The sequence below is a fragment of the Hypanus sabinus genome, chromosome X2, assembly GCF_030144855.1.
Source record: "Hypanus sabinus isolate sHypSab1 chromosome X2, sHypSab1.hap1, whole genome shotgun sequence".
In the NCBI taxonomy this organism is placed as follows: Eukaryota; Metazoa; Chordata; class Chondrichthyes; order Myliobatiformes; family Dasyatidae; genus Hypanus; species Hypanus sabinus.
The window spans coordinates 20,859,534-20,931,622 of record NC_082739.1 but is presented as its reverse complement, the minus strand read 5'-3'; positions in this window follow the sequence as shown (position 1 = coordinate 20,931,622).

Genomic DNA, 72,089 nt, shown 5'->3' with positions numbered 1-72,089 from the left:
ACGTGTTGAATGTGCAGGTTGTTGTGTTGGTTGCGCAGGAGGTCATGTTGTATGTGGGGGATGATGTATTGGATGCGCAGAATAATATTTTGGATGGGCAGGATGATGTGTTGTGTGTGGAGTATGATGTGTTGGATGCACATGATGATGTGTTACTTGTGGAGAATGACGTGTTGGATGTGTAGGATCATATGTTAGATGGGAAGGGTGACATGTTGAAAGTGTAGGTTGTTGTGTTGGATGCACAGGATGACATGTTGGATGTGGAGGATGCTGTTTTGGATGCACAAGGAGATGTGTTGGATGTAGAGGAAGATGTTTTGGATGCATATGATGAAGTTTTGGATGCACAGGATGATGTGCTGGATGTGGAGGAAGATGTTTTGGATGCGTATGATGATGTTTTGGATGCGCAGGATGAAGTGTTGGATGTGGAGGATGATATTTTGGATGCGCTGGATGATGGTTTGGATGTAGAGGAAGATGTTTTGGATGCATATGATGAAGTTTTGGATGCACAGGATGACATGTTGGATGTGGAGGATGCTGTTTTCGATGCGCAAGGTGATGTGTTGGATGTAGAGGAAGATGTTTTGGATGCATATGATGAAGTTTTGGATGCACAGGATGATGTGCTGGATGTGGAGGAAGATGTTTTGGATGCGTATGATGATGTTTTGGATGCGCAGGATGAAGTGTTGGATGTGGAGGATGATATTTTGGATGCGCTGGATGATGGTTTGGATGTGGAGGAAGATGTTTTGGATGCGTATGATGATGTTTTGGATGCGCAGGATGAAGTGTTGGATGTGGAGGATGATACTTTGGATGCGCAGAATAATATTTTGGATGTGGAGGATGATGTGCTGGGTGTGGGGAATGATGTTTTGCATGAGCAGGATGATGTTTTCGATGCGCAGGATGATATGTTGAATGTGAAGGAAGTTGTGTTGGAGATAGAGGATGGTGTGCTGAATGAGGAGGATGATCTGTTTGATGTGAAGGTTGATGTATTGAATGCGGAGGATGATGTTTTGGATGCGCAGGATGACATGTTGGATGTGGGGATCATGTTTTGGATGTGAAGGATGATGTGTTGGATTCGCAGGATGATGAGTTGTATGTGGTGGAAGATATTTTGGATGCGTATGATGTGTTTTGGATGCGCATATGGAATTGTTGGATGTGGAGGATGACTTGTTGGATGTGGAGGATGATGTTTTGGATGCGCAGAAGAATATTTTGGATGTGCAGGATGATGTGAGCGATGATGTGCTGGATGCGCAGGATGATGTGTTGGATGTGGTGGATGATGTATTGAATGCGCAGTAGAATATGACGTGTTGAATGTTGTGTTGGATGCGCAGGATGACATGTTGGATGTGGAGGATGCTGTTCTGGATGCGCAGGGTGATGTGTTGGATGTAGAGGAAGATGTTTTGCATGCATACAATGATGTTTTGGATGCGCAGGATGACATGACGGATGTGGGGGATTATGTGTTGAATGAGGATGATGTTTTTGATGCGAATGATGATGTGTTGGATGTGAAGGATGATGTTTTGGATGCGCAGAATAATATTTTGGATGCGCAGGATGATGTGTTAGTTGTGAGGATGACATGTTGGATCTGGAGGATGATGTTTTTGATGCGCGGATGATGTGTTGGATGTGCAGGATGATGTGTTCCATGTGAGTAATGATGTTTTGAATGCACAGGATGATGTTTTGGATGCGCAGGGTGATGTGTTGGATGTGCAGGATGATGTGCTGGATGTGGGGAATGATGTTTTGCATGCGCAGGATGATGTGTTGAATGTGAAGGGAGTTGTGTTGGAGATAGAGGATGGTGTGCTGAATGAGGATGATGATGTGTTTGATGTGAAGGATGATGTGTTGAATGCGGAGGTTGATGTTTTGGATGCGCAGTATGACATGTTGGATGTGGGTATAATGTTTTGGTTGTGAATGATGATGTGTTGGATTCGCAGGATGATGGGTTGGATGTGGTGGAAGATACTTTGGGTGCGTATGATGTGTTTTGGAAGCGTAGGATGATGTCTGGATGCGCATATAGATTTGTTGGATGTGGAGGATGACTTGTTGCATGTGGAGGATGATGTTTTGGATGCACAGAATAATATTTTAAATGTGCAGGATGATGTGTTGGAGGTGCTGGATGACATTGTGGATGCATATGATGATGTTTTGGATGCCTAGGATGATGTTCTGGATGCGCAGAATAATATTTTGGATGCACAGGATGATGAGCTGGATGTGGAGGATGATTTGTTGGATGCGCATGGCGATGTGTTAGTTGTGGAGGATGACGTGTTGGACGTCGAGGATGATGTGTTGGATGTGCAGACTAATATTTTGGATGCACGGGATGATGTGTTTTGTGTGGTGTATGATGTGTTGGATGCGCATGATGATGTGTTACTTGCGGAGGATGACGTGTTGGATGTGGAGGATCATATGTTGGATGGGAAGGGTTACGTGTTGAATGTGTAGGTTGTTGTGTTGGATGCGCAGGATGACATGTTGGATGTGGAGGATGCTGTTCTGGATGCACAGTGTGATGTGTTGGATGTAGAGGAAGATGTTTTGGATGCATATGATGATGTTTTGGATGCACAGGATTGTGTGTTGGATGTGGGGCAAGATGTTTTGGATGCGCTGGATGATGCTTTGGATGTGGAGGAAGATGTTTTGGATGCGTATGATGATGTTTTGGATGCGCAGGATGAAGTGTTGGATGTGGTGGAAGATACTTTGGATGCGTATGATGTGTTTTGTAAGCGTAGGATGATGTGTGGATGCGCATATAGATTTCTTGGATGTGGAGGATGACTTGTTGCATGTGGAGGATGATGTTTTGGATGCGCAGAATAATATTTTGAATGTGCAGGATGATGTGTTGGAGGTGCTGGATGACATTGTGGATGCATATGATGATGTTTTGGATGCCTAGGATGATGTTCTGGATGCGCAGAATAATATTTTGGATGCGCAGGATGATGTGTTGGATGTGGAGGATGATTTGTTGGATGCGCATGGCGATGTGTTAGTTGTGGAGGATGACGTGTTGGACGTCGAGGATGATGTGTTGGATGTGCAGACTAATATTTTGGATGCACGGGATGATGTGTTCTGTGTGGTGTATGATGTGTTGGATGCGCATGATGATGTGTTACTTGCGGAGGATGACGTGTTGGATGTGGAGGATCATATGTTTGATGGGAAGGGTTACGTGTTGAATGTGTAGGTTGTTGTGTTGGATGCGCAGGATGACATGTTGGATGTGGAGGATGCTGTTCTGGATGCGCAGTGTGATGTGTTGGATGTAGAGGAAGATGTTTTGGATGCATATGATGAAGTTTTGGATGCGCAGGATGATGTGCTGGATGTGGAGGATGATGTGTTGGATGCGCAGAATAATATTTTGAATGTGCAGGATGATGTGTAGGAGTTGGTGGATGACATTGTGGATGCGCATAATGATGTTTTGTATGCGTAGGATGATGTTCTGGATGCGCAGGATAATATTTTGGATGTGGAGGATGATGTGTTGGATGTGCATGCCGATGTGTTAGTTGTGGAGGATGACGTGTTGGATGTGGAGGATGATGTGTTGGATGCGCAGGATGATGTGTTGTGTGTGGTGTATGATGAGTTGGATGCGCATGATGATGTGTTAGTTGCAGAGGATGATGTGTTGGATGTGGAGGATCATATGTTGGATGGAAAGGGTGACGTGTTGAATGTGTAGGTTGTTGTGTTGGATGCGCAGGATGACATGTTGGATGTGGAGGAAGCTGTTCTGGATGTGCAGGGTGATGTGTTGGATGTAGAGGAAGTTGTTTTGGATGCATATGATGATGTTTTGGATGCGCAGGATGACGTGATGGATGTGGGGGATTAAGTGTTGAATGAGGAGGATGATGTTTTTGATGTGAATGATGATGTGTTGAATGTGAAGGATGATGTTTTGGATGCGCAGAATAATATTTTGGATGCGCAGGATGATGTGTTAGTTGTGAGGATGACATGTTGGATCTGGAGGATGATGTTTTTGATGCGCGGATGATGTTTTGGATGTGCAGGATGATCTGTTGCATGTGGGTAATGATGTTTTGAATGCGCAGGGTGATGTTTTGGATGCGCCGCATGATGTGTTGCATGTGGGTAATGATGTTTTGAATGTGCAGGATGGTGTTTTGGATGCGCAGGATGATGTATTGGATGCGTAGGATGATGTACCGGATGTGGGGAATGAGGTTTTGCATGCGCAGGATGATGTGATGAATGTGAAGGAAGTTGTGTTGGAGACAGAGGATGGTGTGCTGAATGAGGAGGATGATGTGTTCGATGTGAAGGTTGATGTTTTGAATGCACAGGATGATGTTTTGGATGCGCAGGATGACATGTTGGATGTGGGGATGATGTTTTGGATGTGGAGGATGATGTGTTGGATGCGCAGGATGATGTGTTTTGTGTGGTGTATGATGTGTTGGATGCGCATGATGATGTGTTAGTGGCGGAGGATGACGTGTTGGATGTGGAGGATCATATGTTGGATGGGAAGGGTGACGTGTTGAATGTGTAGGTTGTTGTGTTGGATGCGCAGGATGACATGTTGGATGTGGAGGAAGCTGTTCTGGATGCGCAGGGTGATGTGTTGGATGTAGAGGAAGTTGTTTTGGATGCATATGATGATGTTTTGGATGCGCAGGATGATGTGATGGATGTGGGGGATTAAGTGTTGAATGAGGAGGATGATGTTTTTGATGCGAATGATGATGTGTTGAATGTGAAGGATGATGTTTTGGATGCGCAGAATAATATTTTGGATGCGCAGGATGATGTGTTAGTTGTGAGGATGACATGTTGGATCTGGAGGATGATGTTTTTGATGCGCGGATGATGTTTTGGATGTGCAGGATGATCTGTTGCATGTGGGTAATGATGTTTTGAATGCGCAGGATGATGTTTTGGATGCGCAGGATGATGTGTTGTGTGTTGAGTATGATGTGTTGGATGCACATGATGATGTGTTACTTGTGGAGGATGACGTGGTGGATGTGTAGGATCATATGTTAGATGGGAAGGGTGACGTGTTGAAAGTGTAGTTTGTTGTGTTGGATGCGCAGGATGAAGAGTTGGATGTGGAGGATGATATTTAGATGCGCTGGATGATGGTTTGGATGTAGAGGAAGATGTTTTGGATGCATATGATGAAGTTTTGGATGCGCAGGATGATGTGCTGGATGTGGAGGATGATGTGTTGGATGCGCAGAATAATATTTTGAATGTGCAGGATGATGTGTAGGAGTTGGTGGATGACATTGTGGATGCGCATAATGATGTTTTGGATGCGTAGGATGATGTTCTGGATGCGCAGGATAATATTTTGGATGCGCAGGATGATGTGTTGTGTGTGGTGTATGATGAGTTGGATGCGTATGATGATGTGTTAGTTGCGGAGGATGACGTGTTGGATGTGGAGGATCATATGTTGGATGGGAAGGGTGACGTGTTGAATGTGTCGGTTTTGTGTTGGATGCGCAGGATGACATGTTGGATGTGGAGGAAGTTGTTCTGGATGCGCAGGGTGATGTGTTGGATGTAGAGGAAGTTGTTTTGGATGCATATGATGATGTTTTGGATGCGCAGGATGACGTGATGGATGTGGGGGATTAAGTGTTGAATGAGGAGGATGATGTTTTTGATGCGAATGATGATGTGTTGAATGTGAAGTATGATGTTTTGGATGCGCAGAATAATATTTTGGATGCGCAGGATGATGTGTTAGTTGTGAGGATGACATGTTGGATCTGGAGGATGATGTTTTTGATGCGCGGATGATGTTTTGGATGTGCAGGATGATCTGTTGCATGTGGGTAATGATGTTTTGAATGCGCAGGATGATGTTTTGGATGCGCCGCATGATGTGTTGCATGTGGGTAATGATGTTTTGAATGCGCAGGATGGTGTTTTGGATGCGCAGGATGATGTATTGGATGCGTAGGATGATGTACCGGATGTGGGGAATGAGGTTTTGCATGCCCAGGATGATGTGATGAATGTGAAGGAAGTTGTGTTGGCGACAGAGGATGGTGTGCTGAATGAGGAGGATGATGTGTTCGATGTGAAGGTTGATGTTTTGAATGCACAGGATGATGTTTTGGATGCGCAGGATGACATGTTGGATGTGGGGATGATGTTTTGGATGTGGAGGATGATGTGTTGGATGCGCAGGATGATGTGTTACTTGCGGAGAATGACGTGTTGGATGTGTAGGATCATATGTTAGATGGGAAGGGTGACGTGTTGAAAGTGTAGGTTGTTGTGTTGGATGCGCAGGATGACATGTTGGATGTGGAGGATGCTGCTCTGGATGCGCAGGGTGATGTGTTGGATGTAGAGGAAGATGTTTTGTATGCATATGATGATGTTTTGGATGCGCAGGATGAAGTGTTGGATGTGGAGGATGATATTTAGATGCGCTGGATGATGGTTTGGATGTAGAGGAAGATGTTTTGGATGCATATGATGAAGTTTTGGATGCGCAGGATGATGTGCTGGATGTGGAGGATGATGTGTTGGATGCGCAGAATAATATTTTGAATGTGCAGGATGATGTGTAGGAGTTGGTGGATGACATTGTGGATGCGCATAATGATGTTTTGGATGCGTAGGATGATGTTCTGGATGCGCAGGATAATATTTTGGATGCGCAGGATGATGTGTTGTGTGTGGTGTATGATGAGTTGGATGCGTATGACGATGTGTTAGTTGCGGAGGATGACGTGTTGGATGTGGAGGATCATATGTTGGATGGGAAGGGTGACGTGTTGAATGTGTCGGTTTTGTGTTGGATGCGCAGGATGACATGTTGGATGTGGAGGAAGTTGTTCTGGATGCGCAGGGTGATGTGTTGGATGTAGAGGAAGTTGTTTTGGATGCATATGATGATGTTTTGGATGCGCAGGATGACGTGATGGATGTGGGGGATTAAGTGTTGAATGAGGAGGATGATGTTTTTGATGCGAATGATGATGTGTTGAATGTGAAGGATGATGTTTTGGATGCGCAGAATAATATTTTGGATGCGCAGGATGATGTGTTAGTTGTGAGGATGACATGTTGGATCTGGAGGATGATGTTTTTGATGCGCGGATGATGTTTTGGATGTGCAGGATGATCTGTTGCATGTGGGTAATGATGTTTTGAATGCGCAGGATGATGTTTTGGATGCGCCGCATGATGTGTTGCATGTGGGTAATGATGTTTTGAATGCGCAGGATGGTGTTTTGGATGCGCAGGATGATGTATTGGATGCGTAGGATGATGTACCGGATGTGGGGAATGAGGTTTTGCATGCGCAGGATGATGTGATGAATGTGAAGGAAGTTGTGTTGGAGACAGAGGATGGTGTGCTGAATGAGGAGGATGATGTGTTCGATGTGAAGGTTGATGTTTTGAATGCACAGGATGATGTTTTGGATGCGCAGGATGACATGTTGGATGTGGGGATGATGTTTTGGATGTGGAGGATGATGTGTTGGATGCGCAGGATGATGTGTTGTGTGTTGAGTATGATGTGTTGGATGCACATGATGATGTGTTACTTGTGGAGGATGACGTGGTGGATGTGTAGGATCATATGTTAGATGGGAAGGGTGACGTGTTGAAAGTGTAGTTTGTTGTGTTGGATGCGCAGGATGACATGTTGGATGTGGAGGATGCTGTTTTGGATGCGCAGGGTGATGTGTTGAATGTGAAGGATGATGTTTTGGATGCGCAGAATAATATTTTGGATGCGCAGGATGATGTGTTAGTTGTGAGGATGACATGTTGGATCTGGAGGATGATGTTTTTGATGCGAATGATGATGTGTTGAATGTGAAGGATGATGTTTTGGAGACAGAGGATGGTGTGCTGAATGAGATTAATGATGTGTTCGATGTGAAGGTTGATGTTTTGAATGCACAGGATGATGTTTTGGATGCGCAGGATGACATGTTAGATGTGGGGATGATGTTTTGGTTTTGAAGGATGATGGATTCGCAGGATGATGGGTTGGATGTGGTGGAAGATATTTTGGATGCGTATGATGTGTTTTGGAAGCGTAGGATGATGTGTGGATGCCCATATAGATTTGTTGGATGTGGAGGATGACTTGTTGGATGTGGAGCAAGATGTTTTGGATGCGCTGGATGATGCTTTGTATGTGGATCAAGATGTTTTGGATGCGCAGGATGAAGTGTTGGATGTGGAGGATGATGTGTTGGATGTGGGGGATTATGTGTGGATGCGCAGGATGATGTGTGGATGCGCAGGATGATGTGTTGGATGTGGACGATGAACAGTTGAATGTTGAGAATGATTTGCTGGATGGGAAGGGTAACGTGTTGAATGTGCAGGTTGTTGTGTTGGATGCGCAGGAGGTCATGTTGTATGTGGGGGATGATGTTTTGGATGCACAGAATAATATTTTGGATGTGCAGGATGATGTGTTCGATGTGAGGGATGATGTGTTGGATGCGCAGGATGATGTGTTGGGTGTGCAGGATGATGTGTTGGATGTGGAGGATGATGTATTGGATGCGCAGAATAATATTTTGGATGGGCAGGATGATGTGTTGTGTGTGGAGTATGATGTGTTGGATGCACATGATGATGTGTTACTTGTGGAGAATGACGTGTTGGATGTGTAGGATCATATGTTAGATGGGAAGGGTGACATGTTGAAAGTGTAGGTTGTTGTGTTGGATGCACAGGATGACATGTTGGATGTGGAGGATGCTGTTTTGGATGCACAAGGAGATGTGTTGGATGTAGAGGAAGATGTTTTGGATGCATATGATGAAGTTTTGGATGCACAGGATGATGTGCTGGATGTGGAGGAAGATGTTTTGGATGCGTATGATGATGTTTTGGATGCGCAGGATGAAGTGTTGGATGTGGAGGATGATATTTTGGATGCGCTGGATGATGGTTTGGATGTAGAGGAAGATGTTTTGGATGCATATGATGAAGTTTTGGATGCACAGGATGACATGTTGGATGTGGAGGATGCTGTTTTCGATGCGCAAGGTGATGTGTTGGATGTAGAGGAAGATGTTTTGGATGCATATGATGAAGTTTTGGATGCACAGGATGATGTGCTGGATGTGGAGGAAGATGTTTTGGATGCGTATGATGATGTTTTGGATGCGCTGGATGATGCTTTGTATGTGGATCAAGATGTTTTGGATGCGCTGGATGATGCTTTGGATGTAGAGGAAGATGTTTTGGATGCGTATGATGATGTTTTGTATGCGCAGGATGAAGTGTTGGATGTGGAGGATGATGTGTTGGATGTGGGGGATTATGTGTGGATGCGCAGGATGATGTGTGGATGCGCAGGATGATGTGTTGGATGTGGACGATGAACAGTTGAATGTTGAGAATGATTTGCTGGATGGGAAGGGTAACGTGTTGAATGTGCAGGTTGTTGTGTTGGATGCGCAGGAGGTCATGTTGTATGTGGGGGATGATGTATTGGATGCGCAGAATAATATTTTGGATGGGCAGGATGATGTGTTGTGTGTGGAGTATGATGTGTTGGATGCACATGATGATGTGTTACTTGTGGAGAATGACGTGTTGGATGTGTAGGATCATATGTTAGATGGGAAGGGTGACATGTTGAAAGTGTAGGTTGTTGTGTTGGATGCACAGGATGACATGTTGGATGTGGAGGATGCTGTTTTGGATGCACAAGGAGATGTGTTGGATGTAGAGGAAGATGTTTTGGATGCATATGATGAAGTTTTGGATGCACAGGATGATGTGCTGGATGTGGAGGAAGATGTTTTGGATGCGTATGATGATGTTTTGGATGCGCAGGATGAAGTGTTGGATGTGGAGGATGATATTTTGGATGCGCTGGATGATGGTTTGGATGTAGAGGAAGATGTTTTGGATGCATATGATGAAGTTTTGGATGCACAGGATGACATGTTGGATGTGGAGGATGCTGTTTTCGATGCGCAAGGTGATGTGTTGGATGTAGAGGAAGATGTTTTGGATGCATATGATGAAGTTTTGGATGCACAGGATGATGTGCTGGATGTGGAGGAAGATGTTTTGGATGCGTATGATGATGTTTTGGATGCGCAGGATGAAGTGTTGGATGTGGAGGATGATATTTTGGATGCGCTGGATGATGGTTTGGATGTGGAGGAAGATGTTTTGGATGCGTATGATGATGTTTTGGATGCGCAGGATGAAGTGTTGGATGTGGAGGATGATACTTTGGATGCGCAGAATAATATTTTGGATGTGGAGGATGATGTGCTGGGTGTGGGGAATGATGTTTTGCATGAGCAGGATGATGTTTTCGATGCGCAGGATGATATGTTGAATGTGAAGGAAGTTGTGTTGGAGATAGAGGATGGTGTGCTGAATGAGGAGGATGATCTGTTTGATGTGAAGGTTGATGTATTGAATGCGGAGGATGATGTTTTGGATGCGCAGGATGACATGTTGGATGTGGGGATCATGTTTTGGATGTGAAGGATGATGTGTTGGATTCGCAGGATGATGAGTTGTATGTGGTGGAAGATATTTTGGATGCGTATGATGTGTTTTGGATGCGCATATGGAATTGTTGGATGTGGAGGATGACTTGTTGGATGTGGAGGATGATGTTTTGGATGCGCAGAAGAATATTTTGGATGTGCAGGATGATGTGAGCGATGATGTGCTGGATGCGCAGGATGATGTGTTGGATGTGGTGGATGATGTATTGAATGCGCAGTAGAATATGACGTGTTGAATGTTGTGTTGGATGCGCAGGATGACATGTTGGATGTGGAGGATGCTGTTCTGGATGCGCAGGGTGATGTGTTGGATGTAGAGGAAGATGTTTTGCATGCATACAATGATGTTTTGGATGCGCAGGATGACATGACGGATGTGGGGGATTATGTGTTGAATGAGGATGATGTTTTTGATGCGAATGATGATGTGTTGGATGTGAAGGATGATGTTTTGGATGCGCAGAATAATATTTTGGATGCGCAGGATGATGTGTTAGTTGTGAGGATGACATGTTGGATCTGGAGGATGATGTTTTTGATGCGCGGATGATGTGTTGGATGTGCAGGATGATGTGTTCCATGTGAGTAATGATGTTTTGAATGCACAGGATGATGTTTTGGATGCGCAGGGTGATGTGTTGGATGTGCAGGATGATGTGCTGGATGTGGGGAATGATGTTTTGCATGCGCAGGATGATGTGTTGAATGTGAAGGGAGTTGTGTTGGAGATAGAGGATGGTGTGCTGAATGAGGATGATGATGTGTTTGATGTGAAGGATGATGTGTTGAATGCGGAGGTTGATGTTTTGGATGCGCAGTATGACATGTTGGATGTGGGTATAATGTTTTGGTTGTGAATGATGATGTGTTGGATTCGCAGGATGATGGGTTGCATGTGGTGGAAGATACTTTGGGTGCGTATGATGTGTTTTGGAAGCGTATGATGATGTCTGGATGCGCATATAGATTTGTTGGATGTGGAGGATGACTTGTTGCATGTGGAGGATGATGTTTTGGATGCACAGAATAATATTTTAAATGTGCAGGATGATGTGTTGGAGGTGCTGGATGACATTGTGGATGCATATGATGATGTTTTGGATGCCTAGGATGATGTTCTGGATGCGCAGAATAATATTTTGGATGCACAGGATGATGAGCTGGATGTGGAGGATGATTTGTTGGATGCGCATGGCGATGTGTTAGTTGTGGAGGATGACGTGTTGGACGTCGAGGATGATGTGTTGGATGTGCAGACTAATATTTTGGATGCACGGGATGATGTGTTTTGTGTGGTGTATGATGTGTTGGATGCGCATGATGATGTGTTACTTGCGGAGGATGACGTGTTGGATGTGGAGGATCATATGTTGGATGGGAAGGGTTACGTGTTGAATGTGTAGGTTGTTGTGTTGGATGCGCAGGATGACATGTTGGATGTGGAGGATGCTGTTCTGGATGCACAGTGTGATGTGTTGGATGTAGAGGAAGATGTTTTGGATGCATATGATGATGTTTTGGATGCACAGGATTGTGTGTTGGATGTGGGGCAAGATGTTTTGGATGCGCTGGATGATGCTTTGGATGTGGAGGAAGATGTTTTGGATGCGTATGATGATGTTTTGGATGCGCAGGATGAAGTGTTGGATGTGGTGGAAGATACTTTGGATGCGTATGATGTGTTTTGTAAGCGTAGGATGATGTGTGGATGCGCATATAGATTTGTTGGATGTGGAGGATGACTTGTTGCATGTGGAGGATGATGTTTTGGATGCGCAGAATAATATTTTGAATGTGCAGGATGATGTGTTGGAGGTGCTGGATGACATTGTGGATGCATATGATGATGTTTTGGATGCCTAGGATGATGTTCTGGATGCGCAGAATAATATTTTGGATGCGCAGGATGATGTGTTGGATGTGGAGGATGATTTGTTGGATGCGCATGGCGATGTGTTAGTTGTGGAGGATGACGTGTTGGACGTCGAGGATGATGTGTTGGATGTGCAGACTAATATTTTGGATGCACGGGATGATGTGTTCTGTGTGGTGTATGATGTGCTGGATGCGCATGATGATGTGTTACTTGCGGAGGATGACGTGTTGGATGTGGAGGATCATATGTTGGATGGGAAGGGTTACGTGTTGAATGTGTAGGTTGTTGTGTTGGATGCGCAGGATGACATGTTGGATGTGGAGGATGCTGTTCTGGATGCGCAGTGTGATGTGTTGGATGTAGAGGAAGATGTTTTGGATGCATATGATGAAGTTTTGGATGCGCAGGATGATGTGCTGGATGTGGAGGATGATGTGTTGGATGCGCAGAATAATATTTTGAATGTGCAGGATGATGTGTAGGAGTTGGTGGATGACATTGTGGATGCGCATAATGATGTTTTGTATGCGTAGGATGATGTTCTGGATGCGCAGGATAATATTTTGGATGTGGAGGATGATGTGTTGGATGTGCATGCCGATGTGTTAGTTGTGGAGGATGACGTGTTGGATGTGGAGGATGATGTGTTGGATGCGCAGGATGATGTGTTGTGTGTGGTGTATGATGAGTTGGATGCGCATGATGATGTGTTAGTTGCAGAGGATGATGTGTTGGATGTGGAGGATCATATGTTGGATGGGAAGGGTGACGTGTTGAATGTGTAGGTTGTTGTGTTGGATGCGCAGGATGACATGTTGGATGTGGAGGAAGCTGTTCTGGATGTGCAGGGTGATGTGTTGGATGTAGAGGAAGTTGTTTTGGATGCATATGATGATGTTTTGGATGCGCAGGATGACGTGATGGATGTGGGGGATTAGGTGTTGAATGAGGAGGATGATGTTTTTGATGTGAATGATGATGTGTTGAATGTGAAGGATGATGTTTTGGATGCGCAGAATAATATTTTGGATGCGCAGGATGATGTGTTAGTTGTGAGGATGACATGTTGGATCTGGAGGATGATGTTTTTGATGCGCGGATGATGTTTTGGATGTGCAGGATGATCTGTTGCATGTGGGTAATGATGTTTTGAATGCGCAGGGTGATGTTTTGGATGCGCCGCATGATGTGTTGCATGTGGGTAATGATGTTTTGAATGTGCAGGATGGTGTTTTGGATGCGCAGGATGATGTATTGGATGCGTAGGATGATGTACCGGATGTGGGGAATGAGGTTTTGCATGCGCAGGATGATGTGATGAATGTGAAGGAAGTTGTGTTGGAGACAGAGGATGGTGTGCTGAATGAGGAGGATGATGTGTTCGATGTGAAGGTTGATGTTTTGAATGCACAGGATGATGTTTTGGATGCGCAGGATGACATGTTGGATGTGGGGATGATGTTTTGGATGTGGAGGATGATGTGTTGGATGCGCAGGATGATGTGTTGTGTGTGGTGTATGATGTGTTGGATGCGCATGATGATGTGTTAGTGGCGGCGGATGACGTGTTGGATGTGGAGGATCATATGTTGGATGGGAAGGGTGACGTGTTGAATGTGTAGGTTGTTGTGTTGGATGCGCAGGATGACATGTTGGATGTGGAGGAAGCTGTTCTGGATGCGCAGGGTGATGTGTTGGATGTAGAGGAAGTTGTTTTGGATGCATATGATGATGTTTTGGATGCGCAGGATGATGTGATGGATGTGGGGGATTAAGTGTTGAATGAGGAGGATGATGTTTTTGATGCGAATGATGATGTGTTGAATGTGAAGGATGATGTTTTGGATGCGCAGAATAATATTTTGGATGCGCAGGATGATGTGTTAGTTGTGAGGATGACATGTTGGATCTGGAGGATGATGTTTTTGATGCGCGGATGATGTTTTGGATGTGCAGGATGATCTGTTGCATGTGGGTAATGATGTTTTGAATGCGCAGGATGATGTTTTGGATGCGCAGGATGATGTGTTGTGTGTTGAGTATGATGTGTTGGATGCACATGATGATGTGTTACTTGTGGAGGATGACGTGGTGGATGTGTAGGATCATATGTTAGATGGGAAGGGTGACGTGTTGAAAGTGTAGTTTGTTGTGTTGGATGCGCAGGATGAAGAGTTGGATGTGGAGGATGATATTTAGATGCGCTGGATGATGGTTTGGATGTAGAGGAAGATGTTTTGGATGCATATGATGAAGTTTTGGATGCGCAGGATGATGTGCTGGATGTGGAGGATGATGTGTTGGATGCGCAGAATAATATTTTGAATGTGCAGGATGATGTGTAGGAGTTGGTGGATGACATTGTGGATGCGCATAATGATGTTTTGGATGCGTAGGATGATGTTCTGGATGCGCAGGATAATATTTTGGATGCGCAGGATGATGTGTTGTGTGTGGTGTATGATGAGTTGGATGCGTATGATGATGTGTTAGTTGCGGAGGATGACGTGTTGGATGTGGAGGATCATATGTTGGATGGGAAGGGTGACGTGTTGAATGTGTCGGTTTTGTGTTGGATGCGCAGGATGACATGTTGGATGTGGAGGAAGTTGTTCTGGATGCGCAGGGTGATGTGTTGGATGTAGAGGAAGTTGTCTTGGATGCATATGATGATGTTTTGGATGCGCAGGATGACGTGATGGATGTGGGGGATTAAGTGTTGAATGAGGAGGATGATGTTTTTGATGCGAATGATGATGTGTTGAATGTGAAGGATGATGTTTTGGATGCGCAGAATAATATTTTGGATGCGCAGGATGATGTGTTAGTTGTGAGGATGACATGTTGGATCTGGAGGATGATGTTTTTGATGCGCGGATGATGTTTTGGATGTGCAGGATGATCTGTTGCATGTGGGTAATGATGTTTTGAATGCGCAGGATGATGTTTTGGATGCGCCGCAGGATGTGTTGCATGTGGGTAATGATGTTTTGAATGCGCAGGATGGTGTTTTGGATGCGCAGGATGATGTATTGGATGCGTAGGATGATGTACCGGATGTGGGGAATGAGGTTTTGCATGCGCAGGATGATGTGATGAATGTGAAGGAAGTTGTGTTGGAGACAGAGGATGGTGTGCTGAATGAGGAGGATGATGTGTTCGATGTGAAGGTTGATGTTTTGAATGCACAGGATGATGTTTTGGATGCGCAGGATGATATGTTGGATGTGGGGATGATGTTTTGGATGTGGAGGATGATGTGTTGGATGCGCAGGATGATGTGTTGTGTGTTGAGTATGATGTGTTGGATGCACATGATGATGTGTTACTTGTGGAGGATGACGTGGTGGATGTGTAGGATCATATGTTAGATGGGAAGGGTGACGTGTTGAAAGTGTAGTTTGTTGTGTTGGATGCGCAGGATGACATGTTGGATGTGGAGGAAGTTGTTCTGGATGCGCAGGGTGATGTGTTGGATGTAGAGGAAGTTGTTTTGGATGCATATGATGATGTTTTGGATGCGCAGGATGACGTGATGGATGTGGGGGATTAAGTGTTGAATGAGGAGGATGATGTTTTTGATGCGAATGATGATGTGTTGAATGTGAAGGATGATGTTTTGGATGCGCAGAATAATATTTTGGATGCGCAGGATGATGTGTTAGTTGTGAGGATGACATGTTGGATCTGGAGGATGATGTTTTTGATGCGCGGATGATGTTTTGGATGTGCAGGATGATCTGTTGCATGTGGGTAATGATGTTTTGAATGCGCAGGATGATGTTTTGGATGCGCCGCATGATGTGTTGCATGTGGGTAATGATGTTTTGAATGCGCAGGATGGTGTTTTGGATGCGCAGGATGATGTATTGGATGCGTAGGATGATGTACCGGATGTGGGGAATGAGGTTTTGCATGCGCAGGATGATGTGATGAATGTGAAGGAAGTTGTGTTGGAGACAGAGGATGGTGTGCTGAATGAGGAGGATGATGTGTTCGATGTGAAGGTTGATGTTTTGAATGCACAGGATGATGTTTTGGATGCGCAGGATGATATGTTGGATGTGGGGATGATGTTTTGGATGTGGAGGATGATGTGTTGGATGCGCAGGATGATGTGTTGTGTGTTGAGTATGATGTGTTGGATGCACATGATGATGTGTTACTTGTGGAGGATGACGTGGTGGATGTGTAGGATCATATGTTAGATGGGAAGGGTGACGTGTTGAAAGTGTAGTTTGTTGTGTTGGATGCGCAGGATGACATGTTGGATGTGGAGGATGCTGTTTTGGATGCGCAGGGTGATGTGTTGAATGTGAAGGATGATGTTTTGGATGCGCAGAATAATATTTTGGATGCGCAGGATGATGTGTTAGTTGTGAGGATGACATGTTGGATCTGGAGGATGATGTTTTTGATGCGAATGATGATGTGTTGAATGTGAAGGATGATGTTTTGGAGACAGAGGATGGTGTGCTGAATGAGATTGATGATGTGTTCGATGTGAAGGTTGATGTTTTGAATGCACAGGATGATGTTTTGGATGCGCAGGATGACATGTTAGATGTGGGGATGATGTTTTGGTTTTGAAGGATGATGTGTTGGATTCGCAGGATGATGGGTTGGATGTGGTGGAAGATATTTTGGATGCGTATGATGTGTTTTGGAAGCGTAGGATGATGTGTGGATGCCCATATAGATTTGTTGGATGTGGAGGATGACTTGTTGGATGTGGAGCAAGATGTTTTGGATGCGCTGGATGATGCTTTGTATGTGGATCAAGATGTTTTGGATGCGCAGGATGAAGTGTTGGATGTGGAGGATGATGTGTTGGATGTGGGGGATTATGTGTGGATGCGCAGGATGATGTGTGGATGCGCAGGATGATGTGTTGGATGTGGACGATGAACAGATGAATGTTGAGAATGATTTGCTGGATGGGAAGGGTAACGTGTTGAATGTGCAGGTTGTTGTGTTGGATGCGCAGGAGGTCATGTTGTATGTGGGGGATGATGTTTTGGATGCACAGAATAATATTTTGGATGTGCAGGATGATGTGTTCGATGTGAGGGATGATGTGTTGGATGCGCAGGATGATGTGTTGGGTGTGCAGGATGGTGTGCTGAATGAGGAGGATGATGTGTTCGATGTGAAGGTTGATGTTTTGAATGCACAGGATGATGTTTTGGATGCGCAGGATGACATGTTGGATGTGGGGATGATGTTTTGGATGTGGAGGATGATGTGTTGGATGCGCAGGATGATGTGTTGTGTGTGGTGTATGATGTGTTGGATGCGCATGATGATGTGTTAGTGGCGGAGGATGACGTGTTGGATGTGGAGGATCATATGTTGGATGGGAAGGGTGACGTGTTGAATGTGTAGGTTGTTGTGTTGGATGCGCAGGATGACATGTTGGATGTGGAGGAAGCTGTTCTGGATGCGCAGGGTGATGTGTTGGATGTAGAGGAAGTTGTTTTGGATGCATATGATGATGTTTTGGATGCGCAGGATGATGTGATGGATGTGGGGGATTAAGTGTTGAATGAGGAGGATGATGTTTTTGATGCGAATGATGATGTGTTGAATGTGAAGGATGATGTTTTGGATGCGCAGAATAATATTTTGGATGCGCAGGATGATGTGTTAGTTGTGAGGATGACATGTTGGATCTGGAGGATGATGTTTTTGATGCGCGGATGATGTTTTGGATGTGCAGGATGATCTGTTGCATGTGGGTAATGATGTTTTGAATGCGCAGGATGATGTTTTGGATGCGCAGGATGACATGTTGGATGTGGGGATGATGTTTTGGATGTGGAGGATGATGTGTTGGATGCGCAGGATGATGTGTTGTGTGTTGAGTATGATGTGTTGGATGCACATGATGATGTGTTACTTGTGGAGGATGACGTGGTGGATGTGTAGGATCATATGTTAGATGGGAAGGGTGACGTGTTGAAAGTGTAGTTTGTTGTGTTGGATGCGCAGGATGAAGTGTTGGATGTGGAGGATGATATTTAGATGCGCTGGATGATGGTTTGGATGTAGAGGAAGATGTTTTGGATGCATATGATGAAGTTTTGGATGCGCAGGATGATGTGCTGGATGTGGAGGATGATGTGTTGGATGCGCAGAATAATATTTTGAATGTGCAGGATGATGTGTAGGAGTTGGTGGATGACATTGTGGATGCGCATAATGATGTTTTGGATGCGTAGGATGATGTTCTGGATGCGCAGGATAATATTTTGGATGCGCAGGATGATGTGTTGTGTGTGGTGTATGATGAGTTGGATGCGTATGATGATGTGTTAGTTGCGGAGGATGACGTGTTGGATGTGGAGGATCATATGTTGGATGGGAAGGGTGACGTGTTGAATGTGTCGGTTTTGTGTTGGATGCGCAGGATGACATGTTGGATGTGGAGGAAGTTGTTCTGGATGCGCAGGGTGATGTGTTGGATGTAGAGGAAGTTGTTTTGGATGCATATGATGATGTTTTGGATGCGCAGGATGACGTGATGGATGTGGGGGATTAAGTGTTGAATGAGGAGGATGATGTTTTTGATGCGAATGATGATGTGTTGAATGTGAAGGATGATGTTTTGGATGCGCAGAATAATATTTTGGATGCGCAGGATGATGTGTTAGTTGTGAGGATGACATGTTGGATCTGGAGGATGATGTTTTTGATGCGCGGATGATGTTTTGGATGTGCAGGATGATCTGTTGCATGTGGGTAATGATGTTTTGAATGCGCAGGATGATGTTTTGGATGCGCCGCATGATGTGTTGCATGTGGGTAATGATGTTTTGAATGCGCAGGATGGTGTTTTGGATGCGCAGGATGATGTATTGGATGCGTAGGATGATGTACCGGATGTGGGGAATGAGGTTTTGCATGCGCAGGATGATGTGATGAATGTGAAGGAAGTTGTGTTGGAGACAGAGGATGGTGTGCTGAATGAGGAGGATGATGTGTTCGATGTGAAGGTTGATGTTTTGAATGCACAGGATGATGTTTTGGATGCGCAGGATGACATGTTGGATGTGGGGATGATGTTTTGGATGTGGAGGATGATGTGTTGGATGCGCAGGATGATGTGTTGTGTGTTGAGTATGATGTGTTGGATGCACATGATGATGTGTTACTTGTGGAGGATGACGTGGTGGATGTGTAGGATCATATGTTAGATGGGAAGGGTGACGTGTTGAAAGTGTAGTTTGTTGTGTTGGATGCGCAGGATGACATGTTGAATGTGGAGGATGCTGTTTTGGATGCGCAGGGTGATGTGTTGAATGTGAAGGATGATGTTTTGGATGCGCAGAATAATATTTTGGATGCGCAGGATGATGTGTTAGTTGTGAGGATGACATGTTGGATCTGGAGGATGATGTTTTTGATGCGAATGATGATGTGTTGAATGTGAAGGATGATGTTTTGGAGACAGAGGATGGTGTGCTGAATGAGATTGATGATGTGTTCGATGTGAAGGTTGATGTTTTGAATGCACAGGATGATGTTTTGGATGCGCAGGATGACATGTTAGATGTGGGGATGATGTTTTGGCTTTGAAGGATGATGTGTTGGATTCGCAGGATGATGGGTTGGATGTGGTGGAAGATATTTTGGATGCGTATGATGTGTTTTGGAAGCGTAGGATGATGTGTGGATGCCCATATAGATTTGTTGGATGTGGAGGATGACTTGTTGGATGTGGAGCAAGATGTTTTGGATGCGCTGGATGATGCTTTGTATGTGGATCAAGATGTTTTGGATGCGCAGGATGAAGTGTTGGATGTGGAGGATGATGTGTTGGATGTGGGGGATTATGTGTGGATGCGCAGGATGATGTGTGGATGCGCAGGATGATGTGTTGGATGTGGACGATGAACAGATGAATGTTGAGAATGATTTGCTGGATGGGAAGGGTAACGTGTTGAATGTGCAGGTTGTTGTGTTGGATGCGCAGGAGGTCATGTTGTATGTGGGGGATGATGTTTTGGATGCACAGAATAATATTTTGGATGTGCAGGATGATGTGTTCGATGTGAGGGATGATGTGTTGGATGCGCAGGATGATGTGTTGGGTGTGCAGGATGGTGTGCTGAATGAGGAGGATGATGTGTTCGATGTGAAGGTTGATGTTTTGAATGCACAGGATGATGTTTTGGATGCGCAGGATGACATGTTGGATGTGGGGATGATGTTTTGGATGTGGAGGATGATGTGTTGGATGCGCAGGATGATGTGTTGTGTGTGGTGTATGATGTGTTGGATGCGCATGATGATGTGTTAGTGGCGGAGGATGACGTGTTGGATGTGGAGGATCATATGTTGGATGGGAAGGGTGACGTGTTGAATGTGTAGGTTGTTGTGTTGGATGCGCAGGATGACATGTTGGATGTGGAGGAAGCTGTTCTGGATGCGCAGGGTGATGTGTTGGATGTAGAGGAAGTTGTTTTGGATGCATATGATGATGTTTTGGATGCGCAGGATGATGTGATGGATGTGGGGGATTAAGTGTTGAATGAGGAGGATGATGTTTTTGATGCGAATGATGATGTGTTGAATGTGAAGGATGATGTTTTGGATGCGCAGAATAATATTTTGGATGCGCAGGATGATGTGTTAGTTGTGAGGATGACATGTTGGATCTGGAGGATGATGTTTTTGATGCGCGGATGATGTTTTGGATGTGCAGGATGATCTGTTGCATGTGGGTAATGATGTTTTGAATGCGCAGGATGATGTTTTGGATGCGCAGGATGACATGTTGGATGTGGGGATGATGTTTTGGATGTGGAGGATGATGTGTTGGATGCGCAGGATGATGTGTTGTGTGTTGAGTATGATGTGTTGGATGCACATGATGATGTGTTACTTGTGGAGGATGACGTGGTGGATGTGTAGGATCATATGTTAGATGGGAAGGGTGACGTGTTGAAAGTGTAGTTTGTTGTGTTGGATGCGCAGGATGAAGTGTTGGATGTGGAGGATGATATTTAGATGCGCTGGATGATGGTTTGGATGTAGAGGAAGATGTTTTGGATGCATATGATGAAGTTTTGGATGCGCAGGATGATGTGCTGGATGTGGAGGATGATGTGTTGGATGCGCAGAATAATATTTTGAATGTGCAGGATGATGTGTAGGAGTTGGTGGATGACATTGTGGATGCGCATAATGATGTTTTGGATGCGTAGGATGATGTTCTGGATGCGCAGGATAATATTTTGGATGCGCAGGATGATGTGTTGTGTGTGGTGTATGATGAGTTGGATGCGTATGATGATGTGTTAGTTGCGGAGGATGACGTGTTGGATGTGGAGGATCATATGTTGGATGGGAAGGGTGACGTGTTGAATGTGTCGGTTTTGTGTTGGATGCGCAGGATGACATGTTGGATGTGGAGGAAGTTGTTCTGGATGCGCAGGGTGATGTGTTGGATGTAGAGGAAGTTGTTTTGGATGCATATGATGATGTTTTGGATGCGCAGGATGACGTGATGGATGTGGGGGATTAAGTGTTGAATGAGGAGGATGATGTTTTTGATGCGAATGATGATGTGTTGAATGTGAAGGATGATGTTTTGGATGCGCAGAATAATATTTTGGATGCGCAGGATGATGTGTTAGTTGTGAGGATGACATGTTGGATCTGGAGGATGATGTTTTTGATGCGCGGATGATGTTTTGGATGTGCAGGATGATCTGTTGCATGTGGGTAATGATGTTTTGAATGCGCAGGATGATGTTTTGGATGCGCCGCATGATGTGTTGCATGTGGGTAATGATGTTTTGAATGCGCAGGATGGTGTTTTGGATGCGCAGGATGATGTATTGGATGCGTAGGATGATGTACCGGATGTGGGGAATGAGGTTTTGCATGCGCAGGATGATGTGATGAATGTGAAGGAAGTTGTGTTGGAGACAGAGGATGGTGTGCTGAATGAGGAGGATGATGTGTTCGATGTGAAGGTTGATGTTTTGAATGCACAGGATGATGTTTTGGATGCGCAGGATGACATGTTGGATGTGGGGATGATGTTTTGGATGTGGAGGATGATGTGTTGGATGCGCATGATGATGTGTTGTGTGTTGAGTATGATGTGTTGGATGCACATGATGATGTGTTACTTGTGGAGGACGACGTGGTGGATGTGTAGGATCATATGTTAGATGGGAAGGGTGACGTGTTGAAAGTGTAGTTTGTTGTGTTGGATGCGCAGGATGACATGTTGGATGTGGAGGATGCTGTTTTGGATGCGCAGGGTGATGTGTTGAATGTGAAGGATGATGTTTTGGATGCGCAGAATAATATTTTGGATGCGCAGGATGATGTGTTAGTTGTGAGGATGACATGTTGGATCTGGAGGATGATGTTTTTGATGCGAATGATGATGTGTTGAATGTGAAGGATGATGTTTTGGAGACAGAGGATGGTGTGCTGAATGAGATTGATGATGTGTTCGATGTGAAGGTTGATGTTTTGAATGCACAGGATGATGTTTTGGATGCGCAGGATGACATGTTAGATGTGGGGATGATGTTTTGGTTTTGAAGGATGATGTGTTGGATTCGCAGGATGATGGGTTGGATGTGGTGGAAGATATTTTGGATGCGTATGATGTGTTTTGGAAGCGTAGGATGATGTGTGGATGCCCATATAGATTTGTTGGATGTGGAGGATGACTTGTTGGATGTGGAGCAAGATGTTTTGGATGCGCTGGATGATGCTTTGGATGTGGAGGAAGATGTTTTGGATGCATATGATGAAGTTTTGGATGCGCAGGATGATGTGCTGGATGTGGAGGATGATGTGTTGGATGCGCAGAATAATATTTTGAATGTGCAGGATGATGTGTAGGAGTTGGTGGATGACATTGTGGATGCGCATAATGATGTTTTGGATGCGTAGGATGATGTTCTGGATGCGCAGGATAATATTTTGGATGCGCAGGATGATGTGTTGTGTGTGGTGTATGATGAGTTGGATGCGTATGATGATGTGTTAGTTGCGGAGGATGACGTGTTGGATGTGGAGGATCATATGTTGGATGGGAAGGGTGACGTGTTGAATGTGTCGGTTTTGTGTTGGATGCGCAGGATGACATGTTGGATGTGGAGGAAGTTGTTCTGGATGCGCAGGGTGATGTGTTGGATGTAGAGGAAGTTGTTTTGGATGCATATGATGATGTTTTGGATGCGCAGGATGACGTGATGGATGTGGGGGATTAAGTGTTGAATGAGGAGGATGATGTTTTTGATGCGAATGATGATGTGTTGAATGTGAAGGATGATGTTTTGGATGCGCAGAATAATATTTTGGATGCGCAGGATGATGTGTTAGTTGTGAGGATGACATGTTGGATCTGGAGGATGATGTTTTTGATGCGCGGATGATGTTTTGGATGTGCAGGATGATCTGTTGCATGTGGGTAATGATGTTTTGAATGCGCAGGATGATGTTTTGGATGCGCCGCATGATGTGTTGCATGTGGGTAATGATGTTTTGAATGCGCAGGATGGTGTTTTGGATGCGCAGGATGATGTATTGGATGCGTAGGATGATGTACCGGATGTGGGGAATGAGGTTTTGCATGCGCAGGATGATGTGATGAATGTGAAGGAAGTTGTGTTGGAGACAGAGGATGGTGTGCTGAATGAGGAGGATGATGTGTTCGATGTGAAGGTTGATGTTTTGAATGCACAGGATGATGTTTTGGATGCGCAGGATGACATGTTGGATGTGGGGATGATGTTTTGGATGTGGAGGATGATGTGTTGGATGCGCAGGATGATGTGTTGTGCGTTGAGTATGATGTGTTGGATGCACATGATGATGTGTTACTTGTGGAGGATGACGTGGTGGATGTGTAGGATCATATGTTAGATGGGAAGGGTGACGTGTTGAAAGTGTAGTTTGTTGTGTTGGATGCGCAGGATGACATGTTGGATGTGGAGGATGCTGTTTTGGATGCGCAGGGTGATGTGTTGAATGTGAAGGATGATGTTTTGGATGCGCAGAATAATATTTTGGATGCGCAGGATGATGTGTTAGTTGTGAGGATGACATGTTGGATCTGGAGGATGATGTTTTTGATGCGAATGATGATGTGTTGAATGTGAAGGATGATGTTTTGGAGACAGAGGATGGTGTGCTGAATGAGATTGATGATGTGTTCGATGTGAAGGTTGATGTTTTGAATGCACAGGATGATGTTTTGGATGCGCAGGATGACATGTTAGATGTGGGGATGATGTTTTGGTTTTGAAGGATGATGTGTTGGATTCGCAGGATGATGGGTTGGATGTGGTGGAAGATATTTTGGATGCGTATGATGTGTTTTGGAAGCGTAGGATGATGTGTGGATGCCCATATAGATTTGTTGGATGTGGAGGATGACTTGTTGGATGTGGAGCAAGATGTTTTGGATGCGCTGGATGATGCTTTGTATGTGGATCAAGATGTTTTGGATGCGCAGGATGAAGTGTTGGATGTGGAGGATGATGTGTTGGATGTGGGGGATTATGTGTGGATGCGCAGGATGATGTGTGGATGCGCAGGATGATGTGTTGGATGTGGACGATGAACAGATGAATGTTGAGAATGATTTGCTGGATGGGAAGGGTAACGTGTTGAATGTGCAGGTTGTTGTGTTGGATGCGCAGGAGGTCATGTTGTATGTGGGGGATGATGTTTTGGATGCACAGAATAATATTTTGGATGTGCAGGATGATGTGTTCGATGTGAGGGATGATGTGTTGGATGCGCAGGATGATGTGTTGGGTGTGCAGGATGGTGTGCTGAATGAGGAGGATGATGTGTTCGATGTGAAGGTTGATGTTTTGAATGCACAGGATGATGTTTTGGATGCGCAGGATGACATGTTGGATGTGGGGATGATGTTTTGGATGTGGAGGATGATGTGTTGGATGCGCAGGATGATGTGTTGTGTGTGGTGTATGATGTGTTGGATGCGCATGATGATGTGTTAGTGGCGGAGGATGACGTGTTGGATGTGGAGGATCATATGTTGGATGGGAAGGGTGACGTGTTGAATGTGTAGGTTGTTGTGTTGGATGCGCAGGATGACATGTTGGATGTGGAGGAAGCTGTTCTGGATGCGCAGGGTGATGTGTTGGATGTAGAGGAAGTTGTTTTGGATGCATATGATGATGTTTTGGATGCGCAGGATGATGTGATGGATGTGGGGGATTAAGTGTTGAATGAGGAGGATGATGTTTTTGATGCGAATGATGATGTGTTGAATGTGAAGGATGATGTTTTGGATGCGCAGAATAATATTTTGGATGCGCAGGATGATGTGTTAGTTGTGAGGATGACATGTTGGATCTGGAGGATGATGTTTTTGATGCGCGGATGATGTTTTGGATGTGCAGGATGATCTGTTGCATGTGGGTAATGATGTTTTGAATGCGCAGGATGATGTTTTGGATGCGCAGGATGACATGTTGGATGTGGGGATGATGTTTTGGATGTGGAGGATGATGTGTTGGATGCGCAGGATGATGTGTTGTGTGTTGAGTATGATGTGTTGGATGCACATGATGATGTGTTACTTGTGGAGGATGACGTGGTGGATGTGTAGGATCATATGTTAGATGGGAAGGGTGACGTGTTGAAAGTGTAGTTTGTTGTGTTGGATGCGCAGGATGAAGTGTTGGATGTGGAGGATGATATTTAGATGCGCTGGATGATGGTTTGGATGTAGAGGAAGATGTTTTGGATGCATATGATGAAGTTTTGGATGCGCAGGATGATGTGCTGGATGTGGAGGATGATGTGTTGGATGCGCAGAATAATATTTTGAATGTGCAGGATGATGTGTAGGAGTTGGTGGATGACATTGTGGATGCGCATAATGATGTTTTGGATGCGTAGGATGATGTTCTGGATGCGCAGGATAATATTTTGGATGCGCAGGATGATGTGTTGTGTGTGGTGTATGATGAGTTGGATGCATATGATGATGTGTTAGTTGCGGAGGATGACGTGTTGGATGTGGAGGATCATATGTTGGATGGGAAGGGTGACGTGTTGAATGTGTCGGTTTTGTGTTGGATGCGCAGGATGACATGTTGGATGTGGAGGAAGTTGTTCTGGATGCGCAGGGTGATGTGTTGGATGTAGAGGAAGTTGTTTTGGATGCATATGATGATGTTTTGGATGCGCAGGATGACGTGATGGATGTGGGGGATTAAGTGTTGAATGAGGAGGATGATGTTTTTGATGCGAATGATGATGTGTTGAATGTGAAGGATGATGTTTTGGATGCGCAGAATAATATTTTGGATGCGCAGGATGATGTGTTAGTTGTGAGGATGACATGTTGGATCTGGAGGATGATGTTTTTGATGCGCGGATGATGTTTTGGATGTGCAGGATGATCTGTTGCATGTGGGTAATGATGTTTTGAATGCGCAGGATGATGTTTTGGATGCGCCGCATGATGTGTTGCATGTGGGTAATGATGTTTTGAATGCGCAGGATGGTGTTTTGGATGCGCAGGATGATGTATTGGATGCGTAGGATGATGTACCGGATGTGGGGAATGAGGTTTTGCATGCGCAGGATGATGTGATGAATGTGAAGGAAGTTGTGTTGGAGACAGAGGATGGTGTGCTGAATGAGGAGGATGATGTGTTCGATGTGAAGGTTGATGTTTTGAATGCACAGGATGATGTTTTGGATGCGCAGGATGACATGTTGGATGTGGGGATGATGTTTTGGATGTGGAGGATGATGTGTTGGATGCGCAGGATGATGTGTTGTGTGTTGAGTATGATGTGTTGGATGCACATGATGATGTGTTACTTGTGGAGGACGACGTGGTGGATGTGTAGGATCATATGTTAGATGGGAAGGGTGACGTGTTGAAAGTGTAGTTTGTTGTGTTGGATGCGCAGGATGACATGTTGGATGTGGAGGATGCTGTTTTGGATGCGCAGGGTGATGTGTTGAATGTGAAGGATGATGTTTTGGATGCGCAGAATAATATTTTGGATGCGCAGGATGATGTGTTAGTTGTGAGGATGACATGTTGGATCTGGAGGATGATGTTTTTGATGCGAATGATGATGTGTTGAATGTGAAGGATGATGTTTTGGAGACAGAGGATGGTGTGCTGAATGAGATTGATGATGTGTTAGATGTGAAGGTTGATGTTTTGAATGCACAGGATGATGTTTTGGATGCGCAGGATGACATGTTAGATGTGGGGATGATGTTTTGGTTTTGAAGGATGATGTGTTGGATTCGCAGGATGATGGGTTGGATGTGGTGGAAGATATTTTGGATGCGTATGATGTGTTTTGGAAGCGTAGGATGATGTGTGGATGCCCATATAGATTTGTTGGATGTGGAGGATGACTTGTTGGATGTGGAGCAAGATGTTTTGGATGCGCTGGATGATGCTTTGTATGTGGATCAAGATGTTTTGGATGCGCTGGATGATGTTTGGATGTGGAGGAAGATGTTTTGGATGCGTATGATGATGTTTTGTATGCGCAGGATGAAGTGTTGGATGTGGAGGATGATGTGTTGGATGTGGGGGATTATGTGTGGATGCGCAGGATGATGTGTGGATGCGCAGGATGATGTGTTGGATGTGGACGATGAACAGTTGAATGTTGAGAATGATTTGCTGGATGGGAAGGGTAACGTGTTGAATGTGCAGGTTGTTGTGTTGGATGCGCAGGAGGTCATGTTGTATGTGGGGGATGATGTTTTGGATGGACAGAATAATATTTTGGATGTGCAGGATGATGTGTTCGATGTGAGGGATGATGTGTTGGATGCGCAGGATGATGTGTTGGGTGTGCAGGATGATGTGTTGGATGTGGAGGATGATGTATTGGATGCGCAGAATAATATTTTGGATGGGCAGGATGATGTGTTGTGTGTGGAGTATGATGTGTTGGATGCACATGATGATGTGTTACTTGTGGAGAATGACGTGTTGGATGTGTAGGATCATATGTTAGATGGGAAGGGTGACATGTTGAAAGTGTAGGTTGTTGTGTTGGATGCACAGGATGACATGTTGGATGTGGAGGATGCTGTTTTGGATGCACAAGGAGATGTGTTGGATGTAGAGGAAGATGTTTTGGATGCATATGATGAAGTTTTGGATGCACAGGATGATGTGCTGGATGTGGCGGAAGATGTTTTGGATGCGTATGATGATGTTTTGGATGCGCAGGATGAAGTGTTGGATGTGGAGGATGATATTTTGGATGCGCTGGATGATGGTTTGGATGTAGAGGAAGATGTTTTGGATGCATATGATGAAGTTTTGGATGCACAGGATGACATGTTGGATGTGGAGGATGCTGTTTTCGATGCGCAAGGTGATGTGTTGGATGTAGAGGAAGATGTTTTGGATGCATATGATGAAGTTTTGGATGCACAGGATGATGTGCTGGATGTGGAGGAAGATGTTTTGGATGCGTATGATGATGTTTTGGATGCGCTGGATGATGCTTTGTATGTGGATCAAGATGTTTTGGATGCGCTGGATGATGCTTTGGATGTGGAGGAAGATGTTTTGGATGCGTATGATGATGTTTTGTATGCGCAGGATGAAGTGTTGGATGTGGAGGATGATGTGTTGGATGTGGGGGATTATGTGTGGATGCGCAGGATGATGTGTGGATGCGCAGGATGATGTGTTGGATGTGGACGATGAACAGTTGAATGTTGAGAATGATTTGCTGGATGGGAAGGGTAACGTGTTGAATGTGCAGGTTGTTGTGTTGGATGCGCAGGAGGTCATGTTGTATGTGGGGGATGATGTTTTGGATGCACAGAATAATATTTTGGATGTGCAGGATGATGTGTTCGATGTGAGGGATGATGTGTTGGATGCGCAGGATGATGTGTTGGGTGTGCAGGATGATGTGTTGGATGTGGAGGATGATGTATTGGATGCGCAGAATAATATTTTGGATGGGCAGGATGATGTGTTGTGTGTGGAGTATGATGTGTTGGATGCACATGATGATGTGTTACTTGTGGAGAATGACGTGTTGGATGTGTAGGATCATATGTTAGATGGGAAGGGTGACATGTTGAAAGTGTAGGATGATGTGTTGGATGTGGACGATGAACAGTTGAATGTTGAGAATGATTTGCTGGATGGGAAGGGTAACGTGTTGAATGTGCAGGTTGTTGTGTTGGATGCACAGGATGACATGTTGGATGTGGAGGATGCTGTTTTGGATGCACAAGGAGATGTGTTGGATGTAGAGGAAGATGTTTTGGATGCATATGATGATGTTTTGGATGCACAGGATGATGTGCTGGATGTGGCGGAAGATGTTTTGGATGCGTATGATGATGTTTTGGATGCGCAGGATGAAGTGTTGGATGTGGAGGATGATATTTTGGATGCGCTGGATGATGGTTTGGATGTAGAGGAAGATGTTTTGGATGCATATGATGAAGTTTTGGATGCACAGGATGACATGTTGGATGTGGAGGATGCTGTTTTCGATGCGCAAGGTGATGTGTTGGATGTAGAGGAAGATGTTTTGGATGCATATGATGAAGTTTTGGATGCACAGGATGATGTGCTGGATGTGGAGGAAGATGTTTTGGATGCGTATGATGATGTTTTGGATGCGCAGGATGAGGTGTTGGATGTGGAGGATGATATTTTGGATGCGCTGGATGATGGTTTGGATGTGGAGGAAGATGTTTTGGATGCGTATGATGATGTTTTGGATGCGCAGGATGAAGTGTTGGATGTGGAGGATGATACTTTGGATGCGCAGAATAATATTTTGGATGTGGAGGATGATGTGCTGGGTGTGGGGAATGATGTTTTGCATGAGCAGGGTGATGTTTTCGATGCGCAGGATGATATGTTGAATGTGAAGGAAGTTGTGTTGGAGATAGAGGATGGTGTGCTGAATGAGGAGGATGATCTGTTTGATGTGAAGGTTGATGTATTGAATGCGGAGGATGATGTTTTGGATGCGCAGGATGACATGTTGGATGTGGGGATCATGTTTTGGATGTGAAGGATGATGTGTTGGATTCGCAGGATGATGAGTTGTATGTGGTGGAAGATATTTTGGATGCGTATGATGTGTTTTGGATGCGCATATGGAATTGTTGGATGTGGAGGATGACTTGTTGGATGTGGAGGATGATGTTTTGGATGCGCAGAAGAATATTTTGGATGTGCAGGATGATGTGAGCGATGATGTGCTGGATGCGCAGGATGATGTGTTGGATGTGGTGGATGATGTATTGAATGCGCAGTAGAATATGACGTGTTGAATGTTGTGTTGGATGCGCAGGATGACATGTTGGATGTGGAGGATGCTGTTCTGGATGCGCAGGGTGATGTGTTGGATGTAGAGGAAGATGTTTTGCATGCATACAATGATGTTTTGGATGCGCAGGATGACATGACGGATGTGGGGGATTATGTGTTGAATGAGGATGATGTTTTTGATGCGAATGATGATGTGTTGGATGTGAAGGATGATGTTTTGGATGCGCAGAATAATATTTTGGATGCGCAGGATGATGTGTTAGTTGTGAGGATGACATGTTGGATCTGGAGGATGATGTTTTTGATGCGCGGATGATGTGTTGGATGTGCAGGATGATGTGTTCCATGTGAGTAATGATGTTTTGAATGCACAGGATGATGTTTTGGATGCGCAGGGTGATGTGTTGGATGTGCAGGATGATGTGCTGGATGTGGGGAATGATGTTTTGCATGCGCAGGATGATGTGTTGAATGTGAAGGGAGTTGTGTTGGAGATAGAGGATGGTGTGCTGAATGAGGATGATGATGTGTTTGATGTGAAGGATGATGTGTTGAATGCGGAGGTTGATGTTTTGGATGCGCAGTATGACATGTTGGATGTGGGTATAATGTTTTGGTTGTGAATGATGATGTGTTGGATTCGCAGGATGATGGGTTGCATGTGGTGGAAGATACTTTGGGTGCGTATGATGTGTTTTGGAAGCGTAGGATGATGTCTGGATGCGCATATAGATTTGTTGGATGTGGAGGATGACTTGTTGCATGTGGAGGATGATGTTTTGGATGCACAGAATAATATTTTAAATGTGCAGGATGATGCTGGATGACATTGTGGATGCATATGATGATGTTTTGGATGCCTAGGATGATGTTCTGGATGCGCAGAATAATATTTTGGATGCACAGGATGATGAGCTGGATGTGGAGGATGATTTGTTGGATGCGCATGGCGATGTGTTAGTTGTGGAGGATGACGTGTTGGACGTCGAGGATGATGTGTTGGATGTGCAGACTAATATTTTGGATGCACGGGATGATGTGTTTTGTGTGGTGTATGATGTGTTGGATGCGCATGATGATGTGTTACTTGCGGAGGATGACGTGTTGGATGTGGAGGATCATATGTTGGATGGGAAGGGTTACGTGTTGAATGTGTAGGTTGTTGTGTTGGATGCGCAGGATGACATGTTGGATGTGGAGGATGCTGTTCTGGATGCACAGTGTGATGTGTTGGATGTAGAGGAAGATGTTTTGGATGCATATGATGATGTTTTGGATGCACAGGATTGTGTGTTGGATGTGGGGCAAGATGTTTTGGATGCGCTGGATGATGCTTTGGATGTGGAGGATGAAGTGTTGGATGTGGAGGATGATATTTTGGATGCGCTGGATGATGGTTTGGATGCACAGAATAATATTTTAAATGTGCAGGATGATGTGTTGGAGGTGCTGGATGACATTGTGGATGCATATGATGATGTTTTGGATGCCTAGGATGATGTTCTGGATGCGCAGAATAATATTTTGGATGCACAGGATGATGAGCTGGATGTGGAGGATGATTTGTTGGATGCGCATGGCGATGTGTTAGTTGTGGAGGATGACGTGTTGGACGTCGAGGATGATGTGTTGGATGTGCAGACTAATATTTTGGATGCACGGGATGATGTGTTGTGTGTGGTGTATGATGTGTTGGATGCGCATGATGATGTGTTACTTGCGGAGGATGACGTGTTGGATGTGGAGGATCATATGTTGGATGGGAAGGGTTACGTGTTGAATGTGTAGGTTGTTGTGTTGGATGCGCAGGATGACATGTTGGATGTGGAGGATGCTGTTCTGGATGCACAGTGTGATGTGTTGGATGTAGAGGAAGATGTTTTGGATGCATATGATGATGTTTTGGATGCACAGGATTGTGTGTTGGATGTGGGGCAAGATGTTTTGGATGCGCTGGATGATGCTTTGGATGTGGAGGAAGATGTTTTGGATGCGTATGATGATGTTTTGGATGCGCAGGATGAAGTGTTGGATGTGGTGGAAGATACTTTGGATGCGTATGATGTGTTTTGTAAGCGTAGGATGATGTGTGGATGCGCATATAGATTTGTTGGATGTGGAGGATGACTTGTTGCATGTGGAGGATGATGTTTTGGATGCGCAGAATAATATTTTGAATGTGCAGGATGATGTGTTGGAGGTGCTGGATGACATTGTGGATGCATATGATGATGTTTTGGATGCCTAGGATGATGTTCTGGATGCGCAGAATAATATTTTGGATGCGCAGGATGATGTGTTGGATGTGGAGGATGATTTGTTGGATGCGCATGGCGATGTGTTAGTTGTGGAGGATGACGTGTTGGACGTCGAGGATGATGTGTTGGATGTGCAGACTAATATTTTGGATGCACGGGATGATGTGTTCTGTGTGGTGTATGATGTGTTGGATGCGCATGATGATGTGTTACTTGCGGAGGATGACGTGTTGGATGTGGAGGATCATATGTTGGATGGGAAGGGTTACGTGTTGAATGTGTAGGTTGTTGTGTTGGATGCGCAGGATGACATGTTGGATGTGGAGGATGCTGTTCTGGATGCGCAGTGTGATGTGTTGGATGTAGAGGAAGATGTTTTGGATGCATATGATGATGTTTTGGATGCACAGGATTGTGTGTTGGATGTGGGGCAAGATGTTTTGGATGCGCTGGATGATGCTTTGGATGTGGAGGAAGATGTTTTGGATGCATATGATGATGTTTTGGATGCGCAGGATGAAGTGTTGGATGTGGTGGAAGATACTTTGGATGCGTATGATGTGTTTTGGAAGCGTAGGATGATGTGTGGATGCGCATATAGATTTGTTGGATGTGGAGGATGATTGTTGCATGTGGAGGATGATGTTTTGGATGCGCAGAATAATATTTTGAATGTGCAGGATGATGTGTTGGAGGTGCTGGATGACATTGTGGATGCATATGATGATGTTTTGGATGCCTAGGATGATGTTCTAGATGCGCAGAATAATATTTTGGATGCGCTGGATGATGTGTTGGATGTGGAGGATGATTCGTTGGATGCGCATGGCGATGTGTTAGTTGTGGAGGATGACGTGTTGGACGTCGAGGATGATGTGTTGGATGTGCAGAATAATATCTTGGATGCGCAGGATGATGTGTTGGATATGGAGGATGATGTGTTGGATGCTCATGCTGATGTGTTAGTCGTGTAGGATGACATGTTGGATGTGGAGCATGATGTTTTTGATGCAAGGATGCTGTGTTGGATGTGCAGGATGATGTGTTGGATGAGGAGGCCGATGTGTTGGATTCGCAGGATGATGTGCTGGATGTGGGGAATGATGTTTTGCATGCGCAGGATGATGTTTTCGATGCACAGGATGATGTGTTGAATGCGAAGGAAGTTGTGTTGGAGAGAGAAAATGGTATACTGAATGAGGATGATGATGTGTTCGTTGTGCAGGATGTTGTGTTGAATGCGGAGGATGATGTTTTGGATGCGCAGGATGATATGTTGGAAGTGGGGATGATATTTTGGATATGAAGGATGATGTGTTGGATTCGCAGGATGATGAGTTGGATGTGGTGGAAGATATTTTGGATGCGTATGATGTGTTTTGGATGCGTAAGATGATGTGTGGATGCGCATAAGGATTTCTTGGATGTGGAGGATGACTTGTTGGATGTGGAGGTTGATGTTTTGGATGCGCAGAATAATATTTTGAATGTGCAGGATGATGTGTTGGATGTGGTGGATGACATTGTTGATGCGTATGATGATGTTTTCGATGTGTAGGATGATGTGTTGGATGCGCATAATGATTTGTTGGATGTGGAGGATGACTTGTTGGATGCTGAGGATGATGAGTTGGATTTGCAGGATGATGTGCTGGATGTGAGGGATGATGTGATGGATACGCATAATGATGTTTTTGATGCACAGGATAATGTGTTGGATGTGGAGAATGATGTTTTGGATGCGTAGGATGAAGTGTGTATGTGCAGGATGATGTGTTGGATGTGGACGATGAACAGTTGAATGTTGAGAATGATATGCTGGATGGGAAGGGTAATGTGCTGAATGTGTAGGTTGTTGTGTTGGATGCGCAGGATGTCATGTTGTATGTGGGGGATGATGTTTTGGATGCACAGAATAATATTTTGGATGTGCAGGATGATGTGTTGGATGTGAGGGATGATGTGTTGGATGCGCAGGATGATGTGTTGTGTGTTGAGTATGATGTGTTGGATGCACATGATGATGTGTTACTTGCGGAGGATGACCTGGTGGATGTGTAGGATCATATGTTAGATGGGAAGGGTGACGTGTTGAAAGTGTAGGTTGTTGTGTTGGATGCGCAGGATGACATGTTGGATGTGGAGGATGCTGTTTTGGATGCGCAGGGTGATGTGTTGGATGTAGAGGAAGATGCTTTGGATGCATATTATGATGTTTTGGATGCGCAGAATGACATGATGGAAGTGGAGGATTATGTGTTGAATGAGGAGGATGATGTTTTTGATGCGAATGATGATGTGTTGGATGTGAAGGATGATATGTTGCGTGTGCAGGATGATGTGTTGGATCTGGAGGATGATGTATTGGATGCACAGAATAATATTTTGGATGTGCAGGATGATGTGTTGTGTGCGGAGTATGATGTGTTGGATGTGCATGATGATGTGTTAGTTGTGGAGGATGACGAGTTGGATATGGAGGATCATATGTTGGATGGGAAGGGTGCCGTGTTCAATGTGTAGTTTGTTGTGTTGGATGCGCAGGATGACATGTTGGATGTGGAGGATGCTGTTCTGGATGCGCAGGGTGATGTGTTGGATGTAGAGGAAGATGTTTCGGATGCAAATGATGATGTTCTGGATGCGCAGGATGATGAGTTGGATGTAGAGGAAGATGTTTTGGATGCATATGATGATGTTTTGGATGCGCAGAATGACATGATGGATGTGGAGGATTATGTGTTGAATAAGGAGGATGATGTTTTTGATGCGAATGATGATGTGTTGGATGTGAAGGATGATTTTTTGGATGCGCCAAATAATATTTTGGATGTGCAGGATGATGTGAGGGATGATGTGTTGGATGCGCAGGATGATATGTTGCGTGTGCAGGATGACGTGTTGGATCTGGAGGATGATGTATTGGATGCACAGAATAATATTTTGGATGTGCAGCATGATGTGTTGTGTGCGGAGTATGATGTGTTGGATGCACATGATGATGTGTTACTTGTGGAGAATGACGTGTTGGATGTGTAGGATCATATGTTAGATGGGAAGGGTGACGTGTTGAAAGTGTAGGTTGTTGTGTTGGATGCGCAGGATGACATGTTGGATGTGGAGGATGCTGCTCTGGATGCGCAGGGTGATGTGTTGGATGTAGAGGAAGATGTTTTGGATGCATATGATGAAGTTTTGGACGCGCAGGATGAAGTGTTGGATGTGGAGGATGATATTTTGGATGCGCTGGATGAAGTGTTGGATGTGGAGGATGATATTTTGGATGCGCTGAATGATGGTTTGGATGTAGAGGAAGATGTTTTGGATGCATATGATGAAGTTTTGGATGCGCAGGATGATGTGCTGGATGTGGAGGATGATGTGTTGGATGTGCAGAATAATATTTTGAATGTGCAGGATGATGTGTAGGAGTTGGTGGATGACATTGTGGATGCGCATAATGATGTTTTGGATGCGGAGGATGATGTTCTGGATGCGCAGGATAATATTTTGGATGTGGAGGATGATGTGTTGGATGTGCATGCCGATGTGTTAGTTGTGGAGGATGACATGTTGGATGTGGAGGATGATGTGTTGGATGCGCAGGATGATGTGTTGTGTGTGGTGTATGATGAGTTGGATGCGCATGATGATGTGTTGGATGCGCAGGCTGATGTGTTGGATGTGGAGGATGAAGTGTTGAAAGTTGAGAATGATATGTTGTATGGGCATTGACGTGTTGAATGTGAAGGTTGTTGTGTTAGATGTAGAGGATGATGTGTTGAATCAGGAGGATGATGTGCTCGAAGTGAAGGATAATGTGTTGGATGCGCAGGATGGCATGTTGGATGTGGGGGGTGATGTTTTGGATGTGAAGGATGATGTGTTCGATGCGCAGGATGATGTGTTGGATGTGGAGGATGATGTTTTGGATGCGCAGAATAATATTTTCGATGTGTAGGATGATGTGTTGGATGTGGTGGATGATGTGCTGGATGCGCATGATGATGTTTTGGATGCGCAAGATGATGTAATGGATGTGGAGAATGATGTAATGAATGAGGAGGATGATGTGTTGGATGCGAATGATGATGATTTTGATGCACAGGATGAAGTGTTGGATGTGGAGGCTGATGTTTTGGATGCGCAGGATGAGGTTTTGGATGTGTAGGATGATGTGTTGAATGTGAAGCATGTTGTGTTGGCTGTGGAGGATGATATGTTGGATTTGAAGGGTGATATGGTGATTGTGAAGGATGTTGTATTGTATGCGCAGGATAATGTGTTCGATGTGGAGGATAATGTTTTGGATGTGCAGGATGATGTGTTGGATGTGGAGAATGATGTTTTGGAGGCGGCGGATGATGTTTTGGATGTGCAGGATGATGTGTTGGATGCGCAGGCTGATGTGTTGGATGTGGAGGATGAAGTGTTGAATGTTGAGAATGATGTGTTGTATGGGCAGAGTGACGTGTTGAATGTGAAGGTTGTTGTGTTGGATGTGGTGGATGATGTGCTGGATGCGCATGATGTTGTTTTCGATGCGCAGGATGACGTAATGAATGTGGAGAATGATGTAATGAATGAGGAGGATGATGGGTTGGATGCGAATGATGATGTTTTGGATGCGCAGGATGATGTGTTGTGTGTGGAGTATGATGTGTTGGATGCGCATTATGATGTGTTATTTGTGGAGGATGACGTGTTGGATGTGGACGATGATGTTTTTGATTCGCAGGATGATGTGCTGGATGTGCAGGATGATGAGTTGGATGTAGAGGATGATGTGTTGGATGTGCAGGATGATATGTGGGATGTGGAGGCTGATGTGTTGGATGCACAGGATGATGTGTTGGATGTGTAGGATGATCTTTAGGATGCGCAGAATAATATTTTGGATGTGCTGGATGATGTGTTGGATGTGGAGGATGAGGGGCTGGATGCGCATGATGACGATTTGGATGCGCAGGATGACATGTTGGATATGGGTGATGATGTTTTGAATGTTGGTGATGATGTTTTGGATGCGCAGGATGATGTTTAGGATGTGGAGGATGATGTGTTGAATGTGAAGCATGTTGTGTTGGATGTGGAGGATGATGTTTTGGATGAGCAGGATGAAGTGATGGATGTGGAGGATGATGTGCTCGATGCGCATGATGATGTTTGGAATGCGCAGGATGATGTGTTGGATGTGCAGGATGATGTTTTGGATGCGCAGGATGATGTGGCGGATGTAGGGAATGATGTTTTGGATGCGCAGGATGAGGTTTTGGATGTGTAGGATGATGTGTTGAATGTGAAGCATGTTGTGTTGGCTGTGGAGGATGATAAGTTGGATTTGAAGGGTGATGTGGTGATTGTGAAGGATGTTGTATTGTATGCCGAGGATGATGTGTTGGATGTGGAGGATAATGTTTTGGATGCGTATGATGATGTGTTGGATGTGGAGAATGATGTTTTGGAGGTGGCAGATGATGTTTTGGATGCGCAGGATGATGTGTTGGATGTAGAGAATGATGTTTTGGAGGCGGCGGATGATGTTCTGGATGCGCAGGCTGATGTGTTGGATGTAGAGGATGAAGTGTTGAATCAGGAGGATGATGTGCTCGATGTGAAGGATAATGTGTTGGATGCACAGGATGGCATGTTGGATGTGGGGGGTGATGTTTTGGATGTGAAGGATGATTTGTTCGATGCGCAGGATGATGTGTTGGATGTGGAGGATGATGTTTTGGATGCGCAGAATGATATTTTCGATGTGTAGGATGATGTGTTGGATGTGGTGGATGATGTGCTGGATGCGCATGATGATGTTTTGGATGCGCAAGATGACGTAATGGATGTGGGGAATGATGTAATGAATGAGGAGGATGATGTGTTGGATGCGAATGATGATGATTTTGATGCACAGGATGAAGTGTTGGATGTGGAGGCTGATGTGTTGGATGCACAGGATGATGTGTTGGATGTGGAGGATGATGTTTTGGATGCGCAGAATGATATTTTCGATGTGTAGGATGATGTATTGGATGTGGTGGATGATGTGCTGGATGCGCATTATGATGTTTTGGATGCGCAAGATGACGTAATGGATGTGGGGAATTATGTAATGAATGAGGAGGATGATGTATTGGATGCGAATAATGATGATTTTGATGCACAGGATGAAGTGTTGGATGTGGAGGCTGATACGTTGGATGCACAGGATGATGTGGCGGATGTGGGGAATGATGTTTTCGATGCGCAGGATGAGGTTTTGGATGTGTAGGATGATGTGTTGAATGGGAAGCATGTTGTGTTGGCTGTGGAGGATTTGAAGGGTGATGTGGTGAATTGAAGGGTGATTTGAAAGGTGATGTGGTGATTGTGAAGGATGTTGTATTGTATGCGCAGGATAATGTGTTGGATGTGGAGGATAATGTTTTGGATGCACAGGATGATGTGTTGGATGTGGAGAATGATGTTTTGGAGGCGGCGGATATGTTTTGGATGCGCAGGATGATGTGTTGGATGCGCAGGCTGATGTGTTGGATGTGGAGGATGAAGTGTTGAATGTTGAGAATGATATGTTGTATGGGCAGAGTGACATGTTGAATGTGAAGGTTGTTGTGTTAGATGTAGAGGATGATGGGTTGAATCAGGTGGATGATGTGTTCGATGCGTAGGATGACATGTTGGATGTTGGTGATGATGTTTTGGATGCACAGGATGATGTTTAGGATGTGGAGGATGATGTGTTGAATGTGAAGCATGTTGTGTTGGATGTGAAGGATGATGCTTTGGATGAGCAGGATGAAGTGATGGATGTGGAGGATGATGTTTTGGATGCACAGAATAATATTTTGGATGTGCAGGATGATGTGTCGGATGTGGAGGATGATGTGCTGGATGTGCATGATGATGTTTTGAATGCGCAGGATGATGTATTGGATGTGGAGGATGATGTGCTGGATGTGCACGATGATGTTTTGAATGCGCAGGATGATGTGTTGGATGTGCAGGATGATGTGTTGGATGCGCAGGCTGATGTGCTGGATGTGGAGGATGATGGTTTGGATGCACAGAATAATATTTTGGATGTGCAGGATGATGTGTCGGATGTGAAGCATGTTGTGTTGGCTGTGGAGGATTTGAAGGGTGATGTGGTGAATTGAAGGGTGATTTGAAAGGTGATGTGGTGATTGTGAAGGATGTTGTATTGTATGCCGAGGATGATGTGTTGGATGTGGAGGATGATGTTTTGGATGCACAGAATAATATTTTGGATGTGCAGGATGATGTGTCGGATGTGGAGGATGATGTGCTGGATGTGCATGATGATGTTTTGAATGGGCAGGATGATGTGTTGGATGTGGAGGATGATGTGCTGGATGTGCACGATGATGTTTTGAATGCGCAGGATGATGTGTTGGATGTGCAGGATGATGTGTTGGATGCGCAGGATGATGTGGCGGATGTGGAGGATAATGTGCTGGATATGCATGATGATGTTTTGAATGCGCAGGATGATGTGTTGGATGTGGAGGATGATGTTTTGGATGCGCAGAATGATATTTTCGATGTGTAGGATGTTGTATTGGATGTGGTGGATGATGTGCTGGATGCGCATGATGATGTTTTGGATGCGCAAGATGACGTAATGTATGTGGGGAATGATGTAATGAATGAGGAGGATGATGTGTTGGATGCGAATGATGATGTGGCTGATGTGGGGAATGATGTTTTCGATGCGCAGGATGAGGTTTTGGATGTGTAGGATGATGTGTTGAATGGGAAGCATGTTGTGTTGGCTGTGGAGGATTTGAAGGGTGATGTGGTGAATTGAAGGGTGATTTGAAAGGTGATGTGGTGATTGTGAAGGATGTTGTATTGTATGTGCAGGATAATGTGTTGGATGTGGAGGATAATGTTTTGGATGCACAGGATGATGTGTTGGATGTGGAGAATGATGTTTTGGAGGCGGCGGATGATGTTTTGGATGCACAGAATAATATTTTGGATGTGCAGGATGATGTGTCGGATGTGAAGAATGTTGTGTTGGCTGTGGAGGATTTGAAGGGTGATGTGGTGAATTGAAGGGTGATTTGAAAGGTGATGTGGTGATTGTGAAGGGTGATTTGAAAGGTGATGTGGTGATTGTGAAGGATGTTGTATTGTATGCCGAGGATGATGTGTTGGATGTGGAGGATAATATTTTGGATGCGCAGGCTGATGTGTTGGATGTGGAGGATGATGTTTTGGATGCACAGAATAATATTTTGGATGTGCAGGATGATGTGTTGAATGGGAAGCATGTTGTGTTGGCTGTGGAGGATTTGAAGGGTGATGTGGTGAATTGAAGGGTGATTTGAAAGGTGATGTGGTGATTGTGAAGGATGTTGTATTGTATGCGCAGGATAATCTGTTGGATGTGGAGGATAATGTTTTGGATGCACAGGATGATGTGTTGGATGTGGAGGATGAAGTGTTGAATGTTGAGAATGATATGTTGTATGGGCAGAGTGACATGTTGAATGTGAAGGTTGTTGTGTTAGATGTAGAGGATGATGGGTTGAATCAGGTGGATGATGTGTTCGATGCGTAGGATGACATGTTGGATGTTGGTGATGATGTTTTGGATGCACAGGATGATGTTTAGGATGTGGAGGATGATGTGTTGAATGTGAAGCATGTTGTGTTGGATGTGAAGGATGATGTTTTGGATGAGCAGGATGAAGTGATGGATGTGGAGGATGATGTTTTGGATGCACAGAATAATATTTTGGATGTGCAGGATGATGTGTCGGATGTGGAGGATGATGTGCTGGATGCGCATTATGATGTTTTGGATGCGCAAGATGACGTAATGGATGTGGGGAATGATGTAATGAATGAGGAGGATGATGTATTGGATGCGAATGATGATGATTTTGATGCACAGGATGAATTGTTGGATGTGGAGGCTGATATGTTGGATGCACAGGATGATGTGGCGGATGTGAGGAATGATGTTTTCGATGCGCAGGATGAGGTTTTGGATGTGTAGGATGATGTGTTGAATGGGAAGCATGTTGTGTTGGCTGTGGAGGATTTGAAGGGTGATGTGGTGAATTGAAGGGTGATTTGAAAGGTGATGTGGTGATTGTGAAGGATGTTGTATTGTATGCGCAGGATAAAGTGTTGGATGTGGAGGATAATGTTTTGGATGCACAGGATGATGTGTTGGATGTGGAGAATGATGTTTTGGAGGCGGCGGATGATGTTTTGGATGCGCAGAATGATGTGTTGGATGCGCAGGCTGATGTGTTGGATGTGGAGGATGAAGTGTTGAATGTTGAGAATGATATGTTGTATGGGCAGAGTGACATGTTGAATGTGAAGGTTGTTGTGTTAGATGTAGAGGATGATGGGTTGAATCAGGTGGATGATGTGTTCGATGCGTAGGATGACATGTTGGATGTTGGTGATGATGTTCTGGATGCACAGGATGATGTTTAGGATGTGGAGGATGATGTGTTGAATGTGAAGCATGTTGTGTTGGATGTGAAGGATGATGTTTTGGATGAGCAGGATGAAGTGATGGATGTGGAGGATGATGTTTTGGATGCACAGAATAATATTTTGGATGTGCAGGATGATGTGTCGGACGTGGAGGATGATGTGCTGGATGTGCATGATGATGTTTTGAATGCGCAGGATGATGTATTGGATGTGGAGGATGATGTGCTGGATGTGCACGATGATGTTTTGAATGCGCAGGATGATGTGTTGGATGTGCAGGATGATGTGTTGGATGCGCAGGCTGATGTGTTGGATGTGGAGGATGATGGTTTGGATGCACAGAATAATATTTTGGATGTGCAGGATGATGTGTCGGATGTGAAGCATGTTGTGTTGGCTGTGGAGGATTTGAAGGGTGATGTGGTGAATTGAAGGGTGATTTGAAAGGTGATGTGGTGATTGTGAAGGATGTTGTATTGTATGCCGAGGATGATGTGTTGGATGTGGAGGATAATGTTTTGGATGCGCAGGCTGATGTGTTGGATGTGGAGGATGATGTTTTGGATGCACAGAATAATATTTTGGATGTGCAGGATGATGTGTCGGATGTGGAGGATGATGTGCTGGATGTGCATGATGATGTTTTGAATGGGCAGGATGATGTGTTGGATGTGGAGGATGATGTGCTGGATGTGCACGATGATGTTTTGAATGCGCAGGATGATGTGTTGGATGTGCAGGATGATGTGTTGGATGCGCAGGATGATGTGGCGGATGTGGAGGATAATGTGCTGGATATGCATGATGATGTTTTGAATGCGCAGGATGATGTGTTGGATGTGGAGGATGATGTTTTGGATGCGCAGAATGATATTTTCGATGTGTAGGATGATGTATTGGATGTGGTGGATGATGTGCTGGATGCGCATGATGATGTTTTGGATGCGCAAGATGACGTAATGGATGTGGGGAATGATGTAATGAATGAGGAGGATGATGTGTTGGATGCGAATGATGATGTGGCTGATGTGGGGAATGATGTTTTCAATGCGCAGGATGAGGTTTTGGATGTGTAGGATGATGTGTTGAATGGGAAGCATGTTGTGTTGGCTGTGGAGGATTTGAAGGGTGATGTGGTGAATTGAAGGGTGATTTGAAAGGTGATGTGGTGATTGTGAAGGATGTTGTATTGTATGTGCAGGATAATGTGTTGGATGTGGAGGATAATGTTTTGGATGCACAGGATGATGTGTTGGATGTGGAGAATGATGTTTTGGAGGCGGCGGATGATGTTTTGGATGCACAGAATAATATTTTGGATGTGCAGGATGATGTGTCGGATGTGAAGAATGTTGTGTTGGCTGTGGAGGATTTGAAGGGTGATGTGGTGAATTGAAGGGTGATTTGAAAGGTGATGTGGTGATTGTGAAGGGTGATTTGAAAGGTGATGTGGTGATTGTGAAGGATGTTGTATTGTATGCCGAGGATGATGTGTTGGATGTGGAGGATAATATTTTGGATGCGCAGGCTGATGTGTTGGATGTGGAGGATGATGTTTTGGATGCACAGAATAATATTTTGGATGTGCAGGATGATGTGTTGAATGGGAAGCATGTTGTGTTGGCTGTGGAGGATTTGAAGGGTGATGTGGTGAATTGAAGGGTGATTTGAAAGGTGATGTGGTGATTGTGAAGGATGTTGTATTGTATGCGCAGGATAATGTGTTGGATGTGGAGGATAATGTTTTGGATGCACAGGATGATGTGTTGGATGTGGAGAATGATGTTTTGGAGGCGGCGGATGATGTTTTGGATGCGCAGGATGATGTGTTGGATGCGCAGGCTGATGTGTTGGATGTGGAGGATGATGTTTTGGATGCACAGAATAATATTTTGGATGTGCAGGATGATGTGTTGAATGGGAAGCATGTTGTGTTGGCTGTGGAGGATTTGAAGGGTGATGTGGTGAATTGAAGGGTGATTTGAAAGGTGATGTGGTGATTGTGAAGTATGTTGTATTGTATGCGCAGGATAATGTGTTGGATGTGGAGGATAATGTTTTGGATGCACAGGATGATGTGTTGGAAGCGCAGGCTGATGTGTTGGATGTGGAGGATGAAGTGTTGAATGTTGAGAATGATATGTTGTATGGGCAGAGTGACATGTTGAATGTGAAGGTTGTTGTGTTAGATGTAGAGGATGATGGGTTGAATCAGGTGGATGATGTGTTCGATGCGTAGGATGACATGTTGGATGTTGGTGATGATGTTTTGGATGCACAGGATGATGTTTAGGATGTGGAGGATGATGTGTTGAATGTGAAGCATGTTGTGTTGGATGTGAAGGATGATGTTTTGGATGAGCAGGATGAAGTGATGGATGTGGAGGATGATGTTTTGGATGCACAGAATAATATTTTGGATGTGCAGGATGATGTGTCGGATGTGGAGGATGATGTGCTGGATGTGCATGATGATGTTTTGAATGCGCAGGATGATGTATTGGATGTGGAGGATGATGTGCTGGATGTGCACGATGATGTTTTGAATGCGCAGGATGATGTGTTGGATGTGCAGGATGATGTGTTGGATGCGCAGGCTGATGTGTTGGATGTGGAGGATGATGTTTTGGATGCACAGAATAATATTTTGGATGTGCAGGATGATGTGTCGGATGTGAAGCATGTTGTGTTGGCTGTGGAGGATTTGAAGGGTGATGTGGTGAATTGAAGGGTGATTTGAAAGGTGATGTGGTGATTGTGAAGGATGTTGTATTGTATGCCGAGGATGATGTGTTGGATGTGGAGGATAATGTTTTGGATGCGCAGGCTGATGTGTTGGATGTGGAGGATGATGTTTTGGATGCACAGAATAATATTTTGGATGTGCAGGATGATGTATCGATGTGGAGGATGTTGTGCTGGATGTGCATGATGATGTTTTGAATGCGCAGGATGATGTGTTGGATGTGGAGGATGATGTGCTGGATGTGCACTATGATGTTTTGAATGCGCAGGATGATGTGTTGGATGTGCAGGATGATGTGTTGGATGCGCAGGATGATGTGGCGGATGTGGGGAATGATGTTTTCGATGCGCAGGATGAGGTTTTGGATGTGTCGGATGATGTGTTGAATGTGAAGCATGTTGTGTTGGCTGTGGAGGATTTGAAGGGTGATGTGGTGAATTGAAGGGTGATTTGAAAGGTGATGTGGTGATTGTGAAGGATGTTGTATTGTATGCGCAGGATAATGTGTTGGATGTGGAGGATAATGTTTTGGATGCACAGGATGATGTGTTGGATGTGGAGAATGATGTTTTGGAGGCGGCGGATGATGTTTTGGATGCGCAGGATGATGTGTTGGATGCGCAGGCTGATGTGTTGGATGTGGAGGATGAAGTGTTGAATGTTGAGAATGATATGTTGTATGGGCAGAGTGACATGTTGAATGTGAAGGTTGTTGTGTTAGATGTAGAGGATGATGGGTTGAATCAGGTGGATGATGTGTTCGATGCGTAGGATGACATGTTGGATGTTGGTGATGATGTTTTGGATGCACAGGATGATGTTTAGGATGTGGAGGATGATGTGTTGAATGTGAAGCATGTTGTGTTGGATGTGAAGGATGATGTTTTGGATGAGCAGGATGAAGTGATGGATGTGGAGGATGATGTTTTGGATGCACAGAATAATATTTTGGATGTGCAGGATGATGTGTCGGATGTGGAGGATGATGTGCTGGATGTGCATGATGATGTTTTGAATGCGCAGGATGATGTATTGGATGTGGAGGATGATGTGCTGGATGTGCACGATGATGTTTTGAATGCACAGGATGATGTGTTGGATGTGCAGGATGATGTGTTGGATGCGCAGGCTGATGTGTTGGATGTGGAGGATGATGGTTTGGATGCACAGAATAATATTTTGGATGTGCCGGATGATGTGTCGGATGTGAAGCATGTTGTGTTGGCTGTGGAGGATTTGAAGGGTGATGTGGTGATTGTGAAGGATGTTGTATTGTATGCCGAGGATGATGTGTTGGATGTGGAGGATAATGTTTTGGATGCGCAGGCTGATGTGTTGGATGTGTAGGATGATGTTTTGGATGCACAGAATAATATTTTGGATGTGCAGGATGATGTGTCGGATGTGGAGGATGATGTGCTGGATGTGCATGATGATGTTTTGAATGGGCAGGATGATGTGTTGGATGTGGAGGATGATGTGCTGGATGTGCACGATGATGTTTTGAATGCGCAGGATGATGTGTTGGATGTGCAGGATGATGTGTTGGATGCGCAGGATGATGTGGCGGATGTGGAGGATAATGTGCTGGATATGCATGATGATGTTTTGAATGCGCAGGATGATGTGTTGGATGTGGAGGATGATGTTTTGGATGCGCAGAATGATATTTTCGATGTGTAGGATGATGTATTGGATGTGGTGGATGATGTGCTGGATGCGCATGATGATGTTTTGGATGCGCAAGATGACGTAATGGATGTGGGGAATGATGTAATGAATGAGGAGGATGATGTGTTGGATGTGAATGATGATGTGGCGGATGTGGGGAATGATGTTTTCGATGCGCAGGATGAGGTTTTGGATGTGTAGGATGATGTGTTGAATGGGAAGCATGTTGTGTTGGCTGTGGAGGATTTGAAGGGTGATGTGGTGAATTGAAGGGTGATTTGAAAGGTGATGTGGTGATTGTGAAGGGTGATTTGAAAGGTGATGTGGTGATTGTGAAGGATGTTGTATTGTATGCAGAGGATGATGTGTTGGATGTGGAGGATAATATTTTGGATGCGCAGGCTGATGTGTTGGATGTGGAGGATGCTGTTTTGGATGCACAGCATAATATTTTGGATGTGCAGGATGATGTGTTGAATGGGAAGCATGTTGTGTTGGCTGTGGAGGATTTGAAGGGTGATGTGGTGAATTGAAGGGTGATTTGAAAGGTGATGTGGTGATTGTGAAGGATGTTGTATTGTATGCGCAGGATAATGTGTTGGATGTGGAGGATAATGCTTTGGATGCACAGGATGATGTGTTGGATGTGGAGGATGATGTGCTGGATGTGCACGATGATGTTTTGAATGCACAGGATGATGTGTTGGATGTGCAGGATGATGTGTTGGATGCGCAGGCTGATGTGTTGGATGTGGAGGATGATGGTTTGGATGCACAGAATAATATTTTGGATGTGCCGGATGATGTGTCGGATGTGAAGCATGTTGTGTTGGCTGTGGAGGATTTGAAGGGTGATGTGGTGAATTGAAGGGTGATTTGAAAGGTGATGTGGTGATTGTGAAGGATGTTGTATTGTATGCCGAGGATGATGTGTTGGATGTGGAGGATAATGTTTTGGATGCGCAGGCTGATGTGTTGGATGTGGAGGATGATGTTTTGGATGCACAGAATAATATTTTGGATGTGCAGGATAATGTGTTGGATGTGGAGGATAATGTTTTGGATCCACAGGATGATGTGTTGGATGTGGAGAATGATGTTTTGGAGGCGGCGCATGATGTTTTGGATGCACAGAATAATATTTTGGATGTGCAGGATGATGTGTCGGATGTGAAGAATGTTGTGTTGGCTGTGGAGGATTTGAAGGGTGATGTGGTGAATTGAAGGGTGATTTGAAAGGTGATGTGGTGATTGTGAAGGGTGATTTGAAAGGTGATGTGGTGATTGTGAAGGATGTTGTATTGTATGCCGAGGATGATGTGTTGGATGTGGAGGATAATATTTTGGATGCGCAGGCTGATGTGTTGGATGTGGAGGATGATGTTTTGGATGCACAGAATAATATTTTGGATGTGCAGGATGATGTGTTGAATGGGAAGCATGTTGTGTTGGCTGTGGAGGATTTGAAGGGTGATGTGGTGAATTGAAGGGTGATTTGAAAGGTGATGTGGTGATTGTGAAGGATGTTGTATTGTATGCGAAGGATAATGTGTTGGATGTGGAGGATAATGTTTTGGATGCACAGGATGATGTGTTGGATGTGGAGAATGATGTTTTGGAGGCGGCGGATGATGTTTTGGATGCGCAGGATGATGTGTTGGATGCACAGGCTGATGTGTTGGATGTGGAGGATGAAGTGTTGAATGTTGAGAATGATATGTTGTATGGGCAGAGTGACATGTTGAATGTGAAGGTTGTTGTGTTAGATGTAGAGGATGATGGGTTGAATCAGGTGGATGATGTGTTCGATGCGTAGGATGACATGTTGGATGTTGGTGATGATGTTTTGGATGCACAGGATGATGTTTACGATGTGGAGGATGATGTGTCGGATGTGGAGGATGATGTGCTGGATGTGCATGATGATGTTTTGAATGCGCAGGATGATGTGTTGGATGTGGAGGATGATGTGCTGGATGTGCACGATGATGTTTTGAATGCGCAGGATGATGTGTTGGATGTGCAGGATGATGTGCTGGATGCGCAGGATGATGTGTTGGATGTGGAGGATGATGTTTTGGATGCACAGAATAATATTTTGGATGTGCAGGATGATGTGTCGGATGTGAAGCATGTTGTGTTGGCTGTGGAGGATTTGAAGGGTGATGTGGTGAATTGAAGGGTGATTTGAAAGGTGATGTGGTGATTGTGAAGGATGTTGTATTGTATGCCGAGGATGATGTGTTGGATGTGGAGGATAATGTTTTGGATGCGCAGGCTGATGTGTTGGATGTGGAGGATGATGTTTTGGATGCACAGAATAATATTTTGGATGTGCAGGATGATGTATCGATGTGGAGGATGTTGTGCTGGATGTGCATGATGATGTTTTGAATGCGCAGGATGATGTGTTGGATGTGGAGGATGATGTGCTGGATGAGCACGATGATGTTTTGAATGCGCAGGATGATGTGTTGGATGTGCAGGATGATGTGTTGGATGCGCAGGATGATGTGGCGGATGTGGGGAATGATGTTTTCGCTGCGCAGGATGAGGTTTTGGATGTGTCGGATGATGTGTTGAATGTGAAGCATGTTGTGTTGGCTGTGGAGGATTTGAAGGGTGATGTGGTGAATTGAAGGGTGATTTGAAAGGTGATGTGGTGATTGTGAAGGATGTTGTATTGTATGCGCAGGATAATGTGTTGGATGTGGAGGATAATGTTTTGGATGCACAGGATGATGTGTTGGATGTGGAGAATGATGTTTTGGAGGCGGCGGATGATGTTTTGGATGCGCAGGATGATGTGTTGGATGCGCAGGCTGATGTGTTGGATGTGGAGGATGAAGTGTTGAATGTTGAGAATGATATGTTGTATGGGCAGAGTGACATGTTGAATGTGAAGGTTGTTGTGTTAGATGTAGAGGATGATGGGTTGGATGTGGAGGATAATGTTTTGGATGCGCAGGCTGATGTGTTGGATGTGGAGGATGATGTTTTGGATGCACAGTATAATATTTTGGATGTGCAGGATGATGTGTCGGATGTGGAGGATGATGTGCTGGATGTGCATGATGATGTTTTGAATGCGCAGGATGATGTGTTGGATGTGCAGGATGATGTGTTGGATGCGCAGGATGATGTTGCGGATGTGGAGGATAATGTGCTGGATATGCATGATGATGTTTTGAATGCGCAGGATGATGTGTTGGATGTGGAGGATGATGTTTTGGATGCGCAGAATGATATTTTCGATGTGTAGGATGATGTATTGGATGTGGTGGATGATGTGCTGGATGCGCATGATGATGTTTTGGATGCGCAAGATGACGTAATGGATGTGGGGAATGATGTAATGAATGAGGAGGATCACGTGTTGGATGCGAATGATGATGTGGCGGATGTGGGGAATGATGTTTTCGATGCGCAGGATGAGGTTTTGGATGTGTAGGATGATGTGTTGAATGGGAAGCATGTTGTGTTGGCTGTGGAGGATTTGAAGGGTGATGTGGTGAATTGAAGGGTGATTTGAAAGGTGATGTGGTGATTGTGAAGGATGTTGTATTGTATGTGCAGGATAATGTGTTGGATGTGGAGGATAATGTTTTGGATGCACAGGATGATGTGTTGGATGTGGAGAATGATGTTTTGGAGGCGGCGGATGATGTTTTGGATGCACAGAATAATATTTTGGATGTGCAGGATGATGTGTCGGATGTGAAGAATGTTGTGTTGGCTGTGGAGGATTTGAAGGGTGATGTGGTGAATTGAAGGGTGATTTGAAAGGTGATGTGGTGATTGTGAAGGGTGATTTGAAAGGTGATGTGGTGATTGTGAAGGATGTTGTATTGTATGCAGAGGATGATGTGTTGGATGTGGAGGATAATATTTTGGATGCGCAGGCTGATGTGTTGGATGTGGAGGATGATGTTTTGGATGCACAGCATAATATTTTGGATGTGCAGGATGATGTGTTGAATGGGAAGCATGTTGTGTTGGCTGTGGAGGATTTGAAGGGTGATGTGGTGAATTGAAGGGTGATTTGAAAGGTGATGTGGTGATTGTGAAGGATGTTGTATTGTATGCGCAGGATAATGTGTTGGATGTGGAGGATAATGCTTTGGATGCACAGGATGATGTGTTGGATGTGGAGGATGAAGTGTTGAATGTTGAGAATGATATGTTGTATGGGCAGAGTGACATGTTGAATGTGAAGGTTGTTGTGTTAGATGTAGAGGATGATGGGTTGAATCAGGTGGATGATGTGTTCGATGCGTAGGATGACATGTTGGATGTTGGTGATGATGTTTTGGATGCACAGGATGATGTTTAGGATGTGGAGGATGATGTGTTGAATGTGAAGCATGTTGTGTTGGATGTGAAGGATGATGTTTTGGATGAGCAGGATGAAGTGATGGATGTGGAGGATGATGTTTTGGATGCACAGAATAATATTTTGGATGTGCTGGATGATGTGTCGGATGTGGAGGATGATGTGCTGGATGTGCATGATGATGTTTTGAATGCGCAGGATGATGTGTTGGATGTGGAGGATGATGTGCTGGATGTGCACGATGATGTTTTGAATGCGCAGGATGATGTGTTGGATGTGCAAGATGATGTGTTGGATGCGCAGGCTGATGTGTTGGATGTGGAGGATGATGTTTTGGATGCACAGAATAATATTTTGGATGTGCAGGATGATGTGTCGGATGTGAAGCATGTTGTCTTGGCTGTGGAGGATTTGAAGGGTGATGTGGTGAATTGAAGGGTGATTTGAAAGGTGATGTGGTGATTGTGAAGGATGTTGTATTGTATGCCGAGGATGATGTGTTGGATGTGGAGGATAATGTTTTGGATGCGCAGGCTGATGTGTTGGATGTGGAGGATGATGTTTTGGATGCACAGAATAATATTTTGGATGTGCAGGATGATGTATCGATGTGGAGGATGTTGTGCTGGATGTGCATGATGATGTTTTGAATGCGCAGGATGATGTGTTGGATGTGGAGGATGATGTGCTGGATGTGCACGATGATGTTTTGAATGCGCAGGATGATATGTTGGATGTGCAGGATGATGTGTTGGATGCGCAGGATGATGTGGCGGATGTGGGGAATGATGTTTTCGATGCGCAGGATGAGGTTTTGGATGTGTCGGATGATGTGTTGAATGTGAAGCATGTTGTGTTGGCTGTGGAGGATTTGAAGGGTGATGTGGTGAATTGAAGGGTGATTTGAAAGGTGATGTGGTGATTGTGAAGGATGTTGTATTGTATGCCGAGGATGATGTGCTGGATGTGCAGGATGATGAGTTGGATCTGGAGGATGATGTGTTGGATGTGCAGGATGATCTTTAGGATGCGCAGAATAATATTTTGGATGTGCTGGATGATGTGTTGGATGTGGAGGATGAGGAGCTAGATGCGCATGATGACGATTTGGATGCACAGGATGATGTGTTGTGTGTGGTGTATGATGTGTTGGATGCGCATGATGATGTGTTAGTTGTGGAGGATGACGTGTTGGATGTGGAGATTGTTGTGTTGGATGTAGAGGATGGTGTGTTGAATCAGGTGGATGATGTGTTCGATGTGAAGGATAATGTGTTCGATGCGCAGGATGACATGTTGGATATGGGTGATGATGTTTTGGATGTTGGTGATGATGTTCTGGATGCGCAGGATGATTTTTAGGATATGGAGGATGATGTGTTGAATGTGCAAGATGATATGTTGGATGCGCAGGATGATGTGGCGGATGTGGGGAATGATGTTTTGGATGCGCAGGATGAGGTTTGGATGCGCAGGATGAGGTTTTGGATGTGTAGAATGATGTGTTGGATGTGCAGGATGATGTGTTGGATGCGCAGGCTGATGTGTTGGATGTGGAGGATGATGTTTTGGATGCACAGAATAATATTTTGGATGTGCAGGATGATGTGTCTGATGTGAAGCATGTTGTGTTGGCTGTGGAGGATTTGAAGGGTGATGTGGTGAATTGAAGGGTGATTTGAAAGGTGATGTGGTGATTGTGAAGGATGTTGTATTGTATGCCGAGCATGATGTGTTGGATGTGGAGGATAATGTTTTGGATGCACAGAATAATATTTTGGATGTGCAGGATGATGTGTTGAATGGGAAGCATGTTGTGTTGGCTGTGGAGGATTTGAAGGGTGATGTGGTGTATTGAAGGGTGATTTGAAAGGTGATGTGGTGATTGTGAAGGATGTTGTATTATATGCGCAGGATAATGTGTTGGATGTTGAGGATAATGTTTTGGATGCACATGATGATGTGTTGGATGTGGAGAATGATGTTTTGGAGGCAGCGGATGACGTTTTGGATGCGCAGGATGATGTGTTGGATGCGCAGGCTGATGTGTTGGATGTGGAGGATGAAGAGTTGAATGTTGAGAATGATATGATGTATGGGCAGAGTGACATGTTGAATGTGAAGGTTGTTGTGTTAGATGTAGAGGATGATGGGTTGAATCAGGTGGATGATGTGTTCGATGCGTAGGATGACATGTTGGATGTTGGTGATGATGTTTTGGATGCACAGGATGATGTTTAGGATGTGGAGGATGATGTGTTGAATGTGAAGCATGTTGTGTTGGATGTGAAGGATGATGTTTTGGATGAGCAGGATGAAGTGATGGATGTGGAGGATGATGTTTTGGATGCACAGAATAATATTTTGGATGTGCAGGATGATGTGTCGGATGTGGAGGATGATGTGCTGGATGTGCATGATGATGTTTTGAATGCGCAGGATGATGTGTTGGATGTGGAGGATGATGTGCTGGATGCGCACGATGATGTTTTGAATGCGCAGGATGATGTGTTGGATGTGCAGGATGATGTGTTGGATGCGCACGCTGATGTGTTGGATGTGGAGGATGATGTTTTGGATGCACAGAATAATATTTTGGATGTGCAGGATGATGTGTCGGATGTGAAGCATGTTGTCTTGGCTGTGGAGGATTTGAAGGGTGATGTGGTGAATTGAAGGGTGATTTGAAAGGTGATGTGGTGATTGTGAAGGATGTTGTATTGTATGCCGAGGATGATGTGTTGGATGTGGAGGATAATGTTTTGGATGCGCAGGCTGATGTGTTGGATGTGGAGGATGATGTTTTGGATGCACAGAATAATATTTTGGATGTGCAGGATGATGTGTCGGATGTGGAGGATGATGTGCTGGATGTGCATGATGATGTTTTGAATGGGCAGGATGATGTGTTGGATGTGGAGGATGATGTGCTGGATGTGCACGATGATGTTTTGAATGCGCAGGATGATGTGTTGGATGTGCAGGATGATGTGTTGGATGCGCAGGATGATGTGGCAGATGTGGGGAATGATGTTTTCGATGCGCAGGATGAGGTTTTGGATGTGTCGGATGGTGTGTTGAATGTGAAGCATGTTGTGTTGGCTGTGGAGGATTTGAAGGGTGATGTGGTGAATTGAAGGGTGATTTGAAAGGTGATGTGGTGATTGTGAAGGATGTTGTATTGTATGCCGAGGATGATGTGTTGGATGTGGAGGATAATGGTTTGGATGTGCAGGATGATGTGTTGGATGTGGAGAATGATGTTTTGGAGGCGGCGGATGATGTTTTGGATGCGCAGGATGATGTGTTGGATGCACAGACTGATGTGTTGGATGTGGAGGATGAAGCGTTGAATGTTGAGAATGATATGTTGTATGGGCAGAGTGACGTGTTGAATGTGAAGGTTGTTGTGTTAGATGTAGGGGATGATGTGTTGAATCCGGAGGATGATGTGTTCGATGTGATGGATATTGTGTTGGATGCGCAGGATGGCATGTTGTATATGGGGGGTGATGTTTTGGATGTGAAGGATGATGTTTTTGATGCGCCGGATGATGTGTTGGATGTGGTGGATGATGTGCTGGATGCGCATGATGTTGTTTTCGATGCGCAGGATGATGTAATGGATGTGGAGAATGATGTAATGAATGAGGAGGATGATGTGTTTGATGCGAATGATGATGTTTTGGATGAGCTGGATGATGTGTTGTGTGTGGAGTATGATGTGTTGGATGCGCATTATGATGTGTTATTTGTGGTGGATGTCGTGTTGGATGTGGAGGATGATGTTTTTGATTCGCAGGATGATGTGCTGGATGTGCAGGATGATGAGTTGGATCTGGAGGATGATGTGTTGGATGTGCAGGATGATCTTTAGGATGCGCAGAATAATATTTTGGATGTGCTGGATGATGTGTTGGATGTGGAGGATGAGGAGCTAGATGCGCATGATGACGATTTGGATGCACAGGATGATGTGTTGTGTGTGGTGTATGATGTGTTGGATGCGCATGATGATGTGTTAGTTGTGGAGGATGACGTGTTGGATGTGGAGATTGTTGTGTTGGATGTAGAGGATGGTGTGTTGAATCAGGTGGATGATGTGTTCGATGTGAAGGATAATGTGTTCGATGCGCAGGATGACATGTTGGATATGGGTGATGATGTTTTGGATGTTGGTGATGATGTTCTGGATGCGCAGGATGATTTTTAGGATGTGGAGGATGATGTGTTGAATGTGCAAGATGATGTGTTGGATGCGCAGGATGATGTGGCGGATGTGGGGAATGATGTTTTGGATGCGCAGGATGAGGTTTGGATGCGCAGGATGAGGTTTTGGATGTGTAGAATGATGTGTTGAATGTGAAGCATGTTGTGTTGGCTGTGGAGGATGATAAGTTGGATTTGAAGGGTGATGTGGTGATTGTGAAGGATGTTGTATTGTATGCCGAGGATGATGTGTTGGATGTGGAGGATAATGTTTTGGATGCGCAGGATGATGTGTTGGATGTGGAGAATGATGTTTTGGAGGCGGCGGATGATGTTTTGGATGCGCAGCATGATGTGTTGGATGTGGAGAATGATGTTTTGGAGGCGGCGGATGATGTTTTGTATGTGCAGGATTATGTGTTGGATGTGGAGAATGATGTTTTGGAGGCGGCGGATGATGTTTTGTATGCGCAGGATGATGTGTTGGATGCACAGACTGATGTGTTGGATGTGGAGGATGAAGTGTTGAATGTTGAGAATGATATGTTGTATGGGCAGAGTGACGTGTTGAATGTGAAGGTTGTTGTGTTAGATGTAGGGGATGATGTGTTGAATCCGGAGGATGATGTGTTCGATGTGATGGATAATGTGTTGGATGCGCAGGATGGCATGTTGTATATGGGGGGTGATGTTTTGGATGTGAAGGATGATGTTTTTGATGCACCGGATGATGTGTTGGATGTGGTGGATGATGTGCTGGATGCGCATGATGTTGTTTTCGATGCACAGGATGATGTAATGGATGTGGAGAATGATGTAATGAATGAGGAGGATGATGTGTTGGATGCGAATGATGATGTTTTGGATGAGCAGGATGATGTGTTGTGTGTGGTGTATGATGTGTTGGATGCGCATTATGATGTGTTATTTGTGGAGGATGTCGTGTTGGATGTGGAGGATGATGTTTTTGATTCGCAGGATGATGTGCTGGATGTGCAGGATGATGAGTTGGATGTGGAGGATGATGTGTTGGATGTGCAGGATGATATGTGGGATGTGGAGGCTGATGTGTTGGATGCACAGGATGATGTGTTGGATATGTAGGATGATCTTTGGGATGCGCAGAATAATATTTTGGATGTGCTGGATGATGTGTTGGATGTGGAGGATGAGGAGCTGGATGCGCATGATGACGATTTGGATGCGCAGGATGATGTGTTGTGTGTGGTGTATGATGTGTTGGATGCGCATGATGATGTGTTAGTTGTGGAGGATGACGTGTTGGATGTGGAGATTGTTGTGTTGGATGTGGAGGATGGTGTGTTGAATCAGGTGGATGATGTGTTCGATGTGAAGGATAATGTGTTCGATGCGCAGGATGACATGTTGGATATGGGTGATGATGTTTTGGATGTTGGTGATGATGTTCTGGATGCGCAGGATGATTTTTAGGATGTGGAGGATGATGTGTTGAATGTGCAAGATGATGTGTTGGATGCGCAGGATGATGTGGCGGATGTGGGGAATGATGTTTTGGATGCGCAGGATGAGGTTTGGATGCGCAGGATGAGGTTTTGGATGTGTAGGATGATGTGTTGAATGTGAAGCATGTTGTGTTGGCTGTGGAGGATGATAAGTTGGATTTGAAGGGTGATGTGGTGATTGTGAAGGATGTTGTATTGTATGCCGAGGATGATGTGTTGGATGTGGAGGATAATGTTTTGGAGGCGGCGGATGATGTTTTGGATGCGCAGCATGATGTGTTGGATGTGGAGAATGATGTTTTGGAGGCGGCGGATGATGTTTTGGATGTGCAGGATGATGTGTTGGATGCGCAGGCTGATGTGTTGGATGTGGAGGATGAAGTGTTGAAAGTTGAGAATGATATGTTGTATGGGCAGAGAGACGTGTTGAATGTGAAGGTTGTTGTGTTAGATGTAGAGGATGATGTGTTGAATCAGGAGGATGATGTGTTCGATGTGAAGGATAATGTGTTGGATGCGCAGGATGGCATGTTGGATGTGGGGGGTGATGTTTTGGATGTGAAGGATGATGTGTTCGATGCGCAGGATGATGTGTTGGATGTGGAGGATGATGTTCTGGATGCGCATGATGATGTTTTGGATGCACAGGATGACGTAATGGATGTGGAGAATGATGTAATGAATGAGGAGGATGATGTGTTGGATGCGAATGATGATGATTTTGATGCACAGGATGATGTGGCGGATGTTGGTGATGATGTTTTGGATGCACAGGGTGATGTTTAGGATGTGGAGGATGATGTGTTGAATGTGAAGCATGTTGTGTTGGATGTGAAGGATGATGTTTTGGATGAGCAGGATGAAGTGATGGATGTGGAGGTTGATGAGTTGTTTGAGGAGGATGATGTGTTTGATGTGAAGGATGATGTGTTGGATGAGCAGGATGAAGTGATGGATGTGGAGGATAATGTGCTGGATATGCATGATGATGTTTTGAATGCGCAGGATGACATGTTGGATATGGGTGATGATGTTTTGGATGTTGGTGATGATGTTCTGGATGCGCAGGATGATTTTTAGGATGTGGAGGATGATGTGTTGAATGTGCAAGATGATGTGTTGGATGCGCAGGATGATGTGGCGGATGTGGGGAATGATGTTTTGGATGCGCAGGATGAGGTTTGGATGCGCAGGATGAGGTTTTGGATGTGTAGGATGATGTGTTGAATGTGAAGCATGTTGTGTTGGCTGTGGAGGATGATAAGTTGGATTTGAAGGGTGATGTGGTGATTGTGAAGGATGTTGTATTGTATGCCGAGGATGATGTGTTGGATGTGGAGGATAATGTTTTGGAGGCGGCGGATGATGTTTTGGATGCGCAGCATGATGTGTTGGATGTGGAGAATGATGTTTTGGAGGCGGCGGATGATGTTTTGGATGTGCAGGATGATGTGTTGGATGCGCAGGCTGATGTGTTGGATGTGGAGGATGAAGTGTTGAAAGTTGAGAATGATATGATGTATGGGCAGAGAGACGTGTTGAATGTGAAGGTTGTTGTGTTAGATGTAGAGGATGATGTGTTGAATCAGGAGGATGATGTGTTCGATGTGAAGGATAATGTGTTGGATGCGCAGGATGGCATGTTGGATGTGGGGGGTGATGTTTTGGATGTGAAGGATGATGTGTTCGATGCGCAGGATGATGTGTTGGATGTGGAGGATGATGTTCTGGATGCGCAGAATAATATTTTCGATGTGTAGGATGATGTGTTGGATGTGGTGGATGATGTGCTGGATGCGCATGATGATGTTTTGGATGCACAGGATGACGTAATGGATGTGGAGAATGATGTAATGAATGAGGAGGATGATGTGTTGGATGCGAATGATGATGATTTTGATGCACAGGATGATGTGGCGGATGTTGGTGATGATGTTTTGGATGCACAGGGTGATGTTTAGGATGTGGAGGATGATGTGTTGAATGTGAAGCATGTTGTGTTGGATGTGAAGGATGATGTTTTGGATGAGCAGGATGAAGTGATGGATGTGGAGGTTGATGAGTTGTTTGAGGAGGATGATGTGTTTGATGTGAAGGATGATGTGTTGGATGAGCAGGATGAAGTGATGGATGTGGAGGATAATGTGCTGGATATGCATGATGATGTTTTGAATGTGCAGGATGATGTGTTGGATGTGCAGGATGACGTGGCGGATGTGGGGAATGATGTTTTCGATGCGCAGGATGAGGTTTTGGATGTGTCGGATGATGTGTTGAATGTGAAGCATGTTGTGTTGGCTGTGGAGGATTTGAAGGGTGATGTGGTGAATTGAAGGGTGATTTGAAAGGTGATGTGGTGATTGTGAAGGATGTTGTATTGTATGCGCAGGATAATGTGTTGGATGTGGAGGATAATGTTTTGGATGTGCAGGATGATGTGAAGGATGTGGAGGATGATGGTTAGGATGTGCAGGATGATGTGTTGGATGTGGAGGATGATGTACTGGATGTGCAGGATGATCTTTTGGATGCACAGGATAATGTTTTGGATGTGGAGGATGATGTGTTGGATGTGGCGAATGATGTTTTGGATGCGCAGGATTATGTGTTGGATGCGGAGAATGATGTTTTGGATGCGCAGGATGATGTTTTGGATTTGAAGGATGATGTGTTTGATGTGGAGAATGATGTGTTGGATGTGAAGGATGATGTGTTGGATGCACAGGATGATGTTTTGGATGTACAGAATGATGTGTTGGATGTGGAGAATGATGTGTTGGATGCGCAGGATGATGTTTTGGTTGTGCTGGATGATGTGTTGGATGTGCAGGATGATCTTTTGGATGCGCAGGATAATGTTTTGGATGTGAAGGATGATGTGTTGGATGTGGCGAATGATGTTTTGGATGTGCAGGATGATGTTTTGGATGTGGAGGATGATGTGTTTGATGTGGAGGATGACGTGTTGGATGTGAAGGATGATGTGTTGGATGCACAGGATGAAGTTTTGGATGTACAGAATGATGTGTTGGATATGGAGAATGATGTGTTGGATGCGCAGGATGATGTGCTGAATGTGAAGGATGTTGTGTAGGATGTAGAGGATGATATGTTGAATGAGGAGGATGATGCATTCGATGTGAAAGATGATTTGTTGGATGTGATGGATGACGTGTTGGATGCGCTGGATAAACTGTTGTATGTGGAGGATGATGTTTGGGATGCATAGAATAATGTTTTTGATGTGCAGGACGAAGTGAAGGATGTGGGGGATGATGTTTAGGATGCATAGGATGATATGTTGGATGTGGAGGATGATGTACTGGATGCGCAGGATGATGTTTTGGATGTAAAGGAAGATGTTTTGGATGCCCGTGATGATGTTTTTTATGCGCAGGATGACGTGCTGGATGTGGAGGATTATGTGTTGAATGAGGAGGAAGGTGTGTTCGATGTGAACGATGACTTGTTGGATGTGAAGGATGACATGTTGGATGTGCAGGTTGATGTTTTGGATGTGCTGGATGATGTGTTGGATGCACAGGATGATGTGTTGGATGTGCAGGATGATCTTTTGGATGTGCAGGATAATGTTTTGGATGTGGAGGATGATGTGCTGGATGTGGCGAATGATGTTTTGGATGTGCAGGATGATGTGTCGGATGTGGAGGATGATGTGCTGGATGTGAATGATGATGTTTTGGATGCTCAGGATGATGTGTTGTGTGTGGAGTATGATGTGTTGGATGCGCATTATGATGTGTTATTTGTGGAGGATGACGTGTTGGATGCGGAGGATGATTTTTTTGATTCGCAGGATGATGTGCTGGGTGTGCAGGATGATGAGTTGGATGTGGAGGATGATGTGTTTGATGTGCAGGATGATATGTTGGATGTGGAGGATGATGTTTTGGACGCGCAGAATAATATTTTGGATGTGTAGGATGATGTGTTGGATGTGGTGGATGATGTGCTGGATGCGCATGATGATGTTTTGGATGCGCAAGATGACGTAATGGATGTGGAGAATGATGTAATGAATGAGGAGGATGATGTGTTGGATGCGAATGATGATGATTTTGATGCACAGGATGAAGTGTTGGATGTGGAGGATGATGTGTTGGATGCGCAGGATGATGTGGCAGATGTGGGGAATGATGTTTTGGATGCGCAGGATGAGGTTTTGGATGTGTTGGATGATGTGTTGAATGTGAATCATGTTGTGCTGGATGTGGAAGATGATATGTTGGATGTGAAGAGTGATGTGTTGAATGTGAAGGATATTGTATTGTATGCGCAGGATGATCTGTTGGCCGGGCAAGCTGATGTGAAGTATGTTGTGTATGATGTAGAGGCTGATGTGTTGAATGAGGAGGATGATGCATTCGATGTGAAAGATGATTTGTTGGATGTGATGGATGACGTGTTGGATGCGTAGGATGATGTTTTGGATGTGGAGAGTGAAGTTTTGGATGCGCAGGATGATGTGCTGAATGTGAAGGATGTTGTGTAGGATGTAGAGGATGATGTTTTGAATGAGGAGGATGATGTATTCGATGTGAAGGATGATTTGTTGGATGCGAAGGATGATGTGTTGTATGCGCTGGATGAAGTGTTGTATGCTGAGGATGATGTTTTGGATGCATAGAATAATGTTTTGGATGTGCAGGATGATGTGAAGGATGTGGAGGATGATGGATACGATGCGCAGGATGATGGTTTGGATGTGGTGGATGATGTGTTGGATGTGCAGGATGATCTTTTGGATGCACAGGATAATGTTTTGGATGTGGAGGATGATGTGTTGGATGTGGCAAATGATGTTTTGGATGCGCAGGATTATGTGTTGGATGCGGCGAATGATGTTTTGGATGTGCAGGATGATGTTTTGGATGTGGAGGATGATGTGTTTGATGTGGAGGATGATGTGTTGGATGTGAAGGATGATGTGTTGGATGCACAGGATGAAGTTTTGGATGTACAGAATGATGTGTTGGATGTGGAGAATGATGTGTTGGATGTGCAGGATGATGTGCTGAATGTGAAGGATGTTGTGTAGGATGTAGAGGATGATGTGTTGAATGAGGAGGATGATGCATTCGATGTGAAAGATGATTTGTTGGATGTGATGGATGACATGTTGGATGCACTGGATAAACTGTTGTATGTGGAGGATGATGTTTGGGATGCATAGTATAATGTTTTTGATGTGCAGGATGAAGTGAAGGATGTGGGGGATGATGTTTAGGATGCATAGGATGATGTGTTGGATGTGGAGGATGATGTACTGGATGCGCAGGATGATGTTTTGGATGTAAAGGAAGATGTTTTGGGTGCCCGTGATGATGTTTTTTATGCGCAGGATGACGTGCTGGATGTGGAGGATTATGTGTTGAATGAGGAGGAAGGTGTGTTTGATGTGAACGATGACTTGTTGGATGTGAAGGATGACATGTTGGATGTGCAGGTTGATGTGTTGGATGTGGAGGATGATGTGTTGGATGTAGAATTGATTTGTTGAATGAGGAGGATGATGTGTTTGATGTGAAGGATGATTTGTTGGATGTGAAGGATGACGTGTTGGATGTGCAGGTTGATGTGTTGGATGTGGAGGATGATGTGTTGGATGTAGAATTGATTTGTTGAATGAGGAGGATGATGTGTTCGATGTGAAGGATGATTTGTTGGATGTGAAGGAAGATGTGTTGGATGCGCTGGATAAACTGTTGTATGTGGAGGATGATGTTTGGGATGCATAGAATAATGTTTTTGATGTGCAGGATGAAGTGAAGGATGTGAGGGATGATGTTTAGGATGCGTAGGATGATGTGTTGGATGTGGAGGATGATGTACCGGATGCACAGGATGATGTGTTGGATGTGGAGGATGATGTTTGGGATGCATAGAATAATGTTTTTGATGTGCAGGATGAAGTGAAGGATGTGAGGGATGATGTTTAGGATGCGTAGGATGATGTTTTGGATGTAAAGGAAGATGTTTTGGATGCCCGTGATGATGTTTTTTATGCGCAGGATGATGTGCTGGATGTGGAGGATAATGTGTTGAATGAGGAGGAAGGTGTGTTCGATGTGAACGATGACTTGTTGGATGTGAAGGATGATGTGTTGGATGTGCAGGTTGATGTTTTGGATGTGCTGGATGATGTGTTGGATGCACAGGATGATGTGTTGGATGTGGTGGATGATGTGTTGGATGTGGTGGATGATCTTTTGGATGCGCAGGATAATGTGTTGGATGTGGTGGATGAAGTGTTGGATGTGCAGGATGATCTTTTGGATGCGCAGGATAATGTTTTGGATGTGGAGGATGATGTGTTGGATGTGGCGAATGATGTTTTGGATGCGCAGGATTATGTGTTGGATGTGGCGAATGATGTTTTGGATGCACAGGATGATGTTTTGGATGTGCAGGATGATGTTTTGGATGCGCACGATGATGTTTTGGATGTGGAGGATGATGTGTTTGATGTAGAGGATGATGTGCTGGATGTGCAGGATGATGTGTTGGATGCACAGGATGATGTTTTGGATGTACAGAATGATGTGTTTGATGTGAAGAATGATGTGTTGGATGCGCAGGATGATGTGCTGAATGTGAAGGATGTTGTGTAGGATGTAGAGGATGATGTGTTGAATGAGGAGGATGATGCATTCGATGTGAAAGATGATTTGTTGGATGTGATGGATGACGTGTTGGATGCATAGGATGACGTGTTGGATGTGTAGGATGATGTTTTTGAAGTGCAGGATGATGTGCTGGACGCACAGGATGATGTTGTGGATGTGATGGATGATGTGTTGGATGTGGAGGGTGAAGTTTTGGATGGGCAGGATGATTTTCTGGATGAGCAGGATGATATGTTGGATGCGCAGGATGATGTGTTGGATGTGGAGGATGATGTTTTGGATGCGCAGGATGATGTTTTGGATGTGCAGGATGAAGTGTTGAATGTGGATAATGATGTTTTGGATGCACAGGATTATGTGTTGGATGTGCAGGATGATGTGTTGGATATGGAGGATGATGTTTTTCATGCACAGTATAATGTTTTGAATGCGCAGGATGATGTTTTGGATGTGTAGGATTATGTGTTGGATGTGGAGAATGATGTTTTGTATGTGCAGGATTATGTGTTGGATGCGGAGAATGATGTTTTGGATTTGGAGGATGATGTGTTGGACGTCGAGGATGATGTTTTGGATGCGCTGGATGATGTGTTGGATGTGGACCATGATGTTTTGGATGCACAGGATATTGTGGTGGATGTGGATGGTGATATTTTGGATGCGCAGGAAGATGTGTTGGATTTGGAGAATGATGTTTTGGATGTTCGGGATGAGGGGCTGGTAGCTAAAAGATTCTGATGCAACCTTGTGTACATGGCAGTAAACTGATGTCAATCATTATAGTCAGCTCTCGTTAGCAAGACAGGTTTCATATCTGGACTTTAGCTAAACAAATCTGTTTCTGCAACACTCAAGACCATAAAATATATCAGCAGAATTAGACTATTCCATCCGCTGTTCCATAATGACTGCTTTATTTTCCCTTTCATTCCGCTTCTCCTGTCTTCTCCCAGTAACCATGGACACTGTTACTAATTCCGAACCTATCATCCTCCACTTCAAATATCCCTAATGACTTGGCCTCCACAGCCGTCTGTGGTAATAAATTCCATAGATTAACCACCCTCTGGATAAAGAAGTTCCTCTTCTCTTTTCAAATGGACATCCATCTATTCTGAAGCTGTTTCATCTGGTCTATTAAGCTCAGATACATTAGTTTACATCAATTTAAACAAGCAAGTGCCAAATACATATCATGGGTTATTATTCTGGAACCCTTGCTATTTAACCTTTATGTTACCACATGTAATTTTTCTTTTCAGATGTAGATTGAGCCTCCAGTATGGATAAATTGTTGAGAGTAAGGGGGAGCTGGATGAAGGAGGGAATCTACTTGAAGCTGAGTTTCCCATTATTAGGCTTCATAAACCTATGGAAAGAAGCTGAACAGTTCCTACTTATTTAGTGAGAATAAACAATACCCTTTGACCCTATATTTATTCATTTATTAATTACACAGCACAGCACAGGCTCTTCACAGTCTAATCTCAGGACAATTTACCAAGTGACTTGTGGCCATTCCCCTCAGCTTTGGATACTGTTCGAAGGGAGGATGCCCTATCAGGACCCGGCTGCACTGTCACTGGCTCTGAAGCTCAACAGGAAAGGGGAGCTTTCCTATCTCACCTCTTTGGATTTGATTTAATTTTTTACTAACAAAGTTACCTCACCCCCATCTGCCTACCTGCCTGACCTTTTGATACAAGGTGGATCGTTACGCGTTAAGCTTCCTACTATCTTCTTCCAGCCATGACTCAGTAATGCCCTCAACATCATACCTGCCATTTTCTAACTGAGGCAACTGTGAGTGACCAAGGAAGTCAAAGACAGTAGAAAGAGAGGGCATATAATGTAGCAAAAGTTATTGGGAAGTTAGAGGATTGGGAAGCTTTTAAAAACCAACAGAAAGCAACTAAAAACCCAGAAGTAGAGAAGAGATGGAATGGTGGAGCAGACTCAATGGGCTGAATGACCTACATCTGTTCCTATGTCTTATGATCTTAAAATAAGAGCCCATGGTAATACTGTAAAGATACTAGCATTGATATAAGAGTGGTTGACCAATCGTAGGCAAAGCTTCAAATAGGCAGCCTGTTCTGATTGGCTGCCAGTAACTAATGGTGTACTGCAAGGGTCACTATTGGCACTGCTTCTTTTCAAGTTATATGTCAATGATTTGGATGACAAAATTGATGGTCATGTGGCCAAGTTTCAAGATGATAGAGATAGGTAGAGGAACAGGTGGTGTTGCGGAAGAAGGAATACAATGTTAGCACTTACTCAGGAGGACGAGAATGTAAGAGCAATGATGTGATGCCTAGGATTTAAAAAGCATTGCAGGCCAAGACTCTTCTTCAGGACTGGAAAGGAAGGGGAAAGATGCCTGAATCAAAAGGTGGGATGAGGGAAAAAAGGCTGAAAGGTGATAGGTAAAGCCATGTGGTTGGGAATGATCAAGGGTTGGAAGAATCTGATTGGAGAGGAGAGTGGACAACAGGAGAAAGGGAAGAAAGAGGAGACCCAGGGAATAGTAGTAGGCAGGTGAGAAGATGTGAAAGGTCAGAGTGGGGAATAGAGGAAGGTGGGGCTGGGAGGGCAATTTAGTTACCGGAAGGAGAGATCAATATTTATGCCATAACGTTGGAGGCTACCCAAGTGGATTACAAAGTGTCACTTCTCCACCCTGAGGGTGGCTTCATCATGACACAACAGGAGGCCATGGTTTGAGTCGTTGGAATGGGAATGGGAATCAGAATTAAAATGTTTGTCCACTGGGAAATCACACATGGTGGATGGTGCAGAGGTGCATGATGAAACGGATCACAATTTACAATGGGTCTCACCAATGTACGGGAGGCCACATTGGGAGCACAGGACCCAGTAGAAAACCCCAGCACATTTGCATGTGAAGTGTCACCTCACCTGCAAGGACTGTTTGAGGCCTTGAATGAGGAGGTGTAGGGGGAAGTATGGCACTTGTTCCGCTTGCGAGGTTAAGTGCCAGGAAGGAGATCAGTGGGGAGGGATGAATGGACAAGGGAATCACAGAGTGAGCAATCCCTGTGGAAAGCAGATGGTAGCAGGCAAAGATATGTGTCGAGGTAGAATCCCTTTGGAGATGGTGGAAGTTGCAAAAGATGATGTGTGGATGTGGAGGCTGATGAGGTGGTGGGAAAGGACAAAGAACTCCGTCACTGCTATGATGGCGGAAAGAGGGAGTGAGTGCAGATGTACGGGAAGTGGAGGAGGTGTGGGTGAAGAAGAGAAACCCCATTCTTTGAAGAGGGAAGACATCTCTGATATACCGGAATGGAAAGCCACATCCTGAGAACAGATGTGGTGGAGATGATGAAACTCCGAAAAGGGAATAGTATTTTTACAGGAGACAGGGTGGGAAGAGGTATAGGTAGATAACTGTGGGAGTTAGTAGGTTTATTAAAGATGTCAGTTGACAGTTTCTCTCCAGAGATGGAGAAAGAGAGATCAAGTAAAGGGACAAAGGTGTCAGAGATGGACGAGGTGAATTTAAAGGCAGGGTGTGTCATGGTTCCGGTTGGCTGTTCCCCTTTAACGCTCCTTTCTCCCTGATTATGCCCTAATTTCAGTCATTAAATTTACAATTGCTGCTAGGTTACTCAACCTGGTTTTCATCAGAAACTGTGAAGTAAGTATGATGGCGTCACTATCCCAGGTTGCCAGTTTGTTGGTCTATTCTCGTATGATACTTTGTTCCCTTGTCCGATTAGAACCGTTAGTTCTAAATTCAGTTCCAGTTTCAAGATAGTCCCTGTAAATCTTGTCTCCTTGTCAAGGTTCCTCCGGTCTGCTGTTCTTCGTTCACGTCTACACCAACTTCCCCAACTCAGTTGACATGCCGGTGTCCTGCACTTAGGTTCTCCAGTGGGGACACACTTCTCGTTTTGTCTGCCATCCCAGAATCGATCGAACTCTGACCCTCCTGAAGAGACATTTCTGGTGGCACTCCATGGACTCTGACACCCATTCCTATGTCTCAGCATGTTCCGCCTGCGCCCGTGGAAAAGCCTCCCATCGGCCACCTGCGGGATTACTTCTACCCTTACCTGTCCCTGGTCCTCCCTGGTCACACATCACTCTAAATTTTGTCACTGGTCTAACCCCTTCACATGGAAACACTGCTGTACTCACTGTGGTGTGCTGTTTCTCCAAGTTGGTGCATTTTGTAGCCCTCCCTAAACTAACTTCCGCACAAGAGACCTCAGACCTTCTCATCACCCACATTCTCCGACCCAATTGCCGACTGCCATCGTACCCCTGCTCCTGAGTATCGACCTGGGCAGATGGTGTGGCTCTCATCTAGAGACATTCCTCTCAAGAATGAGCCCAAAAAGCTCACCCCTCCAACCCCCCCGCTTCCTGGGACCTTTTGAGATTGAGAGCATTATCAATCCCATGGCAATCCGGCTCAAGCTACCTATGCCTATGAAGATCCATCCTACATTTCACGCCTCCCAGTTAAAACTGGTTTCTGTCAGCCCATTGTGCCCTCCGACCGAACCCCCTCCATCCCCCTGGATCATCGACGACCAGCCAGCGTACACCGTCCAGCGGTTATTAGATGCCCACCGGCAGGGCAGGGGTCTCCAGTACCTGGTCAACTGGGAGGGGTACGGCCTGGAAGAACATTACTGGATTCCCCAGTCCTTCATCCTGGACCCTTCTTTCATCCGGGATTTCCATCGGGACCTTCCAGATAAGCCTGGGGGGTCACCATTGAGGGAAGGGTAATGTCATGGTTCCGGTTGGCTGTTTCCCTTTAACGCTCTTTTCTTCCTGATTATGCCTTAATTTCAGTCATTAGATTTACAATTGCTGCTAGTTTATTAAATTAAAGTACACCTGGTTTTCATCAGAGACTGTGAAATAAGTATGATGGTGTCACTATCACAGGTTGCCAGTTTGTTGGTCTATTCTTGTGTGATACTTCGTTCCCTTGTTTGGTTAGAATTGTTAGTTTTAAGTTCAGCTCCAGTTTCAAGATAGTCCCTGTAAATCCCATCTCCTTGTCAAGATTCTTCCGGTCTGCTGTTCCACGTTCATATCTACACTAGCTTCCCCAACTCAGTCGACGTGCCGGTGTCCTGACCTTGGGTTCTCCTCAGTTGCCCCGTGCAACAGGGTGGAAATTGGAGGCAAAGTTGATGAAATTGATATTGCACTGGTGCATGAAGCAGCACCAATACAGTCATCAATGTATGGAGGAAGTTTTGGGAAGTATAATCAGGGAAGGTTTGGGACATGGACTGTTCTACAGAGCCAATGAAGAGGCAGGCATAGCTTGGGTGCATGCAGGTGTCCAGGGCTACCTCTTGGGTTTGGAGAAAGTGGGAGCAGCCATTGGAAAATTTGCTCAGGGTGAGACCATTTCTACCAGATAAAGAAGAGTGGTGGTTGGTCCTTCAGTCAAGAGAGAATTGGGGAGCTTTGAGGCCATCTTGATGGGGATGGAAGTGTACAGGGACTGAACATCCATGGTGGAGATGAGGCGGTCAGGGCCAGGGAATTGACAGTTACTGAGAAGATCAAGGGCATGAGAAGTGTTGTGGATGTAGGTGGGAAAGGACTGAACCACAGGGTTAGAATGGAATCGAGATATGCGGACACAAGTTCAGCAGGTTAAGAGCAGGCAGAGACAATACGCCCAGCTGGACAGTCCAGTTTGTGGATCTTGGGTAGGAGGTAGAAGTGAGCAGGGCAGGGTAGGGGAACTATGAGTTTGGTGGCAGTGGATGGGAGTTCTCCAGAGTGGATGAAGGCAGTGATGGTGTCAGAGACAGTTTTCTGACGGTCTGAACTGGGATCCTCCTCAAGTGAAAGGTAGGAGGAGTTGTCTGAGAGTTGCCACTTTTCCTCAGCAAAGCTGAGGTCAGTCCGCCACACTACAACAGCGCCCTGTTTGTCTGTGGGTTTGATGGTAAAGTTGGGGTTGGTGCAGAGAGAGTGAAGGGCAGTGCATTCAGAAAGGGGAAGGTTGGAGGAGGAGGCAGGAGTGTTGAAATCAAGACAGTTAATGTCTCATTGGGCCACCAGCATGGGGTGAAATCCTTGTCAAAGAAGTGGGCTCGGAGATGGAGGTAATGGAAGAAGAGCTTGACGTTGTGGTAGGCGTCAAACTCATGGAAGTGTGGGCAAAGGGTGACAAAGGCAAGGCCCTTACTGAGGACAGAAAGCTCTGCCTCAGCGAGGGGAAGGTTGGAGGGAAGAATGAAGACCTGGCATTTATGTGTTCTGGGATCAGAGGACGAAGTATATTTAAAGCAGAGGTTGATAGGTTCTTGGTCAAAGATTATGTGGAGAAGCAGGGGAATGGGATTGAGAGGGGTAATAAATCAGCCGTGATGGAATGGCAGAGCAAACTCGATTGGCTGGATAGCCTAATTCTGCTCCTATGCCTTATGACCCATGGTTTTAATTGGTATATATTTGGACTGGAAAGAAAACTGGAGCAACCGGAGGAGACCTGTGTGCACATGTGAAGAACCTATTTACTTTCTTGCAGAGGATGCCAGAATTGAACTGTGAACTCCAATGCTACAAGCTGCACTAATCACTACACTGTTGTGGTACCCTATGGCCTGCTTGCACCAAGTTTCTGAGTGGGTGCCAATCACCATTGGTAAAGCTGGCAGAAGATGATGTCTCATCACAACGGCATGAATGTGGAGGGAGGGAGGTGAAGTGTCCCCTGTTGTCTTGCATTCGATGTTGCTGGACCCTGACCCCCATCAGTCAAAGACTGTGCATCAGCCTCCCTACTTAAACAAAGTCACACACAGGCATTCTCCATTAAGGAAATCTCTTACATCTTGGATTTAGTTCTGTGGTGGTTCTGAATCAGCCTCTATGGCCACCTGATGACCCACTGAGGAGAACATGATGCTTCATTTGAATAATTGCAATCAATCACATTTGATAGCCTTCCTTGTTTTCAACTTCTGAATTACTGCAAATATAATGAACGATAGACAGTCTTGGACATAAGTCAGAGATACTAGCAGTAGCCGTGTTAACCAGTTTAACGAGAAGGAATACATACCCTCAGGCAATAATTTATCTTTAAGTTACATTCTCAGCTCTGAATCAGACATCCATTTATTAATGCAAATTTCAGCAGAAATAGTACAATGCTCTATAACTTAAAACCCTTGCATAAAACCTGTAGTGATTTCATTATATTATAGCTTTTTTTTTCACAGGTACTTTTTGATGTTTTACTCACCAATCCTGTCATGGTGTATTTAACCATTTGGTTCCAAAAAAAAGCCTTTACAATTTCAAGATCAATAGATCTGTGTTTAATACTCTGTGAACATGTTATCTGGAAGAATATATTTCCCATTTCTACAGAATCCTTTTTTCCCAAATTGGTTATATAATTATGTTAATATTATTTTATGAGATGTATAGACTGTACTTTGCACCTTGGTCCCAGAGGTTGTATGCATGTGTAAGGCTGAATGACAATGAACCTTAATGTGAACTTGAAGGGAATTGAAAAATGGGAGAAAGAGTGCTGTATATCCATGGTTTAGTTTTTAAAGCTTAATGGAGCCATAGGACAGTTTAAGTTGAATGCTCTGACTGCTGAGTTGAAGCAGAATAAGGAAAGGGACTTTGCATCTTACTGGTCCATCACAAGCACAGAGGAAATGCAGAGGCAGAGGGCATTTACCAGGATGCCATCTGGATTAGAGAGTATCTCTTATGACAATTAGTTGAGCATGCCGGGATTTTCTCTTTGCAGTGAAAGCAAATGAGAAGTGGCTTGATAGAGATGTAGAAGATGACAAGAAGCACAAATAGAGTGGATTGTCAGAGACTTTTTCACAGGGTAGAAATGGCTAACATAAGGGGGCATAATTTTAAGGTGAATGAAGGAAAGAATAAGGGGGATGTCAGAGGTAAGTTTTTTACAGAGTGGTGAGTACATGGAACACCCTGCCAAAGCTGGTGATAGAGGTAGGTACATTAGAGACAATTAAGAGTCTGTGCTGTAGTCGAATATGTCCTTTGTTCTATGTCTTACCATTGAAAGCATTTGCAGGAAGGCAGAAACTTCCATCAAAGATCCCCACCATCTAGGTCATGGCCTCTGTAGGATGCTATGCCGCTTAATTGGGGCAGGAGACTGTTGCCGAATCAGTTCCACTTAGCATCAGTCGCCTGCATGATTTCACTACTTCAACAAGTTAGGCACTATGAAGAATTTGAAGACACCTATTGCCAAACATCTTGAATGTTGCAATGAAAACAAAGATTTGAAGGATGCAGTTGTCAAAAGGCAATCTATTATCTGCAGTGCTTTTTTCACTGTGCATTGGATGAATTCCTCCAATAATAACTATGAGGAACTAATGCACAGTTTTATAGTACTGCAGTTGCATTGGTACTGTTCTAATTTGTTCTGTATGTTATTTAAATACATACACTGCTGAAGT